This window comes from Lygodium microphyllum, chromosome 4 (assembly GCF_053477565.2).
Source record: "Lygodium microphyllum isolate KBCC chromosome 4, Lygodium_microphyllum_v1.1.10, whole genome shotgun sequence".
Taxonomy (NCBI): Eukaryota; Viridiplantae; Streptophyta; class Polypodiopsida; order Schizaeales; family Lygodiaceae; genus Lygodium; species Lygodium microphyllum.
In genome coordinates, this window is record NC_141138.1 from 69,662,798 (window position 1) to 69,734,886 (window position 72,089).

The 72,089-nt window shown below is 40.1% G+C and overlaps 1 protein-coding gene across 4 annotated transcripts; it reads left to right on the top strand.

Moving 5' to 3' along the window:
- The first annotated feature begins 2,009 nt into the window (after positions 1-2,009).
- Positions 2,010-57,341, top strand: LOC148037150 (uncharacterized). 4 transcript variants are annotated; one of them, XR_015690588.1, is made up of 7 exons: positions 2,010-2,152; positions 3,452-3,818; positions 3,947-4,081; positions 4,464-4,546; positions 9,467-10,231; positions 10,472-10,606; positions 55,429-55,444. XR_015690588.1 is itself a non-coding variant. In XM_087676085.1 (6 exons), the coding sequence occupies exons 1-6, from the start codon at positions 2,022-2,024 to the stop codon at positions 56,663-56,665; spliced, it is 906 nt and encodes a 301-aa protein (XP_087532211.1). In that variant the 5' UTR covers positions 2,010-2,021; the 3' UTR covers positions 56,666-57,341. The 4 variants fall into 4 exon arrangements, 1 of the variants encoding a protein (XP_087532211.1); XR_015690589.1 differs by having other exon boundaries at positions 10,475-10,606; XR_015690590.1 differs by lacking the exon at positions 55,429-55,444 and adding an exon at positions 11,456-11,698 and having other exon boundaries at positions 10,475-10,606.
- The last annotated feature ends 14,748 nt before the right edge of the window (positions 57,342-72,089 follow it).

Below are 72,089 nucleotides of genomic sequence, written 5' to 3' on the forward strand. Positions count from 1 at the left end.
TGCAGTTGAGTGGCACAGAAATTATATATAGCCAGGCAGAGACAGGAGCCATGTAGGAATCTAGAGCAGAGTATAGATGGCATGTGAGATGAATAGGGAGACTATTTTCCATCTGCCTAGTTAGAAGGGGGGCTATGGGAAGTGGTGTTGAGACAGATTCCTGTACTTTGGTTTGTTTCATATCTTTGCAAGGCTCTTGTACTAGTGTTTGGGAGATGATTCTTGAGTTATCTAGACACTGCATATTGAAGGCTTTCAGTGGTCTTTTTGGAGCATCTTGCTTTGGCTCCCTTTTTGGATTATGTACAGCTTTTAAGAGCCTTCTTTGTGCTATATCCAAGACATACCCATCCTAGGATCTAGGCTAGGGGATGCATCATTGTCATTGCAATGTTTATTGAGCACCAAGAGGAGGCCGTGGAAATTAAGATGCTACTCAAAATAAAGTGCTTGACAGTGCTAGTAATACCTGAAATCTGGATCCTTAATTGAGGATGGCTTGTAAGCATCCTGATGGTTGAGTTGACTATAGCGTGGTGGCCAAATTTTTCTTTCAATCTCCCACTTTGTTTAATGGCAGCATCCTCGGCATTTTGCAATTTGTGCACATTGTATACAACTCACTACCTTCTTCCCTTGGTGCCTTCTTGCTATGAGGGGATCTTGGTGGCTCACTTGGGTAGCTCCTATACACTTTATTTCATAATTAAACTACTCTTTCTTTGTCCTGCTTTATCTTTTCATGCTTATCATTACTACAAATTTTTCATATTGTCTTGCTGCTGCAACTGTTGCTGCTCTCTCTTTTTTTTTTTTTCGTAAATGTTGCTGCTCTCTCTCTCTCTCTCTCTCTCTCTCTCTCTCTCTCTCATGTCCATCACATTACCAAGAGAGTGGACTGTGACATTGATGGCCACAGTTTTCATATCGTAGGACTGCAACACAGCTAAACTCAGGGGCAGACATACATGGGCAACAATGGCATGTGCTGAAGTGAAGGAGAAAGCATGTACTAGCCTAAGAAGATGGTTGGATGTGCAATACACTGATTTGGATGGAGTGCATCGATTGGAGCTCAATGGTATGTGCTGAAGGGAACAGACTAGCCTAAGAAGATGGGGGGATCTGAAATAAACTGAATTGGAGGGAACGGATTGATTGGAGTTGGAATGCTGGACACAGGAGGCTGGCACAGTGAATAGCAGTCCAAGTAGGTGCCAATACGGGATGTTGAAGCATCCATTAGCAGCCCCTCGTTACAGGACACTTGGTCCAGACATTCCTGCTTTTCCTGCAGTTTTTTTTACTTCATCTGCTTTATCTCATTCCTCCTCTCTCTCATCTCAGCCTGAGGGCTGTGTTTTTGACCCACCATCTGCACACACAGATAAATCACACTTATTTAGGTCTATTCTTCAACTTTCTCTATGTTTCTGCACTAATTAGGTTTCACTGCTGCACAAATCTGGTGTACTTGTGAGTGAGGGAGGAAGAAGGGGGTCTGCAGAAACATGATATATCATACCTCCTATTGAGATCATATCCTTTTGAAATATTCAGTTGGATGTGGTAATTCACTTAAGCAGGCCATTGGTGACTGATGCACAAGAATATGAAACCAGATGATTGGAAGCAACATGACTCTTACATGGGAGATCATATTTTGTGGTAGTCCATGTAGTGGTACATGAGTTACCTTTGCTATATCTGGTCAACAAAAACTGTCTGAAACTTTTGTGCCTCAAAGACTGGAAATATCCTGGAAATTGTCTAGACGAAAGCTCTTAGACTTCTCAAATAGACTTTCTTTACTGATCTTAATATTCATTTTTGAAAGCAATAAATGGAATCACAACGTTCATTGTAAGTTTGCCTGCACATCATATCTATTCTTAACTTCACTTGATCCTGATTATAGAGATCATAGTTCTAGATCATAATGAAGATACATGCATTCTTCAAAAGTAACTTCTAGCCAAGATCATGATAAGCATCTATATTCTGTTGAAGCTATTGTACTTATGATGGTCTTTCTGTTGCTTGGTTCTTGCAGGGTGGATGATATTGAATCAAATACATTTGATATTATTTACCTTCTTGACTTCATTGGACCAAAGGGATTTGCCTTTGATATTTGTACCAGAGCAAAACAGTAAGAAAATTTTAAATTGTTTTGTTTACTGCTGTTCCAACTGTGGAAGATTTTAGGAAAAGCAAAAGACAATATTTAAGGCCTTTCTAACAGCTCCATGACTGCAACCAAAAAGGAGGTTTTACTTTTTAGCATGTATGTTTTCTCCAGGAACATGTTCATGTGTGTTGGGTCTCGCCTTTAGGATAATTGCTTGTCCTACTGTCACTTGAGCTAGTGGTAAATTCAAGATGAAGGAACATCTGCAGTGTCTTCCAGTGGCTGTGAGGGTCATAATGTCCTATTTTTGACAACTTTGACACAAGGGAGCCAAGGTATCAGTTGAGAGGTGTGGAAGTATGAGATTTGGAGGTATATTGAGAGTGACAGGTGCCAAATACAAAGCATGGGAGAGTGGATGCATTTTAAACTCTATCTGTGAACGTTATGTGCAAGAACAAGCTTGGAAATTGGCAATTGCTGTTAGTCTTGTGCAATTGTGATGGTAACAAGGACAAAAAAGCTCTTTGGCTGGGCAATAAAAATATGAAACACCTATTATTTGCAACATGAAGCACTTGTTTTGGACAGGTTATTGAAGAATTTCCAGGAAAATATCCAGTGTTTATAATCGCCAACAAGTAGCTGGAAGCTTGTATGGCCAACTAAAGACTGAAGCATCCAATGTCATTTAGCTGCTAGTGCTCTTGTAAGGCAGCTGACCTTTGAGATTCCAGGGGGTTCTTGAAGCAGGTTCCTGGAAGAGTGACTTATGTGGGTGTGACTAGTGCTGCTAACCTTTATTTTGTGGATTCTCTTCATGGGTTTCTCATGATGGTTGTGGAATTCTCGCTCTTGCAAAGCACTATGTATTTTATTGAAAATTGTGCATGCTCTTTGAGTTCTTTCTGTTTGTCAATGTCAACTTATGGTTTTAATTGTTATTGCAATTCTTCATGTTCGATCAGGTAGTTTCTTTTGTTTATGCGTTTCTGCACCGTTTGTTCTGCATCCATCATTGTGCCAACTTTGTTGCTGTAATATAGGCAGCTTGCATATTGAGTATCTTCATGGTTGTGCTGTTTATTTTGGCTGTTTGCACGTTCTGTAAGTTCCATGACTTCTCATCTGAGTGTGCAGTTTTTTGCTATTGGGAATGGTATTCTTTCCTAGTGTAGCATCTTGCATTGACAACTCAAAAAGACTAGAAATTTCTACATGAAGTAGACCTTGGAAATATGTGATCATAGCTTGGCTTTTTTCTGGCTGTGGTTATTGTGAAGAATGTACTCATATGTGTGCATATTTTTTTTACTGCAGGGTTGTAATAATTGATCATCACAAGACAACATTTGAAGACCTTTCAGAAAATGTCGATTGCCCGGTCAATTTGATCAAGACAATGGACATGAACAAGAGTGGCGCAACACTTGCTTTTGATTACTTTACAAAGGAATTACAGTCTGGCTTAGCTTCAAAAGCCAATTACATGTCCGGAGAGGATGAAACCAAGAACAAATCTTTGGTGCCTAAACAAGATCTGCAACGTGTCAAATTGTTGTTCGATTACATTGAAGATGCTGATCTGTGGAAGTGGAATCTTCCAAATAGTAAGGCTTTTAGTAGCGGTCTAAGAGCTCTTAATATTGATTACAATGCAAATTCGAATGCTAGTTTTTTTGATCAGGTTATGCTGTTTACCTTGTTCCAAAACTATTATTTACAAACTTTTCCTATAGGGCCAGTACTAGATTGCTAAAACGACTCCCAAAGTTTGATGTTTCATGCATCTCAATGTACGTTTTCTCTGTGCAGCTTCTTTCAATTAACCCTGAAGATGTCATTAGCAGCAGTGAAAGGCTTTTGTTGTCTAACCAGGCTCAAATTGATACAGCTCTTTGTAAGTCATTTACAATACACTTGGGTGAGGGGAGGTTTGGACAATGTTTGGTAGGTCACCTTCTGCCTTTCTATTATAACTGGCTGCCTTAAATTTTACTTTTAAAAGATATGTTTTATCATCTTATGAGTTAGGAAAGTCATGCTTGATGTATTGGTAGTCGGTCTTTATTGATGACACATGAAGTCCTAGGGCTTTCTATTTAAAGACATTTTGTGTATCCTAGCACATTATAATGATCATGATTGATGTCATAATCGCTCACTTTAGACGCATTCATTCACCTATGCATAATGCATACAAGGGTTTCCAGTATGTTATAAGTATTTTAAATGAAGTTTATTTGGACAATTCAGTGTAAGAAACACTTTGGCATGCGTAGTTGTTTTTGACTTATTGAGAATGTGTCTGAACCATGGTAATATCTTGCAGGCTGTTGAAGATGATAGTATAGCAGACATGAGAAGTGAAGTTGGAAATCAGCTTGCTTCAAAAAGTCTTACTCTTGGCCTTAGGTTGGTTTTCTTTCGATTGCCAATATTTCCATCAACATATACTTTTTAAAATTTGGCTTTACATGTGTCCTTTATGCATCATGTATCCACACAAACTATTTCTGATTTTAACTGTAACATGTTACTTCAGAAATACACATACATGATACAATGGGGTTTATAAAGAGAGTAAAAAACAAATTCAGTAACATTTCAAGAAACCACAATGTTTGTGAGACAAAGTTTAGTTCCAGCGTGGCCAGTTTTAAAATAGGAAAAACGAAAGGAACACAGAAAATAACAAAACATATAGTCAGAGTATTGGAGATCATGCTATGAGGAAAGTGTGCATGTTTGCAATGTGTTTGTATCAAATTTGGAGAGACGGCTGCAGCAGTGAGTAACAGATATACATCAAGCAAAACCTGATAGATGAGAAGTCCTTGAGATAAGGCTAGTTGTTGGTTATAGCTAAAGAAACACTTTTAGGACAACAAAATTGAAGGGAAAAGAGTGTAGGGTTTATAAGATACTTGAACATTACATTGGGTCCCTATTCTTTACTTGGAGAATAAATGTACAATGACTGTATGACTGGAGCAGCTTGTCAATTAAAGTGGACAGCACTCAGCCCGAACACTTGGTCTTGTGCTTAAGGAGTGCTGAACGTAACTGGAGTTGGCCTTGAGATTGTCCTGACCGTGCCAAAGTGACAACTTACAGGCTGATTGTGCAATGGCATGTGCAATTCAAGGAAGGCTGGGCTGCTGCAAAATGAAGCTGTAGACAGCCCAAGCAGTGAACAAACTAGAGAGAACTTGCAGAGAAACAGTGCACGACATTGTAACGATGCATGGCCGCACACTCGGATTGCAAAAAGATAAATACACTTCCAGCAATACATAGCATAGACAGACAATCACCTACTGGAAACTGCTAGATCCAAAATGCAGCAGTATACACACCCGAACAGGAAGTGGGTAAAAGCATGGTGCAGGGTGAACTGGCAGACTAGATCAGTAATTTGGCTGATCTCACCTTGTGTTTTTTGATCAGCAAACAGTGTGGGACTGTTGTGATGCGAAACAACGTACTTAGTGTCCAAACCCAGCACCGGAATTGCAGCAATCAGCAGTTACAGAACTGGGACAGCAAACATGGTTATGAAAGATGCACAGTTGCACATTGAATTAGGCTAACTATCCCCGTTACTTAGTTTATTTTAATAGACATTGTGCGTATACATTCCAAAAATTGATTTATGTTGAAAACAAAATTGTACATTTTTAAAACTAGCTCTAAATATAAAGATAATTGTTATTATTAATGAGGTATTATATGCCAGCTTATGGAAGAAAGACTTGGGAAACCCTCCCAAGACTAGCTTATTAAAACTATGTTTGTAGTATAGAACAACAAAAAGAACTAGCCTAGTGGATAGTCACATGGTAGTTAAGTGCACTTGGGTGATGACACTGTCGAGATAGGTGACCTCCCGGGAAGATTTTCCTATAAGCTAGTGGGAGCTTCTCAAGCACAGCTAACGGCACCAATGAAGCCTTCATAGCCCGTTGCCAAGTATGCCAAGGCCAAGATGCCAAGGTCTATGCCTTGCTCGCCCATATATTTGTAGATTTTTATCTTTGTGCTACAAAAATGAAGCCTCCTCTCTGACGTCATCAAAGACGCTAAAAGAAAACGTTCTCTCTTTATCATCGATGACATCATCGAAAACACTAAAAAGCAAGCGTCCTCTCTTTACTCTTCCCCCCCCCTTACTATATAAAGAGGGGTATAGTGTTACGTAAAAAAGAACACGACATGTGCAAAAGTCTCTCTGCTGTTGACGTGACAAAGCTCTGCTGCAATCTCTCTCTCTCTCTTTTCACACTTACACGGAAGTGTTACTCGAATCCATCAAGCTTCTTCCATGACCCCCAAGAGACGTCAAGATGCTAGCAAGGTCACGTTTAGAGAGCTCTCCAATGCGAGGAAGTGGCCGCTACTGAGATAACTCAACATGAAGCTGAAGCGTAAGCAGAAGTTATCTCGGAAATCATTCAACTCGAAGGACCGGTTATTCCATAACAAATCGAGGTTGCGACCATAAACCGTAATCACGATGAATGTCTAAACGGAGATAATTAGGTTAGTACATAATAAAATGATTATGATTAGCTAGAACTTACTTAAACTTACAAAAGCATGTTAGTATTATCAATTGCTTTTTAGGAAGGAACATCGGAATTGATGGAGGGGATATGTTTTATGGTTATGATTGCTTTTGGATTTGTGAATGATGAATTATGTCTCTTATGATTCTGGGCTTGCACAGTCGGACGAGTTGTGGATTGTGGTGATTTGGGACATTGGGGTCCCCAACCCAATGCTCCCTAAACACTCTGCGGAGTGTAGAAAAACTCACCTACGGATGGGGTTCCTACGCTCTTGAGGAAGGTAGGTGTTTTGTGTGAAAAACCTTACTTGTGGGTGGAGATCCTATACTCTCGAGGGAGGTAGGTGTTTTTGGTTATTGATTACTCGAGCACTTAAGAGGGAAAATGGCCGAGTGATAAGTGTCCCTGCTATGTAGGAAGGCTCCTGAGGCTCATGGAAGCTTAGAGGGGCTCTAAGTTAGTAAATTCTCCGTTGACCACAGATGTGATCGCGGACGGAGCGCGATCACATACAGTCCAATCCTGAGGGATTGGAAGGTCCTATCCTAGGCGGACGGTGTTTTTCTGCGGAAAGATAGTTTTATACCACTTTGCAGAGTGATGGTTTTGAATGTTACTATGAAATAAAATGTCTGATTTTCGAATTGTTTATTATGTGCTAAAGATTGAGTTTAACGAACCTAGTTTAACAGAGTAATAAAAGGAAGCTGATTTTATATGTCCAAACAGTGTGGTAGTATGCTTTGCTAATTAGAAAACTAAGCAAACCCAATCGAGGAAAGTGGGAGGCTTCGATTCTGACGAATGAATGCCTATGGCTGAGTGGACCCGATAAGTTGGATAACTTTCCAACACTAGATAGAGCTGATTAAATTGTGACCCTCCCAATATCAATAGGATTAGTTAACAAGTTTAACGCTATTTTAGGGGACCAAAACTGAGATTTTACCTTATGGGTAGGGGGATTGAGTCACACTCTACTCCGTCTCTCACTCTCTTTGAACCAAGTGCAATGTTAACCTCACTTTTGCCTTTAATTGATTACAAAGTGGTTTTTCTTAGGTGGGTATTTGATGCCAGGAGGCATATTTCACGGTGGATTCCGTGCCATGGTGGATTCCGTGAGGTTTTACGGTGGATTTCGTAAACTTTGTTTACCGAGGCTCGTACACAAAGTGGATTCTTTGTGTGAGAAGTCGATGGAAACGCCTATCTTTTTCGGGCGTTTCGTTAATTTAGTGTGTACATGGGTGATTCCATAGCGGATGATTCCGCAAAATACATATTAAATTAATAAACGTTTATGAGTTTAGAGTGCGCACTTGTGATAAATTAAGGTTAGGATTGATTTCTAACTAATTGATTTATTTATGTAGCTGAAGACTGCTAGGTATTCACTTTTGTCGGTTTAATTGTATTATTTTACTAACGATTGTGAATGCTTCAGTTGATGTGTAGAGATAGCAGCAGTGGCGGAGGAAAGCATTGGAGGATAGCGTGTATTCGAGTTATCACTTATATTTTGATGGGCGCATACCTTAGGCATGGCGCCTATATTTTGTCGCGCCTATTTATTAAGGCGTTGGATATTTATTTATTATTTTTATATGTGCATGGGCGCATGATCATATTTGTATTTGGACATTGTATTGGGTATGCTTGACTCCTTGGACGCCCGTCCATTAGCTTTATTTCTATTTGGCACTAAAGCAAACTCAAAAGCCAAAAGCGTGCTATTTTGTAATTTGGGCTATTATTTGAGCTTGAAGATGATTAATATATAAAATACATGCTTTGTGGAGCGCTCACACAAGGCATGGGGGGAGATTACACCCAATTGGTCTCTTGTTCATGTCGTGCATGCTTTCTACCTTGAGTTTTGTGCAAAAAGTAGAGTTTTTTTGTTCTTGGGGATCTTCCGGCGCTCACTACGCGAGTATACAACATCCGATTTGTGCACTAGTGGTATCAGAGCGAAGCTGAGATCGAGAGCTTCCAATCGCTACCCATCTTGTGCGAAGGCAGAGCTCTTGGAACGATCGAGATCTATAGTCAGTTTCATCGCGAACGGTCGATACGGGTGGATTCCTGGCGGTCAAGAACCTCTGTTTACAGCCTCTGATCACGAAGGACCAGCCTGAGGAAGCGGAGGACCACTCTTACATCTTCTTCAATAAGTCATTTTTCCACAGTGAAGAAGAGAGAGAAGCTTCATATCTAATCTTCAAAGTTTAATCTAAAGCTTAAAACTAAGCTTTTAAAAAACTTAGTATTTCAAATCGTTAAATCGACGGCAACAACGGCATCTTTCCGTGATTTTCGGCGGCCGAAAACGCCCCCCCCTCCCCCTCCTCTAAAATTTGTCGTTAGTTACAGACTAGTTAAAACTTAAGTCCCATAAGCTTTACAAAGGCTTAATCACTTAAGTCCTGCTAGTTGAATTACTCTGCAAGTCCAGCAAGTTTCCACAAGTCATTATAAACTAACTCCAATTACTCCTATAAGGACTGTTCCTGCGTAGAAGCACAGAACTGCAAAGTTGTTTTCTGGAAGACTCTGTTCGCATACGCAGACTTGTTGAACCAGTTTCAGCACACGCACAAGGTCATACGCAGATTTTACGAAGACTTCAAATTCCGCAACTGCAAAAGTCTAAGATCGTGAAAGCCAAACAAAAATCTATAAGTCTTGTATACCTGATTTTGAGCTACGCTCATCCTGCTAATTGGATTTTGAGAATGTGAGGCCTTTTGAATTTTTACAGGATGACGGAACAAAACATGGACGATTTAATGGCTGAAGGCGATCTTCTCGAACCTACGATGGAACAAAAATTGGATTTAATTATGATGTAGCTGGATGAAGAATGAAGAGCCCGACAAGCTTTGCAAGTTCAATTGGCCAATTTGCAACGATCGACTACCGACAAAGATGGACCACAACCCGAAGATCTTGTCCGACGAACCATCGATGCGACTCTCGAAGCTCAATCCATCCACAAGGAAACAAAGATAAGTAAAAGAAATTTCAAATTCCGTACTTTCAATGGAACTCGAGATAGACTGTTCTTGCATTTATTAGTCAGTTTGATGATTACTTTCATGAAGAGGCATACGCTGAAAAAGATAAAATTATTTGTCGAGTATCTCTTTGGTGGACCGTGGTTCGTAAGAGCATAGATTGTCCCACTACCTGGGAGAGTTTCAAAAAGAAGTTTATGCAGAATTTCCTTCCTCCATAATTCCATGAAAAAGCCATAAAGCAATGGGACCTTCTTCAGCAAAGAGATCGTGAGCCTATTTCCCAGTACACCGATGTTTTTGGAATGCCCTACTGCAGCTCAGAATGCTTGAAGACGTACCTGAAGCGACTCACAAGCGCAAGTTTATGTCTGGATTACTTGGACATTACTACGCTGAAGTTAATATGTTCAAGTCTGCAACCCTTGAAGATGCAATTTCTTTGGCTCATGACACTGAAGATAAGATTCGAGGAAGAGACAAGCGTCCACAACAATTTCAAGCAAATGGTAACTATGGTTCCAAGCAATTCAATTTAAATTTTAGAAGTTTCAATTAAAGTCGTTTTCCTTCATTATTTTTTTGTAAGTCTTGGACAAAACCATCTGCTTTGCCATCAAATACCAATCAAAACCCTAAGCCATCCTCACAACCAAATCCTAATATTCCTAGACTTCCTGTCATTGTAAATAATGTATCTAAAGCCAAACCTATAGTGTGTTACAAATACCATCAACTTGGATATCTAGCAGTCAATTGCCAATCGAAAAAGCCACCTGTCCATATCAACTATCTTGAAGCAATGGAAGATGAAAAACATGAAGAAATGCCTGACTTTACGGAAGATGAGGACGACATTGCTACTCCTTCAGATATTTCACCAGGTATTCCAACTCCACATTCTTTGTTGACAATGATGTTTAGTGCATGGAAAAGAAAAGATTATTTTACATGATGATGGTAATACACATGATTTTATTTCTGCAAAGTTAGTGAAAGAATTGAAATTACAAACTGTTCCTACGCATTATCGCATTAAAGCAGCATTCTTAGGCACAAGGTATAATGAAACACAAGAGGTGCATGACTTAGAAATTCAAATTGGTAAATACAGTGAACGTAGAAATTTCTTAGTTGTATCTTTACAGTCCAGTGATATTATCCTAGGTATGCCTTGGTGTCATCAGCATAATCCTGACATAGATTATTTCACGCATTCAATAAAAATTCATTTTCAAGGAAAACACATTACATTGTATGGTATGCGCGCATCCAATAATTTTCCACTGCTTACTCATACTTAAGCTAAACGTGCATTACGTAAAAGTAGTAAATCTTATCTAATTTGGGTGAATGAACTTCAAGCTAAAGTGGGGTATGATGCCAAGATGCATATTTCATGGTGGATTCTGTGAGGTTTTATGGTGGATTCCATAAACTTTGTTTACCGGGGCTCATATACAAAGTGGATTCTTTGTGCAAGAAGTCGATGGGGACGCCTATCCTTTTCGGGCGTTTCGTTAATTTAGTGTGTACATGGGTTATTCCGCAAAATACATATTAAATTAATAAACGTTTATGAGTTTAGAGTGCGCACTTGTGATAAATTAAGGTTAGGATTGATTTCTAACCAATTGATTTATTTATGTAGCTGAAGACTGCTAGATATTCACTTTTGTCGGTTTAATTGTATTATTTTACTAACGATTGTGAATGCTTTAGTTGATGTGTAGAGATAGCAGCAGTGGCGAAGGAAAGCATTGGAGGATAGCGTGTATTCGAGTTATCACTTAAATTTTGATGGGCGCATACCTTAGGCATGGCGTCTATATTTTGTCGTGCCTATTTATTAAGGCGTTGGATATTTATTTATTATTTTTGTATGCACATGGGCGTACGATTATGATATTTGTATTTGGACATTGTATTGGGTATGCTTGACTTCTTGGGCGCCCGCCCATTAGCTTTATTTCTATTTGGCACTAAAGCAAACTCAAAAGCCAAAAGCGTGCTATTTTGTAATTTGGGCTATTATTTGAGCTTGAAGATGATTAATACATAAAATACATGCTTTGTGGAGCGCTCACACAAGACATGGGGGGAGATTACACCCAATTGGTCTCTTGTTCATTTCGTGCATGCTTTCTACCTTGAGTTTTGTACAAAAAGTAGAGTTCTTTTGTTCTTGGGGACCTTCCGGCGCTCACTACGCGAGCATACAACATTCGATCTGTGCACCAGCATTAGATTGCTGTTAGGGATGACTGTCCACGCTTCCCTTGTGAAGTAGAATTGAGATTCCCATGTTCAACTAAGTTCGAGGTTTTCTATGGGGAGATAGGATGGTGATGTGCATAGATATGAATTTCAGTCGACTACTAAGAGGACTCCTCCGGGTCTGTTGGAGGAGGCATTTGATACTAACACACTTTATACTAGCTAGTCAGACAATCAACTCACATTTGTTAGACAAGAAACCTTGTATTTATGAATTAACTTGTCCCACTCTTATACAACTTTCTACACTTTATCTAGACTTTTGTACCATTCAATGTAACTTTCTTAGTCTTTGGCAACTTCTAGCTATACTTTTCATGCTATCAAGGTAGATTTCTTGGCTTACTCTAGGAGTCTCATCAAGCATGGGAAACACAAGCTAATTGGCAGCAATGCATTTATGTAAAGGTGCTAGTTTGGAGTGGAGGAATAGCTAGCATATATCTCTTACCCTAATTGGATGCCTTGGTATCTCAATAAATAAATGGATAACCCAAAAAAAGAGTTTTACCAGCAGCATGTAGAGCAATTGAGGCAGACATAATCACACACACACACACACACACACACATATCTCTTTGTGGAAATATATTGCATTAATAATCAATGCACAAAGTGCTGAATACTATAGCACAGTGCAGCCTACAAAGTTAAAATCACTGACAAAAGGATTGTATTGAGGTCTATCCAATCCTTTAGCGACAAGGCTGTTGAAAATAGATTAGTGCAGAGATCCTTTGAATTATTCTGTCACATAGTTGTTAGGTACAAAAGGTATGATATGGTACGGTACAATATTAGTACGGAAAAAAAATGATGTTAAAAAAAACTATAAATGATAGAACACATGTTTAAAGTGAAAATAACAATGCCATTACAAAATAAGATGAATGCATGAGGTTAAAGGCCAAAATTGGCATATGCTAGGCCCTAACTATCGCGTGCGCAACATGCGTTACAACAACATACATCATAGTACATACATGGATCATAGTGAATACAATGATACAAAAAAGAGAGAGGCTTGTGATGAGGCATCACTATTATTATATTCATCATCATAATTAGAACCATATGAGTGCTCATCAAGAGAGTTTGAAGATGAATCCTTGGCATTGGATGGTGAGACACTCTTATACTCATCCTCACTGATGAGGTTACCATCATCATCAAATGATGGCTCTCTAGGCAATGGCTGTGTAGGCAAGGGGGGATGCCATTATGAGGTATGGTATGAGAGCTACTAGAGTCTCGCCTCACATATGTGTGCAAGCTACTCGAACCACCCCTTTTCAATGTCAGAGGGCGTCGAATGACCATACCCTTTGTTGCCACCTACTTGAAATTCTTGTCTATGAGCATGTTAACTGTGAGTTTCAAGAGTGTTTATTGCCATAAGCTCTCTATAGAGCTTCGCAAAGTTCATCTCCTCATCATAAACCTTTTGATGTACACTTAGAAGAGTGTGGCTTGTCAACTTGAATGTATTAACATTTACCTATACAATGTACATAAGATCGTAAATACTAATTTATAAAGTAGAAAGTTCAAAACAACAAATTAAAAATTGACTTATTATTTTGAATTCATGAATTATAATTTAAATTTTATGGTTAAGTGTTTACCTGCTTTGGACTACCCATGCCCATTATGGCTCTAATCATGTGGAAGTTAGTGTGGCAATAGACTAGCCACTCTAATACTTGTCTGCTAAGTTGATTGCAAATCTTCGTGTGAATGAGAGAATAGACACTTCAATTTCTCTCACATGCACCCGAAGAGCAATCCTAAGCAAAAACTCTCATGGCCAAGGGCTGACAAGTCTCCAGCACGTATTTAAAATATTGCCACCAAAAGAGAGGCTTCAAAAGTGACTCTCTCCTTTGACAAGTGGGAGAAGCAAATGCCACATGTCCTCTTTGATTTGTGTAGCATCCTAGCTTCTCTAGCATTGCATTCATCCATGGGGACTACATGAATTAAATATGCAAGCTGGTCCGAACGAAGCTCTCTATCATCCATGGACATAGATAACTTGTACGATGGATGTACCAATGTTGCAAAACCATGGATCGGCTTATGCATCCATGCCAATCTTTTTTTTGCTATATGTAGAATATATGTATGCTGTGTCTCTATGATCATCGTGCAAGTCCGTGTCTCCACCAAGGCCGCTCTAAAAAAGTGAAGAAGAAGGCCCATGGTGAACCCCTTATAATCACTAATATGCAACACCGTATAAAAGGGAGTAATGACATAATAATTGCACGAACCTTCTGCCAAAATTGCTCATTGAGGCATAAGTGCTACATGGCTTTAGTCTCCTTTGTCTCATGCTCATCCCACTCATTCCATAGAGTGAATACCACTCTTTGTTGTAGGGTGGGCTGCATCTCATAAAGGCACTACAATAACAACCACATGTAAGTAAATTAAGTTGAAGAAGGCCTTTTCAACTCAAGTATGCTATGCATGCGAAGCCCAATCTCCTTCTTACACATTGAACCTTCTGCCAAAATTGCTCATTGAGGCATAAGTGCTACATGGCTTTAGTCTCCTTTGTCTCATGCTCATCCCACTCATTCCATAGAGTGAATACCACTCTTTGTTGTAGGGTGGGCTGCATCTCATAAAGGCACTACAATAACAACCACATGTAAGTAAATTAAGTTGAAGAAGGCCTTTTCAACTCAAGTATGCTATGCATGCGAAGCCCAATCTCCTTCTTACACATTGAGAGAACAAATTAGCTATGGATTGAGGCTTACCTTGAACCTTTTAACATCGCAAGCATCTTAACTTTAGCATGAAGAAGGTAACAACTAATGTAGCTTTGTGGACTACCCTCTTTATCGACTTGAGCTTCATGATGTCCTCCATGAGCAAGTCCAAATAATGATTTCCACATGGAGTCCACACAATCATAGGAAACTTGGCTTTAAGCAAACGGCCCATGTGCTGACAATTAGATGCATTGTTGGTAATGACTTGCACCACATTTGAGGGGCCCATCTACAATCACGAATTACAATGCTCAGAGAGAGAAAGAGAGTTGACTCTTGAGCCTCGAAAGACTCAAGAATTAACTTTTCAGAGAATGGTAGACTTGGGGGGGGAGAGAGAGATGTTAGAATTCGCTAATTCTATGGGTAGTGCCCAATGTTTTAGTTAATTAATTTGCTTCCCAAAGCAATGGATAGGTGTTGCATTAGCATTATCTTGGTGTTTATATAAGGGTGGGCAAAGAAATCTGTTCAAATTTAGAAAATTGCAGTAAGAGCTAGGGATTTTCAGCATTAAGTTGCTGCATTTAATGTGTGGCACGCATCTCAATGCAAATGCAATGGTACAACATTGAATTGCTGTAAATTGTAGATTAGGTGCTATTTTGTGCAGAGCGGGTATGCTTTTTGAGGAGATCGACATCTTTGACAGTTTTTCACTTGCATTTGTATCCTGTGTTGGGATTTTGGTGCTCAATCGATACATTTTACACTTTAGCTTGGAAGTATTTGGTTGTTGAATTTGTGCATTAATTTGTAGCAATGTCAAATTAGGATACCTGGGATCACAACAACATTTTGGGAATCCTCACTTAAGAGGACAAGATAGATGGCACCAACTATCCCCTATGGAGTTTTATGATGCACAATCTATTTGTTGTGAGGCATCTTTGGGATTATGTCATAGGTGATTTGCAGAGATAGGTGAGCTTGCACCTCAGACACCTCAGCGTGGTGCTAGAGAACAACCAACTACTCCTGTTATTGCCCCTTCTCCTCCTAGAGCAAATCAGAGGAGATGGGATTCAAAGGATGCATAGGATTTGCCATTGATTGCCTTGTTAGTTAAGAGAGCTATCACACCTCATATGTGATCATTCATACAAGACCTCTAAAGCAACTTTGGATGTCTTGGAATTCATATTTGTAGCTTATAATGAAGCTAGAATCTCTTACTTCTGGAGAGAACTGGCTAATGCACATATGGATGAGAATGATAGCATGACTAATCGCCTTGCATACTTGCAACACTTGCATGAGCGGCTGTTGAACATTAATGAGGTTATTTTGGATGCAGAAATGGTGAATGCTACTTTGAATTCACTCCTAGAGTCTTATCTTATTTATCTTTGAGTGGGGCAGCAACCCCTTATTTTTGTGGAATTGAAAGGCCTCTTATTACAAGAGGAAGAGACTCGGAGAAATATTGCTATGCGTTTAAGAGATATAGCTATGCTCCCTAAATATAAAGGCAAGGAGAATGACTCCAGTTTGGCTATCCAAGAGACATCCGCCACTCAGTCTTCTGAGGGAATGCTTCAACCAATTTTGTAGAGCAGGAATATGCATTCTTGCCATGCAGTTGTGACACTTCCATGGTCGATAGTGTATTTAATGCTGTTGAAACAAAGCATACTTGGTATTTTGATAGTGGGCATCCACGCATATCACTTCATTGAAGTGTTTGTTTACATCATTGCATTCAGTCCCTGTAGGGAAGCATGCTACATGTGCTAATAAGAGTAGTTATGTTGCTTGCGACATTGGTCCAGTGCTGATCATTGCTTGTAGATGGCTTAGATTTTATGCTTCTAGATATCTTATTTGTGCATGGTATCACTAAGAACCAATTGTCCATTTCAGCTTTCAATAAGCATGGATTTCAGGTCATCTTTGAGGATGACAAGTGTATTGTTAGATATAGAGAGCTTGACTACGCTCTTCGATTGTCAAGTACCTTTTATAAGGGTCTATTTTTATTGGACACACATGAGAGTTCTCATGATGCTTTGGTAGTTAACACTCTTACTCTAACTATGCAAAAGCAAAGCCTTGGCATGCTCACTATGGTTGCATGCGTTTTAGTATCTCATGACTCTTCAGAGGTATTAGATGGTTGATGCTTTGCCTACTTTGGATACTTTACCTTGTGAGGGTTGCATTCTTGGCAAAATGCATAGGTTTGCTTTTAAGAAGGATGGTGCAGTGCATGCTGTCTGAAAATTACTAACTTATATGCTCTAATGTGTGTGGTCCTCTGCAGATGCACTCGGTGGTCACTTGTATTTTGTTACATTTATCGATGACTACTTTAGATACACTTGGGTGTATGGTTTGAAGGCAAAATCGGATTTATTTATTCACTTTAAACACTTAATTGCAAAATTGGAAGTAGAAATAGGTTTGAAGGTGAAACTAGCCTTGCTTCTTGGAAAGAGTGGTAATTTCCTGATTAAACACTTCATTACAACAACTAATAAATGAGCATAAATTGAAATAGGGACACATTACCTTATCAATCTTGGATAACAGACACCTGGTTGGCCACAAAAGTATCGCCTCTTTGAGTATTTCTTTAACTTTAGTTGCTGGTAGATTGAGTGCAAGCCGAGATTCCAGAATCTTCTTTGCTGATCCAAAAGCCCCTTGTTGTACATACAATTAACAAGCAATTTGAGCCAATTGGCCCTTGATTTTTATCCATGAACTGCACAAATGGAACCACCAATTGGCCAAATGCTAATCCAATTTACAATGGATGGCTTGGTATTTGAAATCCTTGCAATTCCATGAATTTCAGATGTTGATTTTAGTATACGGTGCCTTTTTTTTTATTGACATGGGTCTCAAGGTGGCTGCTTAACCCTAATTTTTGTAGATATTTAGGGTTTATAGTAGAGATCTCTTTGCTCTCCACCAAATTTGGCTGAGATCTGCTCGAAATGGCTGAGAAATGTTGAGATCTCTTGAGAATGGATTGAAGAAGGTGAGAGAAAGCCAAGATGAGAGAGAAATCTGATTTTCTTTGTGGGAAAACCCTAGAATCTGCCTACTGTCTGCTCGAACGTGCATTTAATGCAGTCACGTATTGCCAGGCACCTCCAAAATGCTGTCACCTGATTAACAATGCTGTTACCAGCCCTGGAAGGTGTCTCCCTACTGTCCTCTACCTGTTGAGGCTTCCAGATGGCTGTCTTCTACAATAAATTGCTATTCTCTGATAAAAAAATGAATCAGTAGCTCTCTCTCTAGGCTGTACACTTACTGAATGGTTGAGACCCAGCCCCTAAAAACGTTTTTTGAGTTTGCATGGGCATTTTTGTCAAGTGGCAGCCTTCTTAATCCATTTTTCAGCATTATTCCACCCTTTAATTAAATTTTATAATTAAATAATCTTGAAAATTAATTTAAGCCCTTTTGGCCTTGTTCAAAATTAAATGTGTCCATCCATAATTAAATTGGCATTTGGAGTGATCCCCAATCTCTATTGATCTTTAGACTGGCATTAACTAATTAATTAATCCTAGTTCCTAGTGTCACCACACTGACACTTATTGGCTAAACAACTGTCCTAGGGTCAAAGTGACACCAATCGACCACCAAAACCCAATTGGCATAACTTATCACAACTTTTGCCTTTAACACCCATTGCATCCTCAAGGTCCTTGGCGTGTTACCATGAGATAACTATCATGTGCATCACATGTGCTTAAACAACCTTGCACATTTGATTAATAGCTTAATCAAATGTTATCAGCAAGATTAAAGCATCTCAAAATTTCACATCCCCATGACAAGGCTCCCCCTTGAAATTCCTGTAATCATCCTCGATTGCACTGCATTTTGCCAAAGAAAAAGCATACTGCACTTGAATTTCCATAAGGCATCACAATCACAGCATTGGCCATTGTTGCCTAACCATGCTATATGCTCCAAACCTTGCTGGAAATTTCTAGCTAGCATAAACAGTAGATAATACTGAGAAACAGTCCAAAATTGTCGTTAAAATCCATTGGATGCATCCATAACTCATGTTTCTCAATTGTTTTAACTTCACAACCATAGTAAAGTATATTCTTAGCATAAACCATGGCTGAAACTATCAATGGCATTTACTAATATGCTGTTGTCATGGAACCAGTTGTAAACCATTGAAAATTGAGCATAAACTGATCGCTTGCTGATCTAAGAACTGATCAGCAAGCTGCTGCAAATGTGACCCTGAATTGAGCATAAACTGATCGCTTGCTGATATGAGAACTGATCACAAACTACTGCAAATGTGACCCTAAACTAATCACAAACTAATTGCAAAAACTGATTAGTAACTAACGCAAAAATTGATTCCAAAAGTGACCATAGAAGGTTCTCAAACTCATAAAAAACTGAGCTGAAATTGATTAGAGTTTGATCTAAAAATTGAGGCAGAAGTTCATGGAAAATTGATCATGAATTGATCCAAAACTGATGGTAAAGTATAGTCTTAGAGCCGCAATAGTGACTAGTACATTGAGTAGTGACCCCATGGCAGATATACTGTCAGTACAGTACCTTGAATGCATGTTGAATACATATGAGATCCACTACATACGAGAGCTGTCCACAATTGGAAGAATGGAAGTGCTACCTCTCCCTTGAGCATCAACAATACTTCGGATTCCTGTTCTATTGAACCTGACTGAGCCAAATTGAAGTTGGATCTAATTAAAAGGCATTTAGATAAAGCTACAACAATTGAGGATGGTTTGCCAAGTCATCTCCTTTCATCCATTTTGCATCCATTGGTGAAGAATTCTGAAACTTCACCAAATATCTTCTGAAAACTTTATTTTTAATATTTCTTTCCTTATGTGCCAAGATCTGCTCAAGTACCAAAATTTCATTGAGCTCCTTAACCTTAGGTTGAATTTTAGTAGATCTTTGGTACATCACTATGAAAAGACCTCAATAAATAGACATAAAAGGCATTGTGTATTTGCCACCAATGTGGAGGTAATTTCAGTTGATATACCACATTGCTGATCTTTTCCAATGCTTGAAAGGGCCCGTAGTATCTCATACTCAACTTTGGATACAATCTCACTCTTCCTTTCATATTTTTCAGTGTTGTCTTTTGAAAACACAACACTACATAAGTACCCTGCGCAAACTACAAAGCATATTTATGGTGATTAGTTGTCTTCTTTTGCTTTTCTTGTGATCTTTGAAGTGTATATTTTATTTTTGCATAGGTTACATCTAAGTTTTCTACATAACGATCAGTCTCAAAGATGTTATCCTTAGTCTATAAGATAGGTGGTACCTTTTTGCCACCCTCAACTACCTCAAATGGAGCTTTGCCAGTGGAACTATGCACTGTGTTGTTGTAAGCAAACTCAACCAATGACAAATACTGCTTCCATTGTGTTTGTTGGGATAAAGGTCCGTTTGACCTCCGTGTATAGTACATACACACTATTCAGTTGTACATGTGAATGCACTCTTAATATGCTCTAAGTATAACTACATTTTATTATTTGTGTACCAATACATTGTTGGTACACTCAAATCTAATCGTACTTTCACTCTCCCTCTCTGACTCAAGTCGTCACTCTCACTCTCACTTCTCGAACTGGTGCACATTCCAAGTTGAGCTCCAACAATTGGTATCAGAGACTTGGTTTTCCAAGCTTCCTGAGACCAAGGCGCAGGCAGCTCGAGTCACAAGGTCTGTTCAGCACAAGTTGTGTTGAAGTCCCAACAGGAGTGTGACCAAGCGATAGGTGGGCAGCTGATGTGACGCACTTCAAACGTGCGACATGACCAGGTGTGCAGGCGACGGGGCAGCAGGCGGGGGCGACAGTCAAGTCGCAGTTGACGGGTCTGCGATCAGCACCCAGCAGGGGAGCTTTCCTGCAGACGGTGTGTGGTTGATATAGATGATAGTGAGTGGTGGGTAGCCCACGCGACGAAGTGGGCAGCTGTCAGGTGCCCAACAGATGTATGTGGTGGATGGGCCATCAGACGTGACGGGGCAGGGTCAACGGACCTCCCTTTCATTCCGTCATTCTTTTAAAAAATCAAAAACCTTATTTTCTTCCAAATCCCCTTTTTTGAAATTCCTTCCTCTTGACGGGGGTTCACGTGTGGTAGCACAGGTTCCAGATCTGTACAAATTTGAGTCCGAAAATTTTGGGCTTTTACTAGATCTAATCTGTCTTTGCTTGGCAGAGACATTCAGGTCAAAAATTGCAGACATTGCGTGTTGTGACCTCAATTAAATTGGGGATTTTGCCAAATTTGTCAGAATTTCACTCTTTTGGGTAAAATTTCTTGACATTGGATCCTAGAAAATTGGGGCTTTTCATGTATTGTTAAAATTTTTCTAAGCTGGGTCAGGTTGGTTGACATTTATGCACTTTTGGACTTGAAATTTTGGGGCTTTGTGCAGAATTTGGTAAATTTCTGCATTTTTTGCCTGCGTGGTGGTTGGTTCATGTACAAACAACAGAGATTTATTAGTATTTGAGCAAGAACAACAATGTGTTTGTTGCTTCAGTTTGTGTTTCTATAGTTCAGGGGCATTTACTCTTGTGGTCGTGATAAAATGGTTGTAACTTCTTCAAGTTCAGACATCAAGAGTTTGATGGAAATCAAACGGTTTTATGGTCATGGCTTTGACCTTTGGAAAAACCGTATGCAAGGCATTTTGTTCCTAAAGGATTGTGAGGATGCTTTGCAGGAAGATAAACCGCACAAATGTTTGATGCAGATTGGGTTAGAGTAAACAAAAAGGCTGCGACTTACATTAAGATGGGTGCCGCTAATGATATCTTGATAGACATTAAGGGTTTAGATACATGTTATGCAATATGGGAGAAGCTGAAAACTACCTATGAGATCACCACACCTATTAATCAAGTGCATTTAATGCGCAAGTTGGTGAATATGCTACTGCATGAGTCAAAGCTGGTAGCTGAGCACTTGAGTGCATTTACAGGCATTTTAAATCAGCTCAAGGATACAAATTTGGACTTTTATGATAAGTTGAGGGCAATCTTTTTGATCATGACATTGCTAGACTCTTAGGAGACCTTGGTGGTTTCTCTCAGCAATAACCCCAATCTCTTATATGATGGGGTAAGGGGTTCAATCTTGAATGAAGAAATTAGACGTATGTCTAGTGGAGAAGGTAGCAATTCAGCTTATAATGTAAGACGTAGGGCTGAAAAGAAAAATGCAAATGCAAGACAGAGAAACTGAAGCAAAAGCAAAGGAAAGGAAAAGAGTGACATTACTTGCTATCATTGTGGTCGGAAGGGCCACAAGAAACCTGATTGCAGGTATTACAAGAAGAAACAAGAGAGAAAGAAAAATGCAGGAGACAAAAAGGAGGATAAGATAGATGCATGTGAGGTAGCCAAAGGCAAGGAAAAGGCCAATGTGGCCTCTAGTGTGATCATAGAGGAGCTTTCGGATACAGAGGCTGATGTATTATGTGCAGTTGATTATGATGTCCTTGTATGTCATATGTAGGATATGCAGATTACCAAGGCTGATGTGATTGATGCACTTTTGTCAGTTGATGATGGTGTTACTCAGACTTGGATTGTAGAATCTGGTGCCTCTTTCCATGTAACTCCTTGCTTGGAGTGTTTTGCTATGTTCAATGTAGGCAGTTATGGAAAGGTGTATCTTGGAAATAACCATGCTTGCAAAATTGATGGGATTGACATTGTATACTTGTCTTTAGACAATGGGCAAGATCTTGTGTTGAAAGATGTCAGATATGTCCCTGGCATTAAAAGGAGTTTACTATCTGTTGGTCAGCTTGACTTGCATGGTTACACTACATTGTTCGGTGGTGGATTGTGGAAAGTGAAAAAGGATTCCATGCTAATTGTAAAAGGAACCAAGAAGGGCACTTTGTATTGTTTGCAGTGTAAAGCCTTGAATGGCAAGTTTCTTGCAGTTACTGAAATTGGCAGTCACTTGGAATTATGGCATAAGAGATTAGGCCATATGAGCCAGAAAGGACTTGATGTCCTTACCTCTTTGAAGAGGGTTGATGGAAAAGGCTCTAAACTTGACTTTTGTAATGAGTGTTAGTTTGGAAAGCAAATAAAAAATTCATTTTACTCTGGTGTCTCTTGTAAGTCCAATGTCTTGCATTTTGATGTTTGTAGTATGCTCATGAAATTGTTGGATGGTGTTGCATATTTTATCTCCTTTATTGATGATTGTTCAAAAAAGATTTGGGTATACCTATTGAAAAAGAAAAGTGAAGTGTTTGCTGTTTTTAAAACTTTTCATGCATTTGTGACCACTGAGACAAGTAGAAAGTTGAAATGCTTGAGAACTGATAATGGGGGTGAGTTCACATCTACTAAATTCAAGTCCTTTTGTGACTTGCATGGTATTAAGAGGGAGCTTACAAGTCCTTACAGCCCTTCTTCAAATGGGGTGACTAAAAGATATAATAGGACTTTATGTGAAAGAGTGCGGTGCATGTTGTCCATTGCTAATCTTTCTCATGAATTTTGGGGAGAGACTCAAAACCGCGATTCAAATTTGCAACCGCTCTCCAAATAGGTCCTTAAATAATGGTATCCCTGAGGAGGTTTGGTCTGGCAAATCGGCCTTATATGACCATTTATGCATATTTGGCTGTGATGCTTTTGTGCATGTTAGAGATGAGTTGAGGAACAAACTTGACCCAAAATCCACTAAAGGCATCTTCATGGGCTATGGTGACGAGGGTGAATTTGGCTACAGAGTGTGGTTACCTCAGTCCAAGAAAATTATTCGTAGCCGTAATGTTGTGTTTAATGAGACAAAATTGCTGAAAGATACTTTAGCCTCTAATGAAGATATGAAAAAGGTCAAATTTCAGAATTTGCAGTCACCTATTACTTCAGAAAATGGCCTCATGGTGTTGTACCACAGGTTGAAACTGATGATCAGCTGGTTATTTTTGAGCCAGATGATGATGGACAGCAAATAGGAGCACAAGGAGGTCATGGATAACAAGATAGACTTGTTGATTATGAAAATGTAGGTGTTGTTAATGAAAGTGAAGGTGCTGTACAGCATGAACAGCATGCTGAAAATGGCTTACAACAGTCAATAAATGCTGAAAATAATATACCTCCAGATGTAGACCCAATTCTTAAAAATGTTGATCATTGGGTACGTAGGTCTACATGCGTAAGAAGGCAACCACATAGGTTTGACCCCTCCTTGCATTTTGTGGTGGTTACAGATGAGGGTGAGCCTCTTACATACAAAGAGACCAAGTCATGCGAATTCAGTAGTAAGTGGGAGCTAGCTATGCACGAAGAGATTAAATCTCTATATGCAAATGATACTTGGGATCTTGTGTCGTTGCCCAGAGGAAGGAAGCCTCGTCCAAACAAATGGGTTTACAAAGTAAAGACAGTTATGGAAAACCCGAGTATAAGGCAAGATTGGTTGCTGAAGGGTATGCACAGAAGGAAGGGATTGAGGGCTTTGTAGTTCCTGGAAAAGAGCAGATGGTGTGTAAACTAAACCACAGCCTATATGGGCTGAAGCAAGCACCACGATAGTGGTACAAAAAGTTTGACACTTTTATGCTATCTCATGGGTTTACACGCAGCCATGCAGATCATTGCTTGTACATGAAAAAGGATACGGATGGCAGCCTCATTATAATTATTTTGTATGTGGATGATATGTTGCTAGCTGGGAAAAAAAAGACTAGCTTGGATACTCTAAAAAATCAGCTGAAATCAACTTTCTCCATGAAAGATTTGGGAAATGCAGAGCATATTTTGGGCATGGGGATTCGCAAAGATAGAATGTAGAAATTGTTGTTTTTATCTCAAGAAAAGTACATTGAAAAGGTACTGGACAGATTTAACATGGCTGAAGCTAAGCCTTTTGGGGTACCTTACCTTCTTATCTTAAGCTTAGTAAAGCCAATAGCCCAAATGATGACGTGGAAGCAAATGCTATGAAGGGAGTCCCTTATGCATCAGCTTGTGGCTCTCTTATGTATGCTATGGTTGCTACTCATCTAGACATTGCTCATGCAGTGGGAGTTGTTAGCAAGTTTATGTCAAATCCTGGCAAAACACATTGAGAGGCTGTTAAGTATATTCTTCGATACCTAGAGAGTATACAAAGAAAGTGTATTTGCTATGGGCAGGTTGCACTTAGTTTGCAGGATTATTGTAATGTAGACATGGCAGGTGACTTGGATACTCGTAGGTCCACTAGTGGGTATGTCTTTACAGTTGCTGGTGGGGCCGTTTCTTGGTATTCCAGGCTGCAGAACATTGTCCCACTGAGTACTATTAAAGCTGAATACGCATCAGCTATTGAAGCTTCTTAGGAAGCTATATGGTTGAGCAGACTTGTAGAGGATCTCAGTATGTCTATGGATACTGCAGTTTTGGGATGTGATAGCTAGAGTGCTGTGTATTTGGCTAAGAATGTCATGCATCATTGACGTACAAAGCATATAGATGTGCGATATCATTTTATTAGACAGATTCTGGAAGATGGTCTAATCACATTGACCAAGATTAAAGTACAAGACAACCTTGCAGATGTTCTCACTAAAAGTCTAAGCAAAGCTCAACATGAGCATTGCATACGACTAGTAGGAGTTGGTTAGAGGTTGACTTCAGACCTTTAAGTGGGAGGTTGTTGAAATAAAGGCCCGTTTGACCTCCGTGTATAGTACACACACACTATTTAGTTGTACATGTGAATGCACCCTTAATATGCCCCAAGTATAAATACACTTTATTCTTTGTGTAGACGAGTTTGTTATGAGCTGAGTTGAGCTGAGAGTGCAGATGAGAAGAGTTGAGAGCAGTAGAGAGTGAGCACGACACTTGATGTTCGGTACAATGACTTGTGTATAACATTTTTAGGTTTTGAATATATATAAAGTACAAAGTATAAGGGTGTATTTACATCCGAACACAATAAAAGGCACGGTGACCCTTTATTTTCAACAACCTCCCACCTAAAGGCAACGTGCCTAAAGGTAGAGGAAAGAATCAACTAAGTCTATGTATATACAAAGCTGAAAGACACATATACTATCCAACCCCTATCATCTGGCGACAATGAGCAAACCGCTCGGTTCGATGTAACGTGCCCGTCTATCGGCTGTCCAAGCACGTTTTAGCGGTTCATTGAGAAACGAATCTAAGTGTCGCCGCTCGGCACTCCCATGGAATATTCCGGGGTTTGTCGCCTAGGGTTTTCCGAGTCCGCCTCGCAACGGAACGTTCGCGGCTGGACCCACTAGGATCGACCTGAAATGTGGGTTCCTGGTGGTCAAGGTCTCCTGACAGCATTCTAGCGTCGAGTCCTGTACATCCTACTTTACGCAGAGATACCCAAGCCGAGACAGATCCTCCCGCACTTGGTTCAAAGAGAATGGGAAACGAGAGGGATGCGCCGCTCCACCTCTCTGTCCGTAGGGCATAGTCCTATTCCGGTCCCCTAAAATGGCATGAATCAGGTTCTGACTTAACAATACCTAAGGATCGAACGACGATAAAACCTTGAGAGAAGCCTCCCAATTCTCTGGGACCACCCTGCCGTAGGACGGACCCATCAGGAGTTCTGCCCACCCGCTTTCCTTGATAGTTTTAGTTTTCTAACTAGGTCTTATCACATTTATGTGTGGCATTCACAATCAGTTTTCTTAATTAGGCCTTTTAGGGAACAAGGTTTGTTTGTGTAATTTACAGCACAAACACGAATACAGAGCAAATAATCCTTTTGACAACAAGTCTTAACTTATTTTCTAGTTAATCTTTGTCTCTTACCCATACAGGAGGATTATGTATCCCTTCTGTTCAATAGAAGTATCTGGTCCAAATCACATGGCACCATAATTTCCATCCAGTATCTAGAATAGGATCTTCCAACGCCCTAGACGTTGGGCTCATGCCAGTCTTCAACTTCGTTCTGGACTAGGCAAAGGGTGTCCAGAGCTCCACTGAACCCAGGCGATCTAGGAGTGAGACACAACTTCGGTGGTTGGTCTTTTCACCACTCGACCTTCGGCCCGTGAATCGAGCAGTGTCCTCTCGGGTTGAAATGCGGTGTGACCTTGGAGATGATTCACCCGCGCATAATATCCTTCCTTAATTAATCCAATCAAGGATCAAGCACAATCAAGGCAAGCTGCTTGGTATCATCATCCAAGAAAACATTCCTTTATTTCCCATGGCAACTTGTAATCACGGATGCTTACCATGCATTTACCATCAAGCACAAGCACTTGGAATAATCATCCAAATCACTTTCCAACAATTAGTTTATTGCAAAGACATTTAAGATGATGTTAGATCAATCAACAGAAAAATATTATTCTTTTTCAACATTGCAGGAATAGTCGCGATAACCTTTCATCGCATATTCGCTCTCCCCTCTTGGGATGAGAAGGGGTTCCATGTAAAATTTACTTAACACACCCTTCTTTCGACTAAGGCATATGTTAAGGTTTTAAACATTGTATAAGACATAAGTTCTATTAATCACTTATATTAATCGATAACCCCGCCTTTTTTCCAACAAGTACAAATGCATCAGTCTTTCCTTAGACTTAAGGTTTTTTAACCCTTGAGCTCTTCGCTTGCCCTAGAGTTGTTGTTGCATCTAGCCCAACCCCGAATATGATTGATAAACATAGTAGCTATTGGACAGATCTCACGGCATCCTAATTTTTATCCTTATGATCGTTATTTGTGTTTATTTCCTCTAGGATAGATTACTTACCATGCGATCTGTCAAGCGTGTAAGCCCAACATGCTTTCAGTGGGGTAAAAAACTTATCTATTATTTTCCAAAAAAGGAGAGACGACAATACCTTGGAGTCTTATATGCTATTTATGCTACGTACGAATTTGTCGCATAGCAACTAGATGCGATTTGCTTCTCTTGATGTAAGTACTTCGCAAACTCCACCTTTCGAATGTTTGCGATGAATTTTTCATTTTCAATAAACCATTCTCGTGTGGGTTTAATGCATCTTATGCGTGCATCAAAATAGGCGTCCATCAACCAGGAAATACGTTACTTAGGACCGGTGCCGCAGTCCAATTGGTAGTGATGCCCTTGTCTGAGGCTTCGTTGCTTGTCGTGAGGTTGCCAACTGCGCGTGACACTTTCCGCATGGGGGCCATTCTCGATCTTCGTCTCCCTCGGGCGCAAGTCACACAAGACTTCCACACCTTGTACTGGATTAGTGGGGCCAATTGGGGAGTGAAATAAGCTTGCGATTGAAGGATAATCTCGCAGAAACGGGGTATGGGTTTGCGGGCAATAGGAGAAAAAGATGCGTGTGGTCACCCTCTTAGGAGGGAAAGGGGAGAATCTTCAAGGACTCTCTCACTCTCTCTCTCTCTCCCTCACTCTCTCTCTCTCTCTCTCTTCTTCTTCTTCATCTTTTTCTTCTCTCTTTTTTTACTCTCTTTCTCCCTCTCTCTCTCTCTCTCTTCCTCTTCTTCTTCTTTTTCTTCTTTTTCTTCACCTCTCTCTTCTCACCTCTCTTCTTTCTTTCTTTCTCTCTCTTCTCTCTCCCCCTTGTTGAGCCAAAATATACATTACTTGTTGATTAGCCTCTTAAACAGCCCCAAAACACATTGAAAAATGCTCTTTTAGAGTAAAACCTTTAACGAGGAGCTGTTCGAGAGAGTTCAGTGAAAACCCTAAAACGGGGAGCGGTTCGAGAGAGTTCAGTGGAAACTCTAATTTTTGGGCCACCCTTCCACATCTATAAATAGACAGGCTGTCCCCATTCAGCCTCATTTCGTCTGTGTAGGTTTCACACTCTCCAGTGCAGATTTTAGCCATCGGTCTACCTCCACGTGGCTGTCCAGCTCTCACGATTGCTGCCACCTCTCTCTCTAGCCTCTCAGTGCCCTGGCCCCTTCTTCCGCTATCGCCCACTGTCAGGCGCCATCTCCCAGGTTGCGTTTGGCCTCCAGCTGCTATCGACAGCATCTCCAACATTAGGCGACATCCTACAGTCTACGTTTGCATCCTTATGGAGCTGGGTGATGTCATCTCCCCACTTTGTAGCCGTCGCCTCTATCTCTGGAAGTTCTTGGTGTCAAAGTTTTTTAATTTTCTCTCTCTTCACTCTTCGACTGGTGGTCACAGACTTGGAATCCTTCTCTGGTGGACGTCACACTCCGACATTGCTCTACCCTTGAGCATACTGTACACTCTTATATTCATTTACAGCATTCATTCACTTCAGAGTTGTGTTCTCTCTCTCCCTTCTGTTTGTGCTCGAGTTTTGAGTTTTGCGTTTAGGGTTTGAGTTTTGAGTTTTGAGTTTTTACGTTTAGGGTTTGACTTTTGCCCTATGTGTCTGCGTTTGTCTCTTTGTGTTTTTGTTGTGGTCATAGACTCTGTGTGTCCTCAGTGCAAACTTTAGCAGTTTTCTTCACATGGTATCTAAGGGGGTGCTCTTGTAAAGAGTATCCTACGGATATTGTAGAGAGCTAGTCTTTGTGCGAGGCACACAATACGACTCGTAACCGAATCACAATGTCCCAGACACCTTCTTCTCCAGTTCCTATGATGTCTTATCAGGCTTTTTCATCATTGGAGGCCCTGAGATGGCATTATGGACTCGGTGAGGGGGACGACACTCCACCTTCACTAGATTTCACTAACATGACAGAGGAGGACTTTGAGGAGTACTATCGCAACAAGTATCGTGATGTTTTACACCCCTCCTACTAGTTTTGCTACCACATCCGAACCGGTTTTGGTGAGGCTGGCCACCTCTCCGATCATGGAGGACATATGGCATTCGAAACGTCTGGCGACCCATCTTCATTATCTCAGCCAGGTCCAATGTCAGGTTTGTACAATTCTTTTGTGTTGCATGAATCAAAACCCTCGCCTGTTTCTTCTTTTGAGGTACAGGATCCGGATGGCTTTGCGTATGTGAACTTCAATAGAGGGGCTCACGAAGCGGACGGAATTGAGGTACATCTATAGCTTCTCTTTCATTTAAGCATATCACACACACTTCTCACTTCTCTCCCATCCGACCCTCTTCTATATCACACCTTGATCATCTCTCATCATCTTTCCAAAACCTTGGATTACACTCCATATCTGCATCACACATCCTAGGGTTTGGATTTTCCATCTCCACTCCTAGCACCTTTTTCTTCTCCAAACTATTCTCTATCTCTTTGCACCATGGTATTTCATTAGGGGGAATGCCACCCTTTAACAGTGTCTCTCACATTTCCGCAAATGAGCACACCCATAACTCCTGGGTCGACTGTGATGGGCATCCCCCTCACTATCCCCAGCTTCACATCTCCCATGTCTACTCATACGTAGGGGTTTCCACACTCAACTTATGGTGTGTTTTCACACTCTCCTTGGGTTACACCTACGCAGGGATTCCCGTCTTTTGCGTCTCATGTTCCCATCCCATCTCCTTGGGTTCTTCATATGGCTACCATGCCCATGCTTAATTTGCCCATCCCTACCTATGGATCCACCTTGCACACTACCCCCATGCCTGGTGGGCACTCTGGTGCCCATTCCCAAGTGTACTCCACTCCCCCATCCTACCCACACTACACTTTTTCACACTATCCTTCTCCGAGCACTACCACTCCTATTGCAACAGCCAAGAATGCCTTTACGGATAAGATATGTTTTAACGGGTCAAATTTCACCACTTGGTCTAATTTTATGCAACAAGTGCTTGAGTCTCAAGGTCTTTGGGACCTCGTCATTGGTCTAGAGCCTATGCTGGACCCTTGACTAGCTCACCCTGATTACATCCGTCAATGGAGAGCCCACAATGCTACAACCAATGTTGAGCTAATGTGGGGATTGCTTCCGGAGTTTTACTCTTAGTTGTAGCACTTCCCGTTTGCGTCAGAGCATTGGTGTCACATCCTCGACCGCTATGCGGCTCGTGATCGTACTCGGCGCATCAATCTCGACTTTGAGCTTCAAGAGTTCTCTATTAAGGAAGGGGATATCTAAAAGTCAAGCTGGCTGAATATAGGCGGTTACTTGCCGAGTTCGCTACTACTGGCTCTTCAAAGTCAGACGTGCCTGAAAAGTACTTCAATTTCATTCAATACATTATCTCCCAACCTCGATTGCCAACCTTCTACGAGTGTGAGTGCCAGTTCTTGCGGTACGCAAGGCTGCATGTTCAAGTCCACAAGAAATTCTCATCACAACCTTATTCAAAGCAGAGGGGGTTGGTTGCCTCTTCTTCGGGATGGAAAACCACTAGTGGTAAGAACTCGCAAGGATGCAAAGGCAAGCCAATCCAAGGGTGACTCCTCTTCCTTAGATGGAGCCAAAGAATCTAGACCTATCTGGCAGCAACTCCCTAAGCAAAACCGATTTTGCACACAGTGCCAAAGAGTAGGCTATATGGACGAGGAGTGTTGCTCCATGGCCCAAGGTCTTCCACCTAAAAAGCCTCTGCAGAAGACTGCTGTGACTACAAAGTCCAGTGGGGCTACACCTTCCGCTCCTGCTTCATCTGCTCCTTTAGCACCCGTCGTTGCTGCTGGATATGTGGCTCGAGTACAGCCTCAGCAGCCCATCTCTTTCACTACCCCTGAGGGACTGGCTGATTGGTCTGCAGGTTCCGATCCCGTTGCACTTCATGCATCTATCTCACCTTCCTCCCCACCTCATCAGGCGTTCCCTTGGCAGAGCCTTGCTACTGGACATACGCGATGGTGGCCACCTTCTTAGACTAGCATGTCTTTAGGTCCTTTCGGATACCCTAGGTTAGTCTAGCTGCTAGCATTTATTTTTCGCACTCTTAGAGTCGGGCCCTTGGGATTCATTGTCCTTAGCTTTTCTCTTCTTTTGTCTTCCACTGCATTTACTCACACATATACACATTCATTGCATTTCTTTTGAGTTAGATTTTCTTTCTGTTATGTTTTGCTTTGGAGCATCTCACCACTAACCTCTGTGTTTGTAGATTCTTATCTCTTTTGTGGGGTTTTGTCTTTTAGTGTCGGGCTAACTTACAGATTGCTTTGGTTCTACCTGGGCTAGAGACATGGGGATGTGCACCATTTCTTTCATGGTTTCATTATCCTAGGAGTGCTTGCTCTTCTTCCAGCATGGCGGTTTCCCCTCTCGAGGCGAATTGTATAGCATCCCTCTCAATGCTATCATGGCGGTGACTTTTTCCTTGCTTTTCTAGCGGGGTGTTTCATCCACTTTATCTTCTTTCATTCCTTATGGTTCTCGACACCATACGAAGACCGACATCAGGCTCCTCTTCCTTCTTCGACATCTACATCCAGGTATTCCAGATTGACTCATGTGTCCCAACCAGCTATGCCACAAAGAAACACTTGGCTGCTCAGTTATGGTGACAACATGGTCACGCATACTAGATACATGTAAAGGATACAGAGTATCACTTTTGGATCCCTTGGCAACAATGCGGGAGTCCTTACATATTTTTCATTTGCTATCTCCAAAGGTGGTGTCATAGCCTTTATCATCTAGTTGCCCTGTGCTGATCAAGCTCTTTTTGAGTTGAGGTACATGTCTCACATTATGCAAAACAAACATTGAGCCGTGCTGAAATTCCAGTTTCACATTGCTAATAACTGCAATTTTACATGCATAGTTATTCCCAAGTGGATAAGACTATTGGGAATAAAGGCCCTCGTGCCTTTTAATGTGCTCGGGTCTGAACACACCCTTAGCACTTGTACTTACATATAAATATCTATCTAAAAACCTAAATGTACACACTCGTCATTGTATCTAAAATCGTGCACACTCTTTTCTTTGCTCTCTTCCACTCTCTCTGTCTCTTTGCGCCTAAGGAACTCCTACTGTCTCGATCTTTGTGCCTAACCCGTCACTACAAACTAGTATCAGAGCTGCGGTTGAGGCGTTCGTATTTCTGGGAGTTCAAGCAGGAGTTGATAAGAAAGCTCAGGTCGTGAGCTCGCGGGTGACGGTTGCTGCAGGCATGATAAGGCAGCTCTGATAGGCGAGCTCTCGGCGGGTAGCAGACCAGCTTATAGGTTAACTCTTGGCAAGTAGCAGGCTGACAGTCGACGGGAGGGTTGAATGTCAGACATAGACCAGGCGGCGTGCGATAGGATACGTTTCTTGTAGGCGACGATTGCTGGTGCTCAATGGACACGACTAGTGGGACGTGCTAAGGACGGGACGGGGCAACCACTGTGCAGGCGTGACCAACGTGACCAGGCGCGCTAGCGCGACCATCGGGCAGCAGTCGCGTGACGGCGTGGCGGGTAGGCGCAGGCAACAACCAGGTTGGCAACTTGCACGGGGTCAACGGACCTCGTTACATCTTTCAAAAAAAAAAAATCTCTTTTATCCCCTTTTCCCTCTGACGGGGTTTCACGCGTGGAGACACAAAAGGTCAGATTTGTGCAATCTTGGCCCATAAATTTGGGGCTTCTCCAAACTGAGCGTTGTTCATACAAAATTGAGGCATCTGTGTCAGAAATTGCAGACATTGTGTGCATTTGTTGGGGATTTCGCCAAAATTATTGAAATTTTGCTCATTTGAGTGAAATTTCTCAACATTGGACCCATAAAATTTGGGGCTTTTACTGTATTGGTGAAATTCAGTTCAGCTAAGTCAGATTGGCTGACATTGGTGCACATTTGGACCCGAGAAATTTGGGGCTTTTGTAAAGTTTTCTGAAATTTTGCTAATTTTGCCCGTTTTATGCGTTTGGGAACATGTATTAATGCAATTGGGACAGATTGGTCAGTAAAATTTAGGGGTTTTTGCTGAAATTACTCTATTTTGGCAAAATTGGCCTGTTCTATGCATGACAGAGAAAATGCAGTTGTGTGGTTGATGCTTTGAGCACAAAAATTTTGGGGCTTTTGACCGTGCATGTCAAATTTTATGCCCGTGGGTACATGTACAACAGAAATTGCAGCAAAAATTTGGAATTTCTCATGTAATATGATACATATGCCCTTGGAACAACTGTAATCAGTTGTAGAATGCTGTAGCACATAGTTTGGTGCTTCTGAAAATTTAATTACAGATCTGAAATCTGTGCTTCTACGTGGTCATTTATTGCTGGTTGGTACTTGTTTGTACTTTGGTCACTTGGGTGATAGTTTTGGGCCTGCATTTGCTGTTTTTTGGTCAAATTTGGGCTGAAAATCATGGCTGGCAGCAGTGACAGCAGTAATCTCATGCACATAAAGAAGCTTGAAGGAGCACATAACTTTGTAGTTTGGCAAAAACAATGCTACAATATCCTGTTGCAAAAGAAGCAAGCAAAGCCGATTAAAACCAAAGGGGCAAAGCCCACGGACATGAAACATGAAGATTGGGATGAGTTAAATGAGCTTGCACGCTCAACCATCGAGCTATCAATTTTTGATGCCTTGCTATTTAACATTGAAGGTTTGGACTCTACATATGCTATATGGACTAGATTGGAAGAACTGCATGCATAGAAGAGTGCTGCAAGCAAAGTGTATTGGCTGAAAAAGCTTATGGATTTGCATATGAAAGAGAGTACAACAATGTCTACTCACCTGAGTGAGTTTAAATCTATTTTCAGCTAGCTGGTTGCCTTGAAGTTTTTGATTGATAAAGAATTCAAGGCTACGTTCTTGCTTTGCACTCTTCCAGAGAGTTGGGATACATTCAGGACTGCTATGAGCAATTCCAATGCGATTCTTTTGTATGCTGATGTAGAGAGTGCTCTATTCATGGAAGAAATGAATCGGCAGAACAATGCATCCAGTAAGTCTTCTAATGCTTTACATACTGGGGGCAGATTACAATATAAAGACAAATCTGATAGCAAGGGACACAGTAAATCACGTGGTAAAGATGTTGAATGCCACCATTGTGGTAAGAAGGGTCACTTTAAGCATGATTGCTACAAATGGAAGAAAGAGAAAGAAAAAGGCAAGAAGAGAGATGATAGCAAGGAAGAGAAAAAAGATAGTCAGCTTAAGAAGAGCAGTGTCAAAATTGAAGAGGTGAATATAGTCACTTATGCTAGTGATAGTGGGAGTGACGTACTCTTTGTTCCTTCATACTTTAGTGTACATGCTTTACTTGCAGATACAGATGATGACATGCATACCTAGATTCTCGATTCAGGTGTTTTCTTTCATGTCACCCCTCATCGTGAGTGGTTCTTTGCTTATATAGGGGGTCGACATAGTGTTGTTCATCTTAGGGACAACTATGTATGTGACATTGTAGATATTGGAAGTGTGCAGTTGCAGTTTCAGCATGGCTTTGTCTTCACACTTCAACATGTACGGCATGTACCTCAGCTTAAGAAGAGCTTGTTTAGCACAGGGCAGCTAGATGATGATGGTTTTCATACCACCTTTGGTGATGGAAAATGGAAGTTCAGTAAGATTTTGAGCATTATGATCATTGTATTTATGGCAAACATGCACATACGTCTCATAAAAAGTCTCTTTCACTGAAATCTTCTCCTCTAGAGTTAGTACATTCAGATGTATGTCAAATGTTAGGATTATCTTTAGGGAGAAAGAAATATTTTGTCACCTTTGTCGATGATGCTATACGAAAGGTATGGGTTTATCCTATTCGTAGCAAGGATGAAGTGCTTGACGAGTTTAAAAAATTCTTGGCATTGGTTGAAAATGAGACACTTAAGTGTCTTCGCTTTGACAATGGTGGGGAATATGTGTCCAAGGCCTTTCAGGCATTTTGTGATAGCAAAGGGATAAAGAGGGAGTTTACTGCCCCTCAGAATCCACCCAAAATGGAGTTGTAGAGCGTATGAATCGAACCATATAGGATAAGGTCCGTACGATGCTGTCTCATGTTGCATTACCCCATGGTTTTTGGACAGAGGCTGTTATGACAGCCGTACATTTAATTAATCAGTCACCAAATAGGTCTTTGGGGGGGGGGGATGGGAGGTTCCCCAAGAAGCGTGGTCGGGCAAGCCATCTTCATATGCTCACCTAAAAGTATTTGGCTGCAAGGCTTTTGTGCACATTCGTAAAGAAAAACGTAGTAAACTTGAGCCAAAGTCCTGTAAATGCATTTTCCTAGGATATGGTAACGAGGGTAAAATGGGGTATCGACTGTGGGATCCCGAGAAAAGAAAAGTAGTACGTAACAATGATGTTATTTTCCGGGAAGATCACATGCATAAACAGCCTGAAAAGACTAAGGAGGTCCATAGGGTTGTATTCCAAGAAGAAATATCCTTTGGACAGCAAAATGTCCCTGTTGTACAGCAGCAAATATTTGCTGTAAATGAACTTATAAATGTTGAAAATGATGCTGGAAATGATCAGCCAGCTATTACCCATGATAATGAGCCACTACATGTGCAGGAATAGCCAGGACAACAAGTTGCTAATGCTGATTTGCAGTCTAAAATGCTAGGACAGCAAGCTAAAAATGCTCAACAACCAATAAACAATGATCATTGGTTTAGGAGATTGTCTAAGGCTACTAGACAACCTGATAGATTCATTCCTGGTGTAAACAATGTGGCTGATTATGTCATGTTGACAGACTGTGGTAAACCGTCTTGCTTCAAGGAACCAATGGACAGACAGGACAGCAAGAAATGGTATAAAGCCATGTTGTCAGAAATGGAATCTCTTGAGAAAAATAGCACTTGGGACTTGGTGTTGTTGCCTAAAGGGTAGAAAACACTTCCACGCAAATGGGATTACAAGATGAAGGTCACTTCTGGTTCCTCACCAAAGTATAAAGTAAGATTGGTTGCAAAGGGGTATAAGCAGGAGCATGGAATTGACTTTGATGAGATCTTCTCTCTTGTAGTCAAGATGACTACCTTGAGAACCATTTCAGGCTTGGTTGCGGCTGAAGATATGGAGCTCATACAGATGGATGTAAAGACTGCATTCTTATATGATGATCTACATGAAGAAATATATATGCAGCAGCCTGAAGGGTTTGTGAAAAAAGGGAAAGAGAAGATGGTATGTAAACTCAAAAGAAGCTTGTATGGGCTGAAACAAGCACCAAGAGAATGATATCATAAGTTTGATACATTCATACAGTCTCAAGTTTTCCATAGAAGTCAAGTGGATCACTGCCTGTACACCAAGAAGGTAGCAGATGGCGACCTGATTATCTTGGTTTTGTATGTAGATGATATATTGATTGCTGGTAGGGATACTCATGCCTTGGACTCACTGAAGCAAAGTCTTCATGGCAGCTTTGATATGAAGGAACTTGGTGATGCGAATCACATTCTTGGTATGCAAATACTCAGAGATAGGTCAAAAGGATTACTCTATCTATCTCAGTAGGAGTATATCTCCATGGTTTTGCAGTGTTTCAATATGAAGGAGGGAAAAACGATTGGGGTTCCATTGCCTCCATATGTGAAACTCAGTGTAGAGGACAACCCTACGTCTGATGACGAGAAGGCTGAAATGGCCAAGATACCATATGCTTCAGTTGTTGGTAGTTTGATGTATGCTATGGTTACTACACTTTCTGTATAATATTCCGCGTTAAAAAAATGAATTGGATTAATGGATTTTTTTAAAATTATTTCCCCCCTTATTCCTCTAGCCGACTGACGAGCTGGAGGGGGAGGGAAATAGTAGGAGACATTAAGCTCCTTGTTGGAGCCTTATGGAGGGAGGGAGGACATGCGTGTCGACACGCAGGGAGGGAAGATCCCCCTCCCCTCCACTATTTAAACGGGGGGGGGGGGGGCCGCTGGAGATGGATAGGGCTGAAGCCGTGAGAACTAGAGGGGACGAAAGGTTGCTGCTGCCTGCTGTACCGCCAGGAGGAGATGCCGCTGAATGCGTGCGGGAGTGAAGGCCTTTGCTGTGAGGAGAGACGGGAGGTGGAGGGAGTGGACGGCCGTGACGACTAAAGAAGGGTCATAAATCGTGAAGAAGCTGTCAATTTGCCGCCCGAGTCGTTGATGGTCTTCTGCATCCATGTGGCGTGGATGGCCCTTAAGCCCCTTTTCACCCTCTTCTTTCCCCCCCCCCTCTCCCGGGTTTAATCCCCCCTAAGCCCTTGTCCCCCCCCAAATTATCCTTAGAAGGCCTTAAGAGGTCTTTAAGCCTTTCTAATCCCCATAAGGCCCTTGTTTCCCCCCCCGGGTTTCAAAAATTCCCTTAGCCCTCCCCATGGTTTTTGGAACCACACACCCCCTAGGTTTTTTTTTCCCTTTTTCCCTTAAGCCCCTCCCTTGGCTTTGGGAACCTAACCCTCGTGTTTTATTCCCCTAAACCCTTTTTCACCCCCTTATAACCCTTTTTCAACCCCCCTCATAACTCTTATTTTCCCACAACTCCCTAAGCTTTCTTTTTAATCCCCGGTATCTCCATTATTATTTTCCCCCCGAACCTAAAAATCCAAATCATCATCATGGCCTCGGATGGTATCCCGTAAGGGAGAAATAGCCGTGAGATAAAAGATAGGGAGGGGAAGTAGAGGGAGTGAAAAGAGGGAGTGAAGGAGGAAGAGTGGGAAAAAGATTGAAAAGAAGGAGTGAAGGAGGAAGAGTGGGAAAAAGATAAAAGAAAAGGAAGGAGAAGATGGTGGAATTCCAGAAGAAAGAGGAAAAGGCTATCTCACATTCGAACTACGATGCCGCCGAAAAAAGTCCAAGGTGTAGCTGCGGGAGGGTCATCCCCCGGTATCCATGTGGATATCTCACCCCAAAACCAGGTTTTTTCTCTTGGCTTTAATTCGGTTTTAAGTCGATCATGCAAAGGAAAAATGTTAAGGATAGGATATATCTGTTCGAGTTATTTGTAACGAAGGAGTTTAGCTTAGGAATGACAATGTATAGAACTTAGCTTTCTTCAAATTGCATCAAGCATTATAAATTACGATCAAGATTATCCATTTACTATAGTAATATATTTTAGTTAAATCCTAAGGTGTAGAAATTATATCTTGCACCATTAGTCTTATTTCTTTCGCAAACGACTCATGGTAAATGGCTAAATTCATGAAAGGTTTTTTTCGATGCTCAAATTACTAGGGAGTTATCTTTGCTAGTTGCACATCTTAGCAAGGCAATTGTTGTTATTTGGCATGAGTTCATCTTTAAGGAAAACGGAAGTTAAAATGTTAGGAATTAACAAGTATAAAAATTAGATATACGAACTCATTTGGAAAGAAAATGTAATGGGGAATTGCTGGATGACACTCTATTAACACTTTTCCTTTGCTATTTGAGGACTTGGGGACTAATAAAGTATGTATACACCAAGTTCACAGCTAGGCCTTTTTGTCCCAAGGAGTATTGTCGCTCTTTGTATCACCTTGGCGTTAGGATATATGCCAAATTAAACTGTATTGATTGGGAAAGTAAATTGTCACAAGGATAGTAAAACCGTGACAAGATGATTAATATTACATTCCAAAAGATAATTGAACCAATCTAAACATAGAAACATTCATACCCTAAACACTTGACTACTTTCCTTACCGTAGGTACAATAAATTCATAAAGATAAGAAACTAGGGTTTGTCCCTAAGGTTCTTAAAAGAAGAAACCCTAGGCCTGACATACGTATGAGATCATTTAGTCTTGTGATTGATTCACAAGGGAAAATGGTAAAAAAACCCTCATCAAGGACGGCAGATCCCTACGTAAGTTATCTTGCAAAAAAGACGTATTTTTGGATATCCTTCTAAATAAGGAGAGTTGTAAACCGGAAACTAGCATATCTAAGGCACTTTAGGGATTAACCAAATTGGGTATGCCCTACATCGGAATGTAAAAGATCTTGCCAATTTACAAGACACCTTGGGAACGAGTGCTGTTACACTCAAAAGGAAAGAACACTTCCTTAGCAGTTTGCCATACAACTGGGTTGATTAATGGAAATGTTTGTGCTTGCTAGAGATTTTAGGGCTCTGTTTGAATTATGAATTACAAATTAAATGAGTACCTATACTTCAGGTTAAAGGCCTGAAGGGAGAGGCAACTTCAGTTACCCCCGACTGACCCTAACCAAGGGGGTTGTTGACCGCGCCGGGAATGTGGACCGAACCCGCCGCGAGAGGTCTCTCCATTGAGTTCTACTTGGAGCAGGAGGACGCTTGGGTGCCAGGGGGGGCTCTGGCCGTAAATTCCTCGCCTTCCGGGTCCTGCACAAGAGGCTAACATGACTCGGGATTGGATCTCGAGGCCCGCATACTAGTTGACGGGCGGAAGCTTGGAATAGTGATCCCTGAGGATTACTGGATAGCCTTCGGGCAGATTATGGACAGCCCTATGGGAGGAACTCCTTGTATTTCATAGATAAAATGATGAAATGTTAAAAGAACTTGCTTGATATTGTTTTTCTATGTCACGTGGTAAGATTACGTGAAAGAACCAGTGCTTAAAGGGATTAATTAAAGAAGCTGATTGTTATATGTCAAATTAATGTGTTAGATAATTACATAACTAAAACAAACCGAGGAAAGTGCGGAGGATGGGCCATGGGTCCGTCCTACGGTTGGGTGGTCCCGGTTAGCCGGGAACTTTTCTCAAAAATCTTGAAGAACAGCGGAATGATCATCATCATCAAAACGAATAACGAGAACAATGGCCTAAAGTTATGTCTTACCCGATTTACGCTGTTTTAGGGGAACGGAATGGGACTATGCCTTTTGGCAGAGAGGTTGAGCTTTGCATCCCTCTCGTTTCCCATTCTCCTTGAACCAAGTGCAGGGTGAATCCGCTTCGGACCTGGCGTTTCTGCGTAAAGTAGTTCGCTCGGGTTTGACGCTAGTTGCTGTTAGCTAATGACCCATCAGGAAAACCCTAATTCCGGTCGATCCTAAGTGGGAACGGCCAGGATACTTCCGCTACGTGGCAGACGCGGAAAGACCTAGATCACAAAACCCGTAACATTCTAGGGGAGTGCCGGGCGGAGCTTTCTAGACATCCTTTCCGACGGACTGCTAAGACGTGTCTTGAAACTAGGGGACACGTTACATTCTGACATTGCCTTTACAGTGGGAGTGGTTAGCAGATACATGGCATATCCTGGCAAAAAGTATTGGAAAGCAGTGAAAGGTATTATGAGATACCTCAAAGGCATAAAAGAGTTGTGCATCTGCTTTGGGAAGCAGAAGGCATTTGTTGTTGGCTTTATGGATGCAGACTAAGCTGGTCATGCGGATTGCAGAAAGTCCACTTCTAGATATGTGTTTACTTTCACAGGAGGAGCAGTCTCTTGGATCTCCAGGCTACAAAAGTGTGTTGCATTGTCTACTACAGAGGTAGAGTATGTGGTTGCCGCTGAGGCATGCAAGGAGGCTTTATGGCTTTCATGTTTGGTAGGAGAGCTTGGCATCGCAGAGTTACCTGTTCTTCATTGTGATAGTCAGAGTGCTATCATGCTAGCACGGAATCCCGTCTTTCAGGCAAAGATGAAGCATATACAGGTGAAGTATCACTTCATTAGAGATGTACTCGACAGCAAGAGCATTGAGCTTGTCAAAGTGCATACAGATGATAATCCTGTAGACTTTTTCATGAAGGGTCTTCCAGCAAAACGGTTTGCTCATTGCCGATAGATGATGGGAGTTGGATAGATATATGTATTTCAGCTTTGTACATACCTAGACTTAGTTGATTCTTTTCTCCTCTTAAGGCACATTGCCTTTAGGTGGGAGGTTATTGGGAATAAAGGTCCTGGTGTTTTTTAATGTGCTCGGGTGTGAACACACCCTTAGCACTTGTACTTACACATATATATCTATCTAAAAACCTAAAGGTACACAATCGTCATTGTACCTAAAATCGTGTACTCTTCATCAATATGAAAATTTAAAGCAATCAGTTGAGTCAAAATTGAGTTAAACTCATTCAAGTGTACAGACACGGTTCTACCCTTTTTCATTTGAAAGTCCATCAGTTTTTTCAGCGAATAAACCTTGCTAGTTGCACTTTTCTGAGCATACAATTCTTCAAGCCTTTGCCACATTGCATATGCTAAATTCAACTTCTCAATGTTGAAGAGCAAGTTGTTTGACACTGAGAGCTCAACGGTAGAGCGAGCAAGTTCGTCCAAGTCATCTCACTTGTCTTGTTCCATGTCTGCTAGTTTGATTCCCTTTTACATGTTTTTTCTGCACCAAGACATTGTAGCATTGTTTTTGCCAGATGGCAAAATTATGGGCACCCTCAATCTTCTTAATGTGCAAAAGATTACTGGTGTCATTGTTTCCAGCCATAATTTGCAGCCCCAATTTGACTAACCAGTCACCAAAGGCAAGTCCAAATATGACACGAGTGACCACAATGCACAAAAGTACCAACCAGCAATGAAAATCCCAAGATTGCAGAGATTTTTAGAATTAAAAAATGCCGTTTGTTGCACTCTTCAAGTAATTTTTGACACAATTAGAGACCAAGGCACTAGTTACATGTGAAATCCCCAAAATTTTCATTGCAATTTTTGCTCCAAGGGCATTCTCGAGCACAAATTTGGCAATTTGGGTTAAAAGCCCCAAAATTTAAGAAGATAATATGTTCAAATTGCATCAATTCAAGCACCCAAATGCATAGAGCAGAAAATTCTTGCACAAATTGATGAAATTCTGCAAAAGCCCCAAAATTTTCAGGTCCGGTATACATAAATTTCACTGAAATTGAAGAAAATTTCCTAAATTGTGAAAAAATCCCAAAATTTCACGAGCAATTGTACACTAATTTTGCAATTTCTGAGTCAAAATTTCCACTTCTGCATTAAAATCCCGAAGTTCGGAAAAAACCCCAATTTTTCAAGAGCAAATGTGCATAGATTTGTATTTTGAGCTTGTACATGCGAACGTTCGGTAGGGAAAGGATATGAAACCTCATTTTTTTCTTTTAATTTCAGAGAAAAAAAAAAACGTTGTCCGTCATGTTCGTGACGACCCGCGTGGTCATGGCTCTCATGTGTGACCTGTTGGACACCCGCTGAAGCTCGTCCCATCCCCGTGGCCTGCAGCCCGTTTCACTAGCTGTTCTCCATTTCTCCTGCGCCGTTTCGTGTCGCCTACGCCTGGTCGCTTTGCCTGCAGCGTGGTCGCCTGCGACTATTTCCTACAGCAGCCTAAGACGTACTTGTTGAACATGCTGCCTGGTTTGCGGCCTGTCGCCCTTGCCATCGCTTCTGCACGTATCAGACACTGACAGTTGATGCGTGAAGTTCTTGCTCGCGTGTCACGAGCTTTGTGAAACGTGCACAACATATGTACTCTAATACCACTTTGTAGATGACGAGTGTGTCGTGAGCTGCGTTGAGCTGAGTTAAAAGTGCAGATGAGAAGAGTTGAGAGTAGTAGAGAGTGAGAGAGTGAGCACGACACTTGATGTTCGGTACAATGACTTGCGTACAATATTTTTAGGTTTTGGATATATATAAAGTACAAAGTATATGGGTGCGTTCACACCGAACACAATAAAAGGCACAGTGACCCTCTATTCCCAACACTTTGTGTACCAACACATTGTTGGTACACTCAAATCTAATCGTACTTTCACTCTCCCTCTATGACTCAAGCCGTCACTCTCACTCTCACTTCTCGAACTGCTGCACATCCCCAACTAAGCTCCAACAGTGTCTTGTGGTTTGAAACATAGCACCTCAAAAGATCCAACACTATGGAATTTGCTTCCTCAAACTAGTCATTCTTTTGCGGATGGAAGGATGATGAGAATTTCAGCATAATACTCATATTCTCAAACAACCCCTTCCAAAATAAATGGTCATCTGAGGGTCTCGATCACTTGCTTGACTCTGGCATACCATGATACTTAAAGATATGCTACAAAAACAAGCCAATCTTTATTTTCTTCCTCATCAGATTCAAATGTGCTTGTTTGCTAAACTTGCAAATGATAGTCCATATCCCATCATTCCCTGTAGGTGTTCTAGGAAACTTAAAAAAAAAAATCCATTCAATGCTTTGCCAAGACCTATTTGGAATAGGCAAGGGCTATAACAAGCTCGACATTTTTTATCTACATGCTTTACCTTTTGACATACGATGCATGTCCTCACAATTTGCTCTACATCATGCCTCAAGGATGGCCAATAAAAGAAATGCTTCACTACCTTGATTGCGGCATCGATACCTCTGTGTCTTGTATACGAAGGAGTATGACTTTTAGTGATGATAACTCGATGCCTTAACTTCTTCATGACACACATTCATCCATGCATCATTAGAAATCCATCTCTAAGCACAAAGTGTTCATATCTCTAGCCATTACAAAGCTGATCATATACGTTAGCCAAGTCTCAATCAGCAACATATTGCTCTTTTATGACATCCAACTCAGTGTGATAAACCATGCTAGTGACTGAAATTTGTGGCTTACGTGACAATGTATAAGCCACAACATTCTTTTTACCATCAATATGTACAATTTGAAATGAAACATAGAAAGAAAATTTGCCCATCTCATATGTTTCTCTGACAACTTTGTTTGCGTTTGAAAGTACCTTAAAGTATGATGATCTGTCTGCACTGTAAAATCAGCCCCCAACAAATAATGTTTCTGTGTATAGTGTACGAAATGCATCCAAGAGCTATTTCTCATAGACCTGCAAATTCTTCTCAGTACCCTGGACAATTGAGCTCTCATAAGCCAGTGGCCACAACTCGGCCATCCTACATAAGAAGAACCTTAGTGTTATTATTATATGCACCACATTGGACAAGAATGACTTCTTTAGATTGGGCAACACAAGCATAGTATCTAAAGTTATCTTTTTGTTTAACTTTTCTAATGTTGAAATTTTCATTGCTATCTATCTAAATGTTACATTTTTCTTCTACAAAGTATACAATGAAGATGCAATTCAGTAAACTCGTACACATACTTCATGTAGTAAGAATATAAATCCAAGAAGCTGTGGATCTTGTGCACATTTTTTAAAGGTGGCCATGATCATATTGCCTCAACCTTTGCATGATCCATGCGAATAGCATTGGCCGATACATATATGCTTCAAAAAGTGAATTTCATACAAAAATAATTCACTTTTCTTATCATTGATAACTAGCCTATGCTCACGCAGTTCATTGAACACAATGTCTAAGTGTCTTCTATGCTTTGTCTCATTCTTTGAATAGACAACCATGTCATCAATGAAAGTGTCACAAATCCTCTGTGGTGTGAAGATGTGATCCATCATCCGATTGAAAGTGATAGGAGCATTCGTAAGTCTAAAAGGCATAATAAGAAACTCATATAACCCAAAAGGTGTCGTGAAAGTTGTCTTAAGCATATCCTTTGGTCTAATGTGTGTTTGATAATACCCACTTTTCAAATCTATACGGTTGAGAGTATGTCTACCCCCTACAATCTATCCATAGCATCATCGATTTGAGGGATTAGAAATTGATTCCTTATCGTGATCTTGTTTAGAGTACAATAATCAATGCACATATGCCATGGACCATCCTTTTTTCAGTATCAAAAGCACTCGAGAATAAAAAGGAGATAAGCTAGCATGAATCAACCCTTTTTCTAACAGCTCATTCACCTGACTTGTAATCTTCTCCTACTAGGCTGTATTGAATCTGTAGGATGGCTTATCAGGTGGGCTACTTCTAGAGATAAGATCTATGTGTAATCTTGGACATGGCTCAGACCATGGACATCAAGTTAAAAATGTAGTTGTTGGGCAAGATGTATGGCCTTCAAGGCATAATGAGGCTGATGATCAGCAAAGTGAAGAGGAATTTGATGATTAATTTAAGAGTCGGATGAGGATAATAGCAAATCTCTTTGCAGAATTGGTAAAGAATTCTCAGTTCACTAGATTTTTGAATGCTCCAAGGAAGGATAGCAAGGACAAGAAGAATAAGTCATCTTCCACACCTTTGAGACAAGGTGCATTGAAGGTAATGCCAAAGCTTTCACTTGAAGCTCCCAAAGATACTATTGAAGCAAATGCAAGGACATCATAAAAGTGCCAATCCAATGGATTTTGGATAGCTAGGCATGTATGCTATGATGGGGTAGCTAGGATACTTTGGTGGTAGCACAATTTTTCATGCTAGAGTTGGACATGGATTGCATACGGGAATGTATGGCACAAATCCCAATGATGTGCAACAGTCAATGCATGGTGTGCAAGGCCCAATATATTCAGTTATGGCTAAAAATTGTGCAAAACTCTATGTATGGCAGCATTGACTTGACATGTGGGGCATAAAGTAGTATGTTTGGTAAGGCATTTGCACATTTGAATGCTTATGGGGTTCAAGGAATGAGTGCTAGTAATGCAAATGCTCTGTTTGGTGTTGGTTTTGATGTAAATTCAGCAAATGCATCCTTTTTATAGCAGCCAGTGTATGATAACTTGGCACCCAAAGGGGCAGCAAAGAATTATGATGAGGGTGGAAAGTAGAGAAGTTTGAATCCTTCAGTGGTGGAGAAGATAGGTTGAAAGCTTTGACTTTCATTCAACAATTTGATGTAGCTTATTCAGGGGAAACTTCACCGAGTCCTAGAAGATTCGAAAGGCTTCCACTTTTTTAAAGGGGAATGCATTGCAGAGGTGGTTCACTCTTTTGATGTAAGGTAGAGCACCATCAACGTGGGTACAATTCAAGAAAATGTTTGTATCGAATTGGTTGACAAGTACCTTTGAGGTGGACATCATGACAGCTTGGAATAAACTGGATGCTAAGGAATGCAAGAATTTAGAGCAATACAATAAGAAGTTTTGGGATGCATTGCTGCTTGTCACTTCTTATCGCCTTGTACCCCTTCATGAGTAAGTGGAAAAATACGTTTGTGGATTGCCTAAAGGAATCAAGGATTTTTGCATTAAATTCATTGTGTCTAGCATGTCTCAGCTCATAGAGATTGCTGGTACAACAGATACTTTGTTGTATGGAAAGAATTTGGGCTTCTTAGAGAGTGGGAAGAAGCTAAATAAAAAGTTATTTAAGATTCAGAAAAACGAAAAAAAATTGAAAATCAGCTTGAAAAGAGACCAAAACAGCAAAGAAATGGCTTGAAATCATTGGCACAATGTAAGGAATTGATGACTATAAATAGACAACAAGTTGGAAAATCAGAAAGTCAAGGAGATTCTAAGGGAAAGAAGCCCAAAACATCAGTGGGATTGGTGCTTGATGTTGTTAGTGATTAGTCCAATGATGATGCTATTGAGTTGTGTAGAGCATGGGACAAAATTAGAGATTAGCAAGCATTGATTTTCTTTGATAATAGTGGATGAGCCAACTTCATCTTTGTTGACATGGCAGTCTATCTAGGCTTTAGAGAGGATGAGATGGGACCTAGAGGTGTGAAGAAATAAATACTACGCAGAAAATGTAAAACCAAAAGCACACGAGAAGGAAGAGTGGTGGGCTACATGTCTATTTATAGAAAGTTTGGGATAGGCAAATCAGGGTTTTGCATATGAGACATAGTAACTCTCTAGGATTGCGTTTTTTTAAAATAAGATGCTTTCTTCATTAATTAAGTGTGTTTTGGGGTTGGTTAAGTCAGGTTAATGTTTTTTTTAGCTCAACACCTCCTCTCAGGTCCAAAATTGAGCCATGAGAAATAAGCCCTTTATAAGTATTTACTTTTACCCCAAGGCGTTCCATCCCAAAGCAACCAAGGCATCGGATAAAGGGTGTACGTCAGTTGCCCAGCGACTTATCAAGACTATAGAGGTGATGGTCATCCTACCAACGGAGCCCAAGTGATCATCCCAGAGAGGCCAGGGCATTGGACCAAGGATGCAAAATATTTAGCATTAAGTAATGGTTTCAATCGTCCCATTGACTCACTGTGCCCCGAAGTACGGAAAAATAAGGATGGATAGCCCTACTACCTTCATAAAACAAGCAAAAATAATTCCACTCACTATTAGGGTAACTGCCTAGGGATTCCTAAGGGAGTGTGTGCGTGTGCCAATCTTATGGAGAATATATGGAAAAAAAAGACAATACGATGGGAAGCAAGTAAGATAAGCAAAGCCAGCATGCAAGCATAGGGAAAAAAAAAACATACCTTTGGAGACCGTCATGTGCAATGCCATAAGTATGGTGGATCCGAAGTCAACCACTCCAAGGGTGACTGAAAAGGGATAAATGCGCACAGATCCATGTTTATATGAACAAAATACCAATGCATGTGGTAATGCAAAGGGAGATACAAGTTTTTATGCTCATGCAAAATGCGATGCAACGGTGCCACTTGGACAATGTCCTCATATGGAAATTGTTCACTTGTCCAAGCACCCTTTTACAATTACGTCATCCTAATAGTGCGAATGAAGTTACGTTGAGAATATATAATACAAATTAAACAAGTGTTGGAAAGTGAAAAAATTGTAAGTATCATCTCTGTCACTATCAAGAGAAGGAAATTGTTTCCTCTCAAAATTAAAGGAGAAGTAAGAGGGAAACATCGTTTTTTCCATGAATCGTAAGAAATAGAGGAGAGTGTACCCGAGTCAATCCCTGTTAAAAGATAATGTAGAACTGGCCGGTTGACCATCTTGATTAAAAGATTTGCAAAATTATCATTGGACGGTATAAACTCGAGTTGAATGGTGCCTAGCTCAACTTGCTCTTTGGTGAAATGGTAATGAACCACCATGTGCCGTGTATGAGAGGTGATGATGGATTGCCCGCAAGAGCAATGGCACTTTGGTTGTTGTAGTGGACAACTGTATGCGACTCGCAGGGAAACTGTAGTGCAGCCAATAAGTTTCTTACATGGTCTCCATAGTACTATCGAAGAGAGTACGATATTTTGCCTGAGCCGTAGAAGCCGCCACTGTCTCTTGCTTACAGCTAGCCCAAGAGATGGGTGCCATGCCCAAGGTATAGAGGTAGTTGCTATGGGAACGCCGAGTGTCAGGACCTCCCGTCCATTTAGAATTAGTGTATCCTTGCAAGCATAAACTATGACCAGGAGTTAGTCCATAATTATAGGTATACCTTAAATATCTTAACACACGAAGATAAGCAATCCAATGAGACATTTTGGGTGCATTAAAATACTGATTAAGAAAACTAATTAAGTATGCAAGATCTGGCCTAGTATAAATTAACCAAAATAATTTCCCTACAACAAAACGATAGGTATGAGCATCAAAAGGCTGATCGGAGGTATCCTTGTGCAAATGGGATCTAGAGGCTTGGCCAGTGGGGTGGCTGTGTTTAATTAGTGCAATATTGTTCTACCAATTGAAGGGCATACTCAAGATGTGATAGAAAGATACTCCCCTCAGATCTAACAATCTGTATCTCCAAGAAATAATACAACAAACCTAAGTTTGTTATCTCAAACGTAGAGCAAAGCTGTGTCTTAATTTTTGCTATTGCCGTATAATTTGAGCCAGTGAGTAATATAGCATTGATATACAGTAGGATATAGTTGACCTCCACACTACTAGTGCATACATATAGAGCATACATATAGATTTGGATCATAGGGGGTAGAATGGGATCTATGAGTTTGTAAGAACTCGTCCATTCTATGGTGCCAAGACCTTAGTGCTTGCTTTAGCCCATAAAGACCCTTTTGCAAGAGAAATATCTTATTAGTTCGGCCAGCATAAGAAAAGCCAGGAGGTTGCTATATATAGACTTCCTTATTCAAATAACCGTTTAGCAAGTCACTTTTGACGTCCATTTGATAGATTGGCCAACCATGGTGAGCGGGGAGCGCAACCAATAGACAAAATGATGTCAACCGAGCGGTAGGTGTAAAGGTTTCTTCATAGTCAATGCCATGCTTTTGCTTGAAACTTTGCACTACAAGGTGAGCCTTGTATCTGTCTAAAGTACCATCAGCCTTTAGCTTGGTCCTAAAAATCCACTTTGTCTTGATGACCGAGAACGATCCACCAATGTCCAAGTCTCGTTTCGGTCAATACTATCCAGTTCCTTTTCCATGGCTTCACGCCATAGGGGGTCCTAGAGAGCCTCTTACCAACTATCTGGCTCAGAATATACAATGTAATCAGCTATAAACAACAATACATTATTGGTACGAGCAAGGTAACGACTCCTAGTTCTCGTATATCTCACTCGTTACATGTTTCGGTTTGTAGGAACGGCCTAACGCGTTCCAAGCCCTCTAAGGAGATTAAATGGCCAAGGAACGTTCCATGCTGTTTCTTGGCCCATTCCTTGTTGTTTCTTGCCATTCCCTACCGTTTCTTATTTAAAATGGCCGACAAAAAATTGCTATTTTTCTTATTATTTCTTCTTGCTTATCTCACACTCCTACAACCTATTCATCCATCTCCATTGCCTAACATGCACTTACTTATCTTTCTTTGGCTCTCAGGCTGAAGATTCAAAGTATCAAGACAAGCCACATGGTGCAAGCCAATCACGAGTCCATGCAGAGTTCACATTTGATGCATTATTAACTCTTGCAAATCACATTCAAATTTCAGCCTTGTTCACAATTCCAAGGTAATCACCCATTTATATTATCTAACTTCAGGGGAAATCGGGGTAATTGAGGCATTTGGGGCAATTTAGGGAAATTTGGAGTTATGGGCATAGAACTCTTTCGACGCTCATCTTAATCATATTATATACCTTAGTGAAAACGATAACAGCACGGGAAGGGAAGCTTTGGCACTTGGGTCAATTTGAAGTATTGAGAGGTATTGGGACAATTAGAGAGACATTCGGGCATTTGAAAATTTGTGGCATTTTTGGGGTGTTGAGAGCAATTTGGGGCAACTTGGAACATTTAAGGCAATGTGGGTAATTTGTGGCATTTAGGGACTATCAGGATAATTTTGGCAATTTGGGGTACTTTGGGTCTTGTAGGGCATATTTGGAGAGATGTGTGCTATTCCCCATGTTCCCGTTTCTTGACCTTGGGCATTTGCCCCGTTCTAGGGGGGTCTTGTTATTGTCTTGTTCTCATTTCCCGTTCTAGGTAACTATGCTTTTGGTAATTTTGCTATGTCCCAACTGACTGTTGGACAAGGCTTATGTGTGTTAGTGTCTCCACCTTCATGAGCACTTAATAGAAACATTCATATTCCAGTACCTCTGCATAAATCGACATCCATTAGATATTTTAAGCCTATTTTTGCCTATGAGCTTGATTTTTCCCCACCCTCCACTAAAGTTCGAGAGGCCACCTCCGGGAGTTTGATATCCTAGATATCTTCTTTGGCATGATCAACGACACTTTCTTCGTCATCAAATGATTTGGAGTCCGTGATCCATGAGTTTTTAGATTCCCTATGTCTCGTAGAGGGGGATTCCGAAGGGACTATATTCTCTTTGCCTTTAGAGAGGCCTTCTACTTATTTGGTTTCAGAGGGGTCCCTTGCACCTCCACCCTCAGGGTGGGGCACCTCCTCATCATGAAGATTGTCACCTACCATTTACTCTTTTGGGATGTCTGTCTTCGAGCAGTCATTTCTTCTATTGATACCCAAGATTTTTAGAGACCGCCTAGATCGGACCCTTAGAGGTTTAGGTGTAACTTGGTGACGAGACCTTCGAATTCCTTCCAATATGGAGCTATGGAGCTAGTGACTTATCTTTCGAGGTGGAGTCAGGTTTTATAGTTCATTTCCGTCTATTGTTCCTTACTACAGGTTACCTTTCATAACTCAAGTGTATAGCATTTTACATGACTCCTCCATCATTTTACATGAGCATGATCACACCTCCAAGCTGCATTTCCTTTTGCATAATTCTAGTGCATTAGCATTCTGTTCTTGTAAACATGCAACTGTGTGACACTGTTGCTTAGCATTTTACATGAACATGATCACATCTACAAGCTGCATTGTCTCTTGCATAACTCGAGTGCATTAGCATTCTGTTCTTGTAAATATGCATCTGCGTGCATTTATCCCTTTTTGGTCTTTTGGAGTGGTTGACCTTGGATTCATCATATTCGTGGCATTACACATGGCAGTCTCCCTTGCTTAGTTTCACTAGCTTGCTTTCTGCACACTTTTTTGCCTCTCCACATATTCACCATATTTGCTTCACCTACCCTTAGCCTATATTTTTCGTAATTGACATCCAATAGTGGTAGGGATAGCTTGTTTATTTTGTGAAAGCCTTTGGGTTTGACCACTAGTCTCCCCTCCATTACTTAATCGACTGCAATTCACACTTTTTGAAACAAATAGTGTATATAAAAAAAACAAAGAGTTTCAAGGTGGTTTTCATCTCCCTTTGCAAGACTTGGTAGACCACTAATGTCTCTGCCTCTTTGGACCATAGTTGTCAGGTATGAAAGGTACGATATGGTACAATACGATAAAGTACGGTACTAAATGGTACCTTAAGATTTTATAAGGTATGGTACGATATTAGTACGAAAAAAAATAACTTGATTATTTTGGACTAAAGATAATAGAATAGATATTTCAAGTCTAAATAGCAATGCTATTAGAGTATATAAGATGAGTACTTGAGGCTAAAACCTAATGTTGCATTCACAACATGCGCTATTGCTACCTACAACTTATAACTACATAGATGGGAGTGGATACATTATACATGCATGATCATACAAATAAGAGAAGTTTGGGCTTGAGAGAGAGAAGTTTGAGAGAAATTGTTTGAATGTCAAATAACCTAATCTCATGAGAAAATTATATTAATATAAGGAGCATTTAGCTCGTCCCAAAGTGCAATTCGAATGGAAAAGATGTATCCATTAAGTTGGTACCTTATGATACTAATACGTAAGGTACGGTACCTAAAGTATGGTATAATATCAAACCTTTTGTACATGGTACTAGTGTAACTATGCTTTGGACTGATCACTTAAACTCCCTTGGTAAGATAACCACCACCTCTGTAGTCTTGGTAGGCCACTGGGTAGCCACAATGCACCTTGCTTTGGGGTGGGACGCCTTGGGTAAAAACACACACACACACACACACACACACACACACACACAACTTTGGGTTGGTCTTCCTTTCTAGCTTAAATTTTGGGCTTGAGAGGGGGTGTTGAGCTAAAATAAGTATTACATGTTGAACTAGCCTCAAACAGTCCCCAAAATGCTTAATTAATGAAAACCCTAAAATGGTGCGTGGTTTGAGAGAGTTTACAATGGTGCTTGGTATGAGGTCTTGAAACTTTCTATAAATAGATAGGCCGCCCTCCATTCAGTCGAATCTCGTTTTTGTAGGTTTCTGGCCTTCTAGCTTCGCTACGCACACCCTGTTCGAAGAGGATATCTTAGCCGAAGGTGCTTGATACTGTCTACACCCTTCTCGTGCTTGTTTCTAGCCTTCTCCACCTAGTCTTCATCCTCCATGTGCTACGAACAGCCTGGTGGCCTATCCTATTGCTGCGTTTGCTACAGCCAGTTGCTGCCCTACTGCTCACGATTAGCTAAAGACTGCATTTGCTAGAGACCTTCTATCACTAGGCTATTGCCTACCTCCTCTTGCTGTGTTTTGCTAATGCTGCTGCCGTGTGGCAGTCCTACACTATGTGGACTCTGGAGGCTGCGTTTGGTGATTTTCTCACTCTTCTGCCTATCCTACAATGTTGATCTGGCATCATTGTTTGCTGCGTTTGCTGTTGTCCGACATCTTGGAGGCTACCTTGCTGTGTGTCAGGATCCATTAGGGAACGACACACCCTCCCACTCATTACCTTTGCCTTGGTCCTTGAGACACAAAAGTTCAAGGTACAACTTTCATTCCCTGCATGGTTTGTTTGTTGCATGAGCATTGTATATTCAATATTTAGTCATTCATTCAGATTTATACTTTGTTCATTGTCTGTGAGTTACCCTAGCCCTAACTATGTCCTACTGAGTTAATGCTTTGTTTTATGCTTTCATTTATGTTTCTACGTCAGTGTATTTCTTCACAACATGTGTACATGCACATGCACACGTTCATGTGCGCGTGCATGCGCACACAATTCTACAAAAAATAATTAGTTGTTAATAGAACCTTGCAAACAAGAAAGATTTTTAAAAGATATAGCTTCTAACACACCTAGTTTTGGACAGTGTGGTCTCCCTTTGGATGGCTGCGTGCCATGGTTGATAGTTACTATTCCTCCCTACAAGGTATTTAATAGTATGGTGAACTACAATCTATGGCCTTCTCATTGTCATTTGCCTATGTGTGTCTTGAGTATATATTGCTCTTGAATCTATAATTGACTGAAGTTCCTTACTTTAATAGTAAAGGGCTACCACAACTCTGCATATGATGCTAAAAACCACTCTTTTTGAATGATCTTTGATGGGCAAGCTGTTGAGCCACCATAATTAAGGCATGCATTAATAGTATTATCATGCATTCATGCCTAAATTTTTTCCTTTAAAACAGCCACCAAAAGCTTTATTTATGACAAAAGATTTTTTTTTTTTGGAGAATAGAGAAATGCCCAAAAATCCCCTATAAAAGACACATTGTGGGCATCCAATCCCATCCTTGCATACACAACCATCAGCCATTGTATGTCCCCAGTTTGCCTATGCTGTGGAGAGGCTGTTGCTAGACTGTCAAGGAGCCGCACTGCAGATCTGAAGGTGCTGCCCTGCTATCCAGTCCTTGCTGACATCACGATCAGCCTTTGGAGGTCATTGCTAGCTCTAGAGGATCATTGAATAGCCTAATCTGCTGCCACAAAGCTGATCATCATAGTTATCAGCCTTGGAGGATTGTTGCTTACTGCTAGCCCTGCTGACGTCATCATTGCAGTCTGCATTTTATAATCTGTAGCCTTTATTTTCTGCCCAGGAGGACAGCAAACTGACATAATCTTTGTCTTCATCCTTTGCTGCCCCATGCAGCTTCCATCAGCCAGTAAACCTTGCATTTTGCTGCCCTGAGTCATCCCACAACAACCTACTGGCTAGACTGTGTTTTGCTTCCTTGTTTGCTGCCCATGACATCAGCAGCCTTGGTGGACTGCTGCTGCTGCTTTTTGGGATCTGTCACGAGTACAACACACTCTCAGAGCTGTTCTTGGTTTCTCCAAGAGCACTCAATTCACCTGTACCCCGGTCCTTGAGACACACTGTAGCTTGATTTCAGAGAGGATAAAACTACAGAATAAAATCAAACTGTAGAACAAAATATTTGGCATAGGGTTGAGAATAAAATATCTGGTTGCTGGCACTAGGGTTTAGAGAGGATTGATATTTTATTCATTCAAATCTGCACATACTATGGCATAGGGTTGAGAGAATCGATGTTTTATTCATTCAATTCTCCCATACACTACTTTATCTACTTATTTGACCAACTAAATCTGTATATTTACACTAGCATTGGACTGGCTGTTGTGACTTACTGACACAGACTGTTGCAATGACTGATTTTCAACGATTATTTATCTGCAAAACTCTTAACATTTTTTTGCATTATTCCCTGTATAATCTCATCCATACTAGTCCCAACAACCAATGCTCTGTGCAAAATGCTCAATGATGCTGTTTAACTTTCTTTATATCAAATTTATGTTTGCATCTTTCAATGAGGCAGAGAAGCGGTGATGGTTTTGTAATTGTAGGTGATGCAAAGAATGTTTCTATGCATTAGAATATGAGGGATTACAGCATGGCAATATCCCACATGTAACCCAATAATCTCTAGCTTGCTGAGATTCCAAAATACCTGTAAAACTGCAAGAGTAAATCTATATGGTTGTCCCATTTTGCAGGCCTGTGGGAGCAGTTGCATATAGCCTACCCGAACTTGATCCCTGCATGTTGAAAGTCAGCCTCCGAGGCATAGAAAACGTGGATACAACTGAAATATCTCAGGTCATTATGAACTTGAAACATTATTAGGTCTTCAACCGTAGCTTCTTTTGTCCAATTTTTCTCTAAGAATCTTAGCTGTATTGTGGACTTTGAAATTGTGTTCAGTTCTAAATCTCGGCTTGCAGGGAAATTTTAAGCATCATGGGCTGTTGTGAAATGCCTTCCCCCAAAAATTGTAATTGAAGCTTTTCGTGGGTTGGGTTGTTTTTAATCTTTGTAGGTGTCTGGATGTTCTCATTTTCCACGATTCTGGGTGATTCACTTCTAAAAGTTGATTAACTTGAAGCGATAAGATGAATAACACAAAGACTGAACTATATACGCAATCATTCTGATATTACTGAACTTTTGTAGGGCATGGATATGGCATCCAACATTTCCAAATATTGCTCAGATTGTACTAGTATATCCACAGAGAGTTTCTAGATACTCAGGGATCAATGGACTGTGTGACATTGACCTTTTGATTCGTTGGGTAGTTTATAAAATTGGGTTGGTTTTGATATAATATGGACTCTTGGGGCTTGTGTTGATAATGACCGGTTGCTTGGGACACTAAAAAATGCAAGTTAGCATATCCTTCCCAAGAAAACTCCAGAGAAAATAATTTTAAGATGTGTAATTGAATGAACACAGAAGTGTAGGTCTACTAGTTAACTATCTGGCCCGGCACAATCTGCCTTCCCTCCCTGCAGGACCATACCACACAAACACAAGCGGTACGGACTCTCCGAATTGCAGCCTGTATGGCACCCTGCAATGCCCTCTCCCACCAGCATTTATGATAGTTCCTCTCATCTCTTGCTGTCCCTCATGCTGCTCGAACATCTTGTGTATTACAAAATGATGACTCGATGAAACCTACTCAACACCATTGCTGACGGTGACTGAAAACATAGGTTACCTATAAGTACTTTCCATTCCCAATAATGGAGTGATAGACATGAAGGTTGATGCTGTATGTGAAGTTTCTATCTAGTTATTAACACAGGATTTTTGCTGACTCAAAAAATTTGTATTTTAACTTATACTTTCTGCTCTCTCTAGGTCTTTGGAGGTGGTGGCCATCGTGGGGCAAGTTCTTTCATGATAAAAAAAGAGCAGTTTGACAAGTGGAAAAGGTCTGACCTATAGTGGCACATTGATTGTGTCTGCATTAAGCTGCAAGTTAAAGAAACATAATTGTGTAGAGACAAAAGCACTCTACTGCTGTTGAAAGTAAGGGCATCGACAAGCTGGTTCATGACCATGCAAGCTTGAAAGTAAGGGCATCGACAAGCTGGTTCATGACTATGCAAGCTTGTCACCTTAGTTACTGTGGCGCACTCCATGTGGTGGGAGCCAACTCCACAGAGGAACTTTTAGGTTCAGAAAGCCGCAACCAATACTGTGATCAATCACACCTTAGCTATTCTTGTTTGCTACCCGCACATGCTTATGAAGTATCAATGAGTTATTCCTATGCGATAAAAAATGTCTCAAGAGCAAAGACAAACAAGGCGAGGAGAAGTACCAATGCCCTCTAAAAATCAGATTTGGGCTGTGAAATTTGTTGAGTAAAAGTACTCTCCTTTGAAGGATGTTATCACTATCAATGTTCAACCAGTATTTTCATTCAGCCTTTGCTTTTGAAGCTATAAGTTCCAACATTAATTATAGGCATAAATTTTTTATGTATAATTTTTTATCATTGGACATAAGTCCAAGATGTAGTAGTCTAAATAGTACCGTCCTAGTATCGGATGGTACTAATTGGACACCATCGGACGAGACAACCTTGGTTTAACCATTGTTATTAATGAAGGTAGGGTATTATCAAAGTCAAGATCATTCTTGGCTAGAAAAATATTAAATTGGTATATGTGATACATGATATGGGAGATACAATAAATCTTATTGGTAAACAGATGGCCATGTAATAATGTTTGTGTTATATCATTTGCGAGTGGACACCTTGCTATATAGAGCACTAATTGCTTTGAAGCGTCTGCCAATTAGCTCCATGGTTAGCCTTGCTTAAAAGAAGGTATTTCAGACAATCATGAGGAGGATATTGCTCTCTAATATTTCAGATTAGGGATATTGGCCTTGGTAGGGTGTAAGGTGGTTTTGTACGTTTAGTTAGATATGTTCAATACGTAAATATGTACAATATGAAGCATACACAAAAAAAAATTTAAGAATAAAATACATTGTTTCGTACATTCAATTAAAAAAACACATATAAGATTATATATAAATTTAGCTTGCATATAAAAAATGTGGGACTTAAAGAGTATAGAAAACAATTGTAAGGCCATACGAGAGTTGAAACTAGAGTCATGTAACATTTTCTATTCAATTAAAGAGTTACAAAAGAGCATTTGCCATAGCACATGCTATCACTCAATACTCGTAAAAGAACTCAGAGAGCTTACCAAAGTTGCCATCACTAATGAGATTCCCATCATCATTATACTTAGGTTGTGTAATAGGAGCAACCTCTACTTAGGTTCTTTAATTGAAGCATCCTCTACTTTGGTTCTGTAATTGAAGAGGCTTATGTGTTGTGGAGAAGAATGAGGAGAAAAGAAGAGAGGGAGAGGGAGAGGTAGAGGGTGCAAAGGGTATGGATGAAACTTGTAAGTTACAATAGCAAAAACCAAAAGGTTCTTTTTTTGAAAAAAAACAACAGAGTATTTTATAATGATCATTTTTTTCAAAAATACAATTTTAATGCACAAAACCTATACAATACCATACTGTATAGTACCGTAGAAAATGTACTTTAAGCGCACAAAATACAACCTTGGTACTAGGGTCATAAGATACATTGGCTGTTTGATAGGATTAGTCAAATATCAAACAAAGATTTGATTGGTTGAAGGGAAAGATGGAAATTAAGCTCAAGTATTGGGGTACACTTTTTTTTGAGTACTTGTCGAGCTTATTGTATTGAAGCCTAGTCTCCAGTCTATGATATTGTTTCTATCTCTATTTTGTTGGGGGTAAAGGCGCCTCTGCCTAGCCACCCGTGTATTATCACACTGATAGTACTCACCATTACATATTGCAGGTGGTAGGCGCCCGTCACTATCACTTTGTTCTTTATTCTTTTAGTGACCGTTTGAATAAAGGAAGATCCGATCGCACATTGTGACTTGGAGTTCCCATTTGATCTCTCTTTCTTGCTCTTGCTCTCTCGCCATAGCTTTTTCAGGTAAGCTTTGATCCTTTTTACCTTTCAACTGGTATCATAGCATAAATTCATGACTACTCGAGCTTGATTCGTGGTGTCTTCAGTTTCCTATTGATTACCTACGCTCATTGGGTCCTCTTCTTAGTACCCATAGCCGACTCTCTTGAGCTTTCGTCACTCCCCGGCGTTATGAGCACCTACCCGGTCGCTTTGGGCATCCTCAATGCATTGCATTATATATATTTTTTCATTTATTTCAAAGTTTCATTGGTGTTCACAGGTACAACAGGGTTTGCAAGATCAGGGGTAGCCATAGCTCCCACCATTTGAGCTTGTTCTTATCACACCTTATCTGAAGTCTTTCTAGGATAGCTTGGGCTTGTACTAGGCTTTCATTGACTTAAGATTGAGCCATTTTTCATCCAGTTTACCCTCGACATGAGCAATAGAAGCCATCAGCAAATCAGCGTGATTTGTGCATGTTTCCTACTACCCCTGGATAGCTCCTCTGCTCTTGCTAATGATCAAGCTTAGTCTCTTGGGCATTGTGGCACTGCTTGCATTGATCCTTGACATGCTTTGAGCCTTGTAAAGGCTTCAGGGCACTGATATTCAGCTCTAGTTTGATTGTATATACAGGAGACTTGTTATTTATGTCTGTCACAGATCTCTACATGAAGATTGAAGCTTATCTACACTTCACTTGATGTCCGTATACTAGGTCATTGACATCTATTGGTTGATGGATGTAATGCTAGTGTTTTGCCATGCCTTTGGATTGATTTTTGGATTGAAAAATCTCAGTTTTGAATAGTAAATCATTATTGTACAACAGTGGGCTGAAGTTTGTTACTTCATGCTTGCTTATGCCTCTTGGAATCAGGAATGCTTTGGAGATGTACTTTGATGTATTGATCATCGGGGATCTTTGAGCTTGATATTGCTTCGGATCATTGGTTGAGCTTGAGCTTTGTTCGCATAGCATTCGAATCTCCATCTTTGATGTACTTATGGCATGTACTTCACTTATGTTTGATTGATCTTGGCATGCTTGGCCTATGTCACTACTACATGCTTGTTACATTGTTTGGAGTTGGATACTACTGAGCCTTGCTTTGGCTTGACATTTGATTTTTCGAAGCTTACTTTGGCTATTTCTCGGCTAGCTAGAGTTACAGTTTGGATGTACTTGATATCTATGGATGCTATGTACATATGCTACACGGTATAACCTATATACTCATGAGGTCTTATTAATGCTTGATCTTGGATCTTCTAGCACTTATGCTATCATATGCCCTTGTTGAACTTCTTTACTTGATATTTACGGATTTTGTGCCAGTGGTGGGAGCATCTTGATATGTTTGATAGACAATTGAGCAGGTCGTTTATGCTACTTGAGTATTCGAATACTTGAGATTGAGATCTTCACTTGGATGTTGCATGGTTGATATGCAGTGGTCCTCATAGATGTATTTGGGCTAATTTGGGCTTTGCACTCCTTGAGCATACACCTCTTTACGTCATGTCTTGCGAGTACTGTATACACTTTGCCTTATTACACAAGGTGTATGCCGGCTTACTGACGGATTCATTTGACATGCTTGGGTGTTTACTCAATGTCCATGTGACTGTCACTTGTTGATTTATGCCTGCTTAATGCCGGTTATGCTTTGACAGCCAGTGGTTGACTTGGTGCATTCATTTTGCCAACAATTTGCTCTCATTGTACCTGGTTGTAATTTATTACAACAAGCAATTATGCATGGACTAATGTGGGATTTTCATGTAGAATCATCCTGATTTTATGTACTTTTGATAGTACTTGGTGGGAAGTATCATTAGCTGTCAGTTTGTAGTCATTTTGCCTTGGTTTTGGTGGTATTTTGGATGTTTACGACAAAAAACAGTAAGCAATTTTGAACTGTCTGCACCATTTTGGCCTGGAGTATGGCATCTTCTTCCACTGACAGTGCTATCTTCAACATCACTAAGCTTGATGGTACGAATTATGCCTATTGGAAGAGCCAAGTTTGGTAGGTATTTGTATAGAAATATCAGATAAAGCAATTAAGGATGCATGGTGAGAAGCCTGAGACTATGACTGATGACAAATGGGATGAGCTTGATGAGTTATGCAAATCCATCCTCATTTTGTCTCTCATTAAATAGATGCATTACAATGTGGTTGAGGAAGCATAGAGTGCTTGGCAGCTTTGGGATAAGATAAAAAACCTCTATGATAAGAAAAGTCTAACAAGTCAGATGTATTGGTTGAAGCAACTTATGGACTTGAGTATGAAGGATAATATAACCATGCCTGCTCACTTGAGCTAGTTTCATGCTATTCTCAAGAACTTGACTTCGTAAGGCATTACCTTTAGTGATGAGGTTACTCCATTGTTTTTGCTTGGGACTCTAAATGAGTTATGGGATGTATTCCACACTTTCTTATGTGCTCTTGCTACTATTTTAAACTTGCCTAATGTAGAGAGTGCTCTTCTGCAGGAAGAGATCAATTGTAAGAACTTGGATGCCTCTCGTGTGTCGCATGCTTTGACTGTTAGAGGCAGAGATGGTAATGGAAAGGATAACCATGGGTATGGACGTGGCAAAGACTTGCAGAAGTCTAGGTCTAAGTCACGTGGTAAGTCGCATAGCAAGTCTCGTGGGAGAAATGCTAATGTGACATGTTATCATTGCGGCAAGAAGGGTCATATACGCCCACAATGTCATGAGTTGCGCAATGAGAAGCACAAAGAGAAGGGGAAAGACAAAGTACATGAAAAGTCCTCTGATTACAGCATTATGCCTACGAAATCCAATGTGAAAATCAAGGAGATAAATGTCATACAGATTGATGATTCCGATGGGAAGTACATACTTGCATCTAGTTCTTGTGATGCTACATCGTTGACCGAGGTTCACTCTATGTATGTGCAGTGCTGGCTTTTAGATTCTGATGCTTCATTTCATGTTACATCATGCCGTGAGTAGTTCCATTCTTACTGCACTATCTCTAGTTCAATTCGCTTGGGTGATGACATGTCACTTGCTATTGTTGGCATTGGGGATATACGACTGTAGTTCTCTACTAGTAGTACTTTTCTATTATAGGATGTGCGTCATCATGTATCTGCACTTACAAGTAGTCTTATGTATGTAGGGTAGCTTGATGATGGTGGGTTTCATGTTTCATTTGGGGATTCTGCTTGGAAGATCACACGTGGCAGACTTTTGCTTACTAGAGGTGCCAAGGCTAGCAGTCTCTATCCTCTTGTAGTTGATGGGTCCTCTGTTGACTATGTTTTATCAATGGGTTTCATCCCACATGTATCTCTTTGGCATACCTGTTTGGGCCATATATCTTTTAAGGGAATAAAAATGCTTTTTGGTTTGTAGTACTTACCACCCCTTGACTATTCATGTTTTGATTCATGTGAGCATTGTCTTTATGGCAGATAGACTAGGAATACACATAAGAAGTATGGTCCGACACGCATGGGTGAGCCCTTGGTATTAGTACATTCGGATATTTGTGGATCCATACCGTGTCGTCTATGGGTGGTGCAAAGTATTTTGTGATGTTCATTGACAATTTTTCGCGTAAATTTTGGGCTTAACCCATTAAGCTTAAGTCAGTTGTATTGGCTGTGTTTTAGAGATGGCTTGCATTGGTTGAGAACCAAACTAGGCATAGACTGAAATGCCTTAGGACTGAAAATGGGAGAGACTATGTGTCACGTGCCTTTGAGTAGCTATATGACAAGAGGGGTATTAAGCGTCAGTTGACCGCACCCTATAAGAAGTCTGGTCGGACATGCATGGGTGAGCCCTTGGTATTAGTACATTCAGATATTTGTGGGCCCATGCCATGTCAGTCTATGGGTGGTGCAAAGTATTTTGTGACGTTCATTGACGATATTTCGCGTAAAGTTTGGGCTTAACTCATTAAGCTTAAGTCAGATGTATTGGCTGTGTTTTAGATATGGCTTGCATTGGTTGAGAACCAAACTAGGCATGGACTGAAATGCCTTAGGACTGACAATGGGGGAGAATATGTATCATGTTCCTTTGAGCAGCTATGTGACGAGAGGGGTATTAAGCGTCAGTTGATCGCCCCCTATATCCCACCCTAGAATGGTTTGGCTGAGAGGATGAATAGAACCATCCAAGAGCGTATATGCAGTTTGCTTAGCCATGCAGGTCTACCACCACAGAGCTTTTGGACTGAGGCAGTCAGTACAGCTATGCATGTCATCAATAGATCACCTTCCAGTGGTTTGGATTTCCACGTTACAAAGGAGGTATGGACTAGGAAACCTTCGCCTTATGTACATGTACGTATCTTTGGATGTGAGGCATTATACCATGTGCCCAAGGACAAGCGGACTAAGTTGGATTCTAAGAGTGTAAAATGCATTTTTCTTGGCTATGGAGATGCATGTGAGATGGGTTACCACCTCTGGGATCTGCAGGTGCGAAAGGTCATCCACAGTCATGATGTAGTCTTCCATGAAGACAAGATGCATAGGCAGTCTGAGAAGGTGGTAGAGATATGCAGGGTTATATTCCAGGAGGAGCCACGTGCTCCTGCATAGCCAGATGGACACCATGCAGCAGTAGTTGGTACACATGGCCAGGGTGTTGGACAGGATGCTAGACATGCAATAGAGCCTATAATGAGCCGGTCTACTAGAGTTAGACGTCCTCCTGATCGATTTGACCCCTCAATGCATTATGTCTTGGTTACAGATGCAAGACAGCCTCTCACCTATGATGAGGCTATACACAGAGTTGATAGTCACTCCTGGCTATGCAGAGATGGACTCCCTGCATAAGAATATAACTTGCAATTTGGTTGTATTGCCTCAGGGCAAGAAGGCTTTGCCGTGCAAATGGGTACAAGCTGAAAAGTACCCTTGGAAATCCCAAGCTAGCTTATAAGGCAAGACTTGTTACTAAGGGTTTAAAACAAGAGTATGGAGTTGACTTTGATGAAGCCTTTTCTCTTGTGGTCAAAGTGACCACCCTACGCTTGGTTTTAGCCTTAGTCACGAAGCTTGACTTAGACATGTATCAGATGGATGCCAAGACTACATTCTTGCATGAGAATGTGAATGATAAGATTTACATGGAGTAGCCTTAGGGCTTTGCAGAACATGGCAGGGAGAGCACCTAGCATGCAAGTTGAAGAAAAGTATTTATGGCTTGAAGCAGGCACCTAAGGAGTGGTATCATAAGTTTGATGTCTTTATGGAGTCACAAGGCTATAGTAGGAGCGCTATGGATCCGTGTCTTTACACTAAGACAGTCCATGATGGCTCATTGCTTATTTTGGTACTTTATGAGGATGATATGCTGATAGCAGGGGAAAGCTCATGATGAGTTTGGATGCTCTTAAATCTCAACTGAAGAAGAGCTTTGAGATGAAGGATTTGGGACAGGCCTCTCACATTCTTGGTACACGTATTAAGTGTGATAGGCATCAGGGACTACTCTATCTCTCACAGAGGGAGTACATTCATAAAGTCCTTGAGTGTTTCTGCATGCAGGATGTGAAGCCTATTGGCTGTTCATTATCTTCTTATGTGAAGGTTTCACTGGCTGATTGTCAGTAGACAGATGAGTAGAAGGCCGATATGGCCAAGCTCCCTTATGCATCAGCTGTGGGCAGTTTGATGTATGCCATGATAGCCACTCGTCTAGATATTACCTTTGCAGTTAGTGTTGTGGCATACTATATGGCTTCACATGGTAAGAAACATTGGGATTCTGTGAAGGGTATCATGAGATATCTGAAAGGCACATCATATATGTGTATTTGTTATGGCAGCCAGGATACAGGAGTTGTGGGGTATATAGACTTTGATTATGCATGACATGCAGATAGTAGGAAGTCCACTTCTAGCTATGTATTCACCTATGTTGGAGGTGCTATCTCTTGGATGCCCAGGGTTCAAAAGTGTACGTCTCTCTCTACCACTGAGGCGGAGTATGTTGCAGCCACCATTGAGGCTTGCAAGGAGGCGCTCGTTATCGTCACTTTGTTCTTTATTCTTTTAGTAACAGTTTAAATAAAGGAAGGCCCGATCACACATTGTGACTGTTGGAGTTTCCATTTTCTCTCTCTCTCTTTCTGCTCTTGCTCTCCCGCCATATCTCTTCCAAGCAAGCTTCGATCCTTCTCACCTTTCATATTTTCTTGTTTTGTGAGTTTGCTTGGGGAAAGTAGAGAGGCTATTCAGAGAATTTGTGTCGTGCCCCTTTCTTTATCAATAGTTGGCAAGCTTATTATGTTGAAGCACAGTCTCCAATCTATGATAGTTTTTTTGCCTTAGTTTTCTCATTTTGTAAGTTTTCTTATGGAAAAATAGAGAGGTTGTTCATAAAGTCTGCATGGCTTAGAGAGGAGAAGAAGGTTTCGCACTATATAAGTTGGGACCAAATCACATCCCATTAGGAGTGTGAGGGACTTGGTGTTCCAAGATTGACTAAGAGAGATAAAGTATTTAGGGGTAAATGGCTTTGCAACCATACGTAGTTTTACTTTGCTTGTGGATTGTGAGGTACACTGTGGTTGGTACTACTAGCTTGTGCTTCAAATAATGGGATAGGATCATGAGTAGGTCATACTTTTTAAAGATCAAGTAGTCAAATATTGCTAATAATATTGTCCATGCTGGGAGTGAGTTAATCTTTAAGATGGTTTGGAAGGTGATCTAGTCAGAGAATATGCAAGCTTGTTGCGATTGATGTAGATAACCACCTTAGCAAGGATGGGCCATCATTAATAGTTGTTAATTTTGAGTGATGTAGCTTCATTCTTGGCAAGGGTATCAAAGTATGGAAGGATTTGTGGGATCAAATTGAGCTAGATTAACTTCGAATGGATATGCTCGATGAGAATTTTATGAATTGACCTCAACAAGCCTAGTTGTCACAAGTATTTGATCTAATGTGTGTGTGGCCCTTCTCACCTCGGATCATTGCAGAGTTCAAGCTGAAGCTCTATATGATAAATTATGCTCGTCTTTTGAGGGTGAAGATGAAGTCTAAGAGTAGGGATGCAAGGTGGATACATGCTGCATCTGAATTTTGGAAGAGATTGGAGCCACGCCAAGCACTAGAAGCTATGGAGAGAGTAGTCAACAAAGTATGAGCGACCACTCCCTTTGCTAATGTTAACTTTTTCCTATGGAGGTTGGTCCTAAAGAAATTGCATACAAGGAATAGGTTGGTTAAATGAGATATTGTCCCACTTGTGCATGTAATTTGTCACTTGAAGGAGGATAGTGTGTTTCACCTTTTGTGGAAATGCAAGAGCTCTAGGGTAAGGGGAGCGATTGTGAAATGGGTATCAAAAAGCAAACACCTTGGGGCTAATGTGATAGAAAAAGGGAATATGTTGAGAATCTCGCTTAGGTTTAATTCATTGATTTACTAAAAAGTGTTACACTATTGACTCTCAAGCATACCACTACCTCTTAAAATTATATTTTAAACTATGGAAAATATTCTAAAAACAAAAAAGTAAATATTGGACTTGTTTAGTTTTTCTTGATATCTTCTACATGCTCATATAATCAAATCTGAAAAAAAGTTGCAAAGTGTGAAACCCCCCTTAAAAATACATATTTTTCCTTGAGTATTCTATACTTCACCCCCTTATCCTAGAGCCACATGGAATAAAGCTCAAGAGTGGCTTGTCACTAGGAGTTTGCATGATAGAATTACATGGAAATAAATTTGTTAGGAACTAAATGAAAGGATGGTTCTGATGTTTCTCCCCTTCTAGAATGTAAGCGAAGGTTCAATCCTTGTGGCCATATATGGAATGCAAGGAATAGAAAGGTCTTTGAGGCTAGTGCATGGGTACTGTTGAACCCTAAAGAATGTTTTGAGAAAGTATCTTCATAGATAATTAAGGTTTTGTCTAGCCTAGGAAAGGAGGACATGGATGATGTTGTGTATGTGAAGCTTACTAGTATTGTCCATCACTAATAGAACTTAGATGTATCTACTTTATTTTTGCTTCGATAATATATATTTCACCACATTCCATGTACATGGTCTAGCATCGGTTGTGATTCAAGTTATGTGGCGTTATATACTACAAGTTGTGGAATTATATACCATATAACTATAGAAATAGGGTTTGCACAACATTTTTAGCTTGCCTTGTGTCATAATGAAGAGTTTGGCCAATGGGATCATACGCTAGTGGTTTGAGTATTGTGGGTGTGTGAGTTCAAACCTTGGGTTCTTTGGCAACAGGAGGGCAACTCATTATGCTCCTAATGAAGGGTTTGGACAAACATTTTATCTCACATCATAAACTGAAAAACACTAAGCTACTAACTGATTATTTTTACATGTCTAGCTATTGAAGACTTTCTTTTCATATTTTTTCTCTGTTTTTTTTTTTGGGTGGGGGGGCGCATAGCACATAACTTTAGTCCAACAATCGTGGATTGTGATTCATCTCGTTGAGGCCAAATTGGTAAGAGTAGGTGATCATTGCAAAGATTTCTTTGCTTGTCTATCTATGTTGTGGTTATTGTTAGCTGACTAGCGACAAAATTGACGTATACAGGGGAGGGGTGGCTTGGAAAGGGGGAAAAACATCAGGGAGTGTTGTGGGAAGAAGAAGAAGAAGGATAATAATATTTCCATTGAAGGTTATGATTTCCTTCTTGGGTTTTCTATTGTACATGTTTTGTTCCTAGAAAAAATAGCAGTCCCACCCACCCATCACTCAGGCAGCCTTTGTCTCAATCGTATCATGTATTGGGGATCTTGGCACGTGCCTTCATAAACCAATCACATCACCAAAAAAAAAAAAAAAAAAAACCACTTCCCCCTTCCTCACATATGGTTTTCGCCATTGTTCTCATCCACTCGCTCTAATAAATGCCAAGTCCTTTGCCTTTTAGGGTGACACCAAACTCCCTAGCCTCATTATCCACACTTTCTATGACAAGGAAATATTCAACATGAATGCTTCAAATGTGAGTTCATTCTATTTCATCGATCTAATTCTAGAAGTTTGGTCCTTGCGTAAGCTGTCTTCACCTCTTGATATTTTTTTTCTCCAATTTTTCAAAAGCCTCTCTTAGATTCTATTGCACCACCACACAAGTTAGTTGAATTCTTTTGTGTCATTAGTCTTGCTACTTCACAAACCAATTGGATTGTCTTTCCCAAGGCGATTGTCCTATTTACATGTCCGATCTCTCTCTTTAGTTGCTTATTTTGATATGCTTGTCTACCCACGCATTGGATAAATGAAGAATTACTCAACCTAATATGAGATATTTAAGACAAGCAAGAATACGAGTTAGAGCCCATACTGATCGAGAGTACATGTCCAACATAGTGATACTTATCCAATTCAGAAAGCTTTAAAGATAAACTCATTCAACACTTAATCAAGGCCAAATGATAGGCTTCTTGCAATTAATGCCAATAATATTTTGTGTAGGAGCATAGAATGATAGAGTAGAAACCAACGTGGCACAAATACGAGAGAGACACACACACAAAGAGAGAGAGAGAGAGAGAGAGAGAGAGAGAGAGAGAGAGAGAGAGAGAGAGAGAGAGAGAGAGAGAGAGAGAGAGAGAGAGAGAGAGAGAGAGAGAGAGAGAGAGAGAGAGAGAGAGAGAGGTTATATTAATGTCTACAAAAGGCCAAATCGGCCTACGAGACTAAAATCTTACATTTGAAAGTAATAGATTTTTCTCAAAATAGTGGAGATATATATATATATATATATATCACAGAAGCATATGTTTGAGTGGGCCATGTACATGGCCTTTTTAAGTTACGTGTGGGGATGTAATTGGTTGGAGGGCATGTACAAAATAAGTAAAGGATGGCACTATCATAGTGAAGTAAAAATAAGAAAATTTAGTTTAAATAGTTAAATACTTTTTAAATAAAGAGTGACATGAATTTATTATAACTAATTAATTAGCATAATTAACTTAGCAATTTAGTTTGATTTAATTAATTAACTAAGTAGTTTAGTTTGTTGGCCAATATAATTAGTTTAGTCCATTATATATTTGATTTATTAGTTTTGTTATTTTAGTATTATACTTTAATTAATAGAATTAAGTAACTACTTGTACTATAGTTTAGTTTATATAATTAGTTGTTATTTTAGTCATCCATTATAGCTAATTATATCCAACTAGATAGCAATAACATATATTATCTATAATTTTAGTCTAATTAATTTAATTAATGTATATTTAGGATTAATTATTATTTTTGTTTACCACAACAACCATTAATTGGTTAATAATTTTGATATTTGATTTATTGTTATAGTTTGATTGGTTGTTCTGCAAATAATTAGTTAATATAATGAATTAAGTAGTTTGATTTTATGGCCAATTTATAATTAGTTAATTGATTTAGTCTATTATATAGCTAATTAATTATTTTAGTACTATTCTTAGTTAATATAGTTAAGTAATTAGATATATTGTATTTTACTTTATATAGTTAGTTTATTGGTTTAGCCAATCATTATAGTTAATTATATCAAAATTGATAGTAATATATATTATTTAGAATTTTAGTTTGATTAATGTATAATTACCTTATGATTATAATTAATTATAGTTAATCAAACTATTATTATAGGTTAATTCATAGCAATCGTTAATTCGTATTTCAATTTAATATAATTGCCTTATTTTGTTTGTTGGCATGATCATAGACTTCAGTATAGTAAAGACAACTGTGATCTTCATAAGGATGACCTTTTCTTAGGTTAGAATCTTCTTTCAAATCTACACACGTGCATGCATACACACACACACACACGCACACGCATGCGCACGCACGCTCGCACATGCATGCACGTGCATGCGCATGCATATGCACACGCACGTGCACGCGCACGCGCACGCGCGCGCGCACACACACACACACACACACATGTATGTATGTATGTGTGTGTGTGTTTTTAAAAAAAAATAAATTTTGAGCAATAAAGAAAAGTTGATATATTTTCAAAAGCATACAAGAGAAGGCACTTTTAATTATAAAACAATGAAGATACTTGTTCCAGCTCTTTGATATGCTACTTGTATAGCATGTGCATGTGTTTTTTTTTTTTTGTTATTAATATGCTCTTATGAAGTCATAAGTATTCTTAACCAAAAAATGATGAATGTCAAAGCCATTGCATCTTAGACTTTGACCAAGTAACTTAATTTTGGTTTTATGTTTTGCAAGATACTATTCATCAAGACAAATTTATCTCAGGGTGTACAACATGTTTTTAGCAAAAAATTGATTAGCTTAAGGAACTTGTGAATCTTGTCCATCTCATGAGTAGTCCAAAAGATACACATTATTTTTTCATAGATATAGTTAAAACAACATCTAATTTAACAATATTAATATAATCTATAAAAACCATACATTTAAGTTCTATGCATGGTTCAAAAGACACACATTCAATTCAAAGCCTAGATATGATTAATATGATTCGTAACATAAACCTGTAGATGCATTGCATGCTACTATTGGATAAGTGGTTTTTGCAATGTCTTTTTTCTAAATAGTTTCAAATTCCAAATCAAGTTACTATGTGCAATAGTATTATAGTCAAAGTATGCAATTTGAGCATAGAAACATCAACTAAAGTCCACAAAAACATTCTGAATGAAGTAGTTTCAAATATAGATATAAATATGTGTAGCCATATTTAATCATAAAAGCATGCTTGTGTTACAAATAAACATTTCTTCTTATGCTAACAAAATACACCACATCAATGAGATCCATCGAGTTGCCAAATCATAGGGCCTTATTAAGATTAGGAAAATAAAAACTGTCTTCCAAAAAAAAAACATCACTAAAACCACGCGCAACAAGTTGGCACAATATATACGAATTGAAATTATCTTGGGCAAGCAATTATCATTGGTGTCAAGTAATCACAATGCAACATCAAACCATCATCTCACAAAAGAGTGCTACATCTACAAAACAAATGGAGGTTTTAACGGCCCTGTCAAGCATGATCCCTACTCTTGCATGCATGCCAGTAGCACATGGTGGGGAATTGAGGATCATGTCACGCTAAGAAAGACTGTAACCAACATATAATTGCATTGTTGTAGATCATATAAAATGGATATCTATGTTGATTCACTACATCTATGGGTTTTGAGCATCATCAACATGTCGATTTTAGTCTTGAGAACAAAAGGGTATTAAAAGATGGGACATTTGAGCAATGATTGATTCTCGATGATACATTGGTACCTTGGAACAATACATCATCTGCTATACTTTACAAGATCTAGCATTGTTGATGTGTTCACTTTCAATGTCTCGCATAATGGAGGAGTGATGCAAAAATACATGACAATAGATGAACATTTGCATCGAAATACAAGCCTTTGTGTGCTCAACAAGCAATCGATTGGAAGAATTCTAGAAGTACATGGCTAACCCCTATTTTGCACAATATTTGGAGTAGAAAATGCAACTTGTTAGAGTTTACTCAATAATATAGTCGAGGCTACTCAATTATAGGCATTCCAAAGAGCTATTCAATGTGATAGGAGGCATTCCAAATTAGAACTCTTCAATATGAGTTCACGTATATCATCTTACACAATGGCAATTGGCTTCTACAAGGAACATCAATGTTTACAACAGAGCTGACAATTTTCTTGCAAAACAAGTCTTAACTAAACTTAACTACATATGTCTCATAAGTTTAAAAATGAAAAAGCATTAACAATAACTACCACTTCACAACGTTTCACACCTCTCATTCGATGAGAGAGAGAGAGAGAGAGAGAGAGAGAGAGAGAGAGAGAGAGAGAGAGAGAGAGAGAGAGAGAGAGAGAGAGAGAGAGAGAGAGAGAGAGAGAGAGAGAGAGAGAGAGAGAGAGAGAGAGAGAGAGAGAGTTTCTAAAAGGTCAATGTGGCCTTTGAGACTATACTAATGCATATAAAGAAATTCTATATCTCTCATCTTAAAAGAAGAAATAAAAAAGACATGCCTATGAGAAATGATGTTAGGCGATACATGGTGGAAAATTTTGCATTGACAAATCAAGTACTAAGAATACATTTTCTCTGAACGATGTAGCACCAATGACATCAGTCCTGAAGGTCAACAATTAATAGTAGCCAAAGAGATCCATTTCCTGTAATGATTCATTTTTTGTCAACCTATATAGGTCGTTACACACTAAGTAAACGATAGCTCTAACGTTTCCATGATAAGGGTGTTTGGGTCCCCTCTTGGGTAAACATGGGAATCAAACTCAACTAAGTGGAGTGCTCTATCCAAGGAGATACACCTTGAAGATAAAGCTCTTCTATGACTAGCCCTAACTGTT

Bases quoted from the DNA above. Each gene is read 5' to 3' on its own strand.
- LOC148037150 (XM_087676085.1), top strand. From the start codon at position 2,022: ATGATGGTCTTTCTGTTGCTTGGTTCTTGCAGGGTGGATGATATTGAA. The intron at 4,547-55,428 runs GTTGGTTTTCTT...CCCATTTTGCAG, and splicing joins AGTCTTACTCTTGGCCTTAG to GCCTGTGGGAGCAGTTGCAT. The intron at 55,532-56,578 runs GTCATTATGAAC...TGCTCTCTCTAG, and splicing joins ATACAACTGAAATATCTCAG to GTCTTTGGAGGTGGTGGCCA.